General features: G+C 36.2%; 2 protein-coding genes across 2 annotated transcripts; both read left to right on the forward strand.

The window, feature by feature from the left end:
* The first annotated feature begins 26,927 nt into the window (after positions 1 to 26,927).
* Positions 26,928 to 35,425, forward strand: LOC137407400 (small ribosomal subunit protein eS1-like). The gene is made up of 5 exons (XM_068094048.1): positions 26,928 to 27,049; positions 27,177 to 27,418; positions 31,705 to 31,949; positions 33,478 to 33,601; positions 35,253 to 35,425. Exons 1-5 carry the CDS (start codon positions 26,985 to 26,987, stop codon positions 35,366 to 35,368), a joined length of 792 nt encoding a protein of 263 aa, XP_067950149.1. The 5' UTR covers positions 26,928 to 26,984; the 3' UTR covers positions 35,369 to 35,425.
* A 4,747-nt stretch (positions 35,426 to 40,172) lies between these two features.
* LOC137406208 (uncharacterized) lies at positions 40,173 to 51,659 on the forward strand. Its single transcript, XM_068092744.1, has 9 exons — positions 40,173 to 40,261; positions 40,575 to 40,701; positions 41,562 to 41,692; positions 41,878 to 41,944; positions 45,193 to 45,309; positions 47,449 to 47,619; positions 47,829 to 48,009; positions 48,317 to 48,506; positions 50,984 to 51,659. The coding sequence occupies exons 1-9, from the start codon at positions 40,204 to 40,206 to the stop codon at positions 51,100 to 51,102; spliced, it is 1,161 nt and encodes a 386-aa protein (XP_067948845.1). The 5' UTR covers positions 40,173 to 40,203; the 3' UTR covers positions 51,103 to 51,659.
* The last annotated feature ends 20,430 nt before the right edge of the window (positions 51,660 to 72,089 follow it).

A 72,089-nucleotide genomic window follows, 5' to 3' on the forward strand; every position in this document is an offset into this window, starting at 1 on the left:
GGAAACCACTTTGGGTTGTTTGGAGTCAGTCAAGAGCTGAGATGAACTCGCGGTGTCCCGTGGCGATTCCACATTGTTTGATGCCAGCATAATTCTGGTTCCCGGTTTCGAAGTTAGAGGCGTGGATAGGGTCCATGCAGGCTTCTTAAGGTCACTCATAATGAGAACCTTGGGAGGTGGACCTTGGGAGACGGAGCCACGCTTCGCCCCCTGCATGTATGATGGTTCACTGTCGGCCATTAGTTTAGCTAGTTCATCTCGTTTAGCCTTGGCTTCGGCATCTCTTTTTCGCTTTCTTTCTGTCCTTAGGGCCCTTCGATCAGGAAGTTGTGTAGCATCTGGGTTTATCTCAGGGTGACGCTTCTTCCGTGGAATGGGTGACTTCTGTGAAAAGAGAGATGAGTGGATGCTAAACTTCTAGAAAACTGGATAATCTCATAAATGCTAATCCGCTATAATCCCATAGATTAGGGCTCATCTCAGATATCACAAACGACGCGATATATCATTCATTTCCTTCAGCGGCTCAAGGAAAGGTGGTGTAGCTGAAGGCGGGAGACTTTTGACTGGCAGTAAAAGTCGCCCCTGCTACTACTTTCCAACAGTTGATTTCTGGAAAGGAATACATAACAAGAACAGTTGTGTCAAAAATTATAAGACCACCCAACAATTCACACTTTTGTTAATTTTGGCATCCTTGCTGGAGCTATGTTAATCCATTCGATTACCAAATAATTTACACCATTGGAAGCAGAAATTTTTCCTTGTTTTAGCAAAATAAAGCAAATGCCATTCAGTCCCATTTCATAGCAGAGGTGATAGAACTAGTGTCATTAATCGAGCCCCTTTACACACTCCCAATGGCCCTACCGCCAGTTATTAAAAGAGTTCTTCAAATTACATGTATGTTGCAATAGTATCATAAAATTAATTCGTTGAAAATACAATGAGCAAATAACTAGGCTATATTTTGGTTTTTATCCAGGTTCGTTATATACACAGTTTTATTGGCAAAAAGTAATTGCAATTACTGATCATAGGAAACTCCCTACACGTTATTACTATTATTTGTTAGAATATTCGGCAACTAATAGTATATGATGGTTTCTGATTAAATTAAGGCAGTAAATCGTTGCTAACAGCAAACAATGATATAAAACCCCCACAGGATTGGTTACGGCCATCATGTGGGCGGTGTTTAATGATCGAGCTCTGTTGGGATGAACCGGAATATGGCACCGGAACCAAAAAATATCCTGAATAAAACCCCTTGTAAATTTACAAATATTATCAACAACGGTGGTTATTTTACTGATCTGTTGGTTTCATTTTGTTGTCAAATAAACATAGTTGCCCAATATTGTCACCATTATGATCAGTCAGTTGACATTCACAAGCATTTGTGATATTAATAGTCACCACTGTGAAATGGCCCAAATTTGGTTTTATATTTAGATTTTGAGTATGAAAATTACACTGCACAGCTTTTCCTGCTGTCCCATCTTACTGGCCAGGTCAAACAATGTGACAACGATGAAAGACTGTCATTTTATGGTAGAGTAGCAAAATATTAATCAAAAACTAGAGTAAAAAGACCATTGTTCGGGTGATTTCAGGTAAATTATATTTAACTTTGAGCATATACTAAGATCCCTATGAATATCAAAATAGATAAAAATAGGTAATTTGAAATGTTTTATTTTCAATGATTCTATTTTTCTGGTTAGGTAATACCCATACACTGTAGAGATTCGAGGTTTGCTGATTCATGGTTTGTTATCCGCGATCGATGCATATCTGCAATAAAAACCTAGGCCCAAAGACCTAACAAGGCAACACGACCGCCCCGCGAGAATTGTGTTAGCCCCGATACCCAGGCTAGCACAATCCCAACAGAGCTCGATCATTAAACCGCACCCATATGATAGCCGTCGCCAATCCTTGTAGGGGGATGGGTTATATCATTGCAGCAAATGTTTATTAAAATTTGAGGTGGTCTTATAATTTCTGAAGGCACGATAGCTGTTGCTAGAAGCAACTTGTAGCTTGTGTACCTTCTTATAAGTTCGTATCCTTTTAGGATAGATATAAGGCCGAGCATCCTCCTCATAGAGAACGCCCATCTTGTCCTCTGGCACCATCGGCTTTGCCAACACAATTGTGTTTATAAGTGAGGCAGTCAGCTTCGCCATATCGTGGTTAGGGTCAAGGGCATTGGCTATTCTATACAGCTTCTTCACTAGAGCGATAAACCTTTCCTTTGGGCTACGCTTGGTGCCTTTTCTCGCCCTTGTTGTCATGCCTGTTGCTTTAGAATTAGGCATAACCTTCTGCACTGTGGCCATGGTGATGCTCGATATGGAAGGAACATCGGTATAGTCTTGGTTCTGATTGGTCGCCGAGTACTGCGAAAAGTCTGAGTTGGGGAAATACATCGACGACTGCTCGAATTCCTGTAAAGGTTTCATAGAAGTAAAGTCTGTGTGTAGAAAGATCTATGAATTAAGCTTAGTGTTGAAGAGAAACTAACAGATTAAAAAAACTAGTGTAGAGTTAGTGATATTCAAATGGCTTTCAAGCAACTACTTGTTTTTTCGTTTCACTTCCTTTTGGTAAATGGAGATATTTCATTTCCATCTAGTGAACATCTGCTGAGCTAATATTGTAATACATGTCAAACTTATTGCTATTTCATCTCTGTAGACAATAGTTGAGAACTATCTGGTACCAGTGGCAAATTTGAGGATGATAAATGGAACCTTGTACTAATCTTTGGCACCAAATACACGAAGTTCATAAACTCACCACAATGTGGTACTTGACGCTGTTCTACAGCATATTTAAATTATTACCATTTTAAAGCAAATGCAAAGATCGGTTGATGTTTTAAGATGAATACAAAATTTACACATAAGTGAGAGCTGGTGTATCAGTTGAGAAAGGGTGCAAACAAGCCGAACACAACAAACATAGACACAATAAAATATACCTAATTGCAGGAGCTCTAATTAACATGTAAACATAATTTATTGTGCATGTGAAAAATTTTGCAAGGTTCATGACGTCATTAAGTGATATAGATAGGAAGTCAATTGTCCACAGAGGTGTACTGTTTGTATGTAACATTCATTTTAGACTCCTAATCAATATCTGACTCGGTATGTTAGGCTGCAGAGCACAGCCTCATGAACATCAACGGGTAAAAAGAGATGGCATGCTAACCAGCCAAGCTTTATCCAACTCGTCTGCTAACACTATATAACAACACTACATAACACTAATACTATATAACACAGCAAAGGAGCTACTTGGATAGTCCTAACACAAGACACATTTGACACACTTCCTACAGACTAGAGAAGGCGAAATTCCAATACTAGCCTAAAAACAGCCAGTAGTTCATTTACTAGCTTTCTATCACTATGGGCCATTGTGCGGATGGTGTAGCTTTGGAATTGTGTGCACTTGTTGAGTTACCAGTGATAAGCTTTTCAATGGGCATGCACATGTTGTGGATTAATGCTGAGTCTTTGTTAAATTAAACAAGGCACTCTATGCCAGGGGTCTCGGCAGCGCATTCCTGTCTAGCTCAAATAGAAAGCGGACTGACTGAATTGTGTAAAATGTTTATAATGAAATATAAATGGAGCATGCGTGACATTTTTTTGCGCATCATTCGCAGGTGCCGTTCCCATCATTTGCAACCATAGAACGTTAAAAAAAATTTTGCGAGAAACAAAGTTTGCTTAACTTGTGTGGTTTTGCCGTCTCCGTCTTCTCTATGGCAAATTTGTGAATTAGCAGGATCATGGAAACAGTGCATGCTGGGTATATTGTAACATAGTGCATGCTGGATATATTGAAACATAGGGCATGCTGGGTATATTGTAACATAGGGCATGCTGGGTATATTGTAACATAGGGCATGCTGGGTATACTGTAACATAGGGCATGCTGGGTATATTGTAACATAGGGCATGCTGGGTATATTGTAACATAGGGCATGCTGGGTATATTGTAACATAGGGCATGCTGGGTATATTGTAACATAGGGCATGCTGGGTATATTGTAACATAGGGCATGCTGGGTATATTGTAACATAGGGCATGCTGGGTATATTGTAACATAGGGCATGCTGGGTATATTGTAACATAGGGCATGCTGGGTATATTGTAACATAGGGCATGCTGGGTATATTGTAACATAGGGCATGCTGGGTATATTGTAACATAGGACATGTTGGGTATATTGTAACATAGGGCATGCTGGGTATATTGTAACATAGGGCATGCTGGGTATATTGTAACATAGAGCATTCTGGGTATATTGTAACATAGGGCATGCTGAGTATATTGTAACATAGGGCATGCTGGGTACATTGTAACATAGTGCATGCTGGGTATTTTGTAACATAGGGCATGCTGGGTATATTGTAACATAGGGCATGCTGGGTATATTGTAACAACAAAGCTAGGCAGTGGCAACCCTCTACACACTTTCTTCAAGGTAGGACACCCCGACAGTTATTTCGCAAATCTATAGTAATAGATTTAAAATAGTTTTAGAGAACTGGAGTGCAGAGCTAACAGGCTAACACATAGCCTGTGATCTATTCAGAACACTAGAGTGCAGAGTTAACAGGCTAACACACAGCCTGTGATCTATTCAGAAAACTAGAGTGCAGAGCTAACAGACTAACACACAGCCTGTGATCTATTCAGAGAACTAGAGTGCGGAGCTTACAGAATAACACACAGCCTATGATCTATTCAGAAAACTAGAGTGCAGAGATCACAGGCTAACACATAGCCTGTGATCTATTCTTTATATGGTTTACGGAAGGACTTAATAAAAACAAATACTAGTCATCAGCAAGCTTAGATTAAATTAAAATGAGTGCAAGTCCTTTGATGATAAAAAAGTTAGAGTTGCAAATTTAACAGAAATACAGCCTACTGAAGTTCAAATATTTCAAAAGCTGTAATTAGTCGCTGCTTGGCCAATTGGTCTCAATGGTAATGCAAATATTATTGTTTTCTTAGCATATTGTTATGACTCAATGTCGGCACCCCTGTAGTAAATAATTGCATATACACTATTGCATTACATCACTGTAATAATTGCATATACACTATTGCATTACATCACTGTAAAGGACAAACACAATTTTTATGCTAAGTCTAAGTTTTCTATGAAATAATTTCAATCATATAAATTCAAATATTGTTAGGTGACAAAATGAGTCTGCGAACTAAATTAAACAGTTTCTCTGGACATTGAGACTAGATACTTGAGTACAAAGTCTTCAGTGATTGTTAATACTAAAACAAAAAACAATTTAAATATCGAGCTTGCCTGGTCTACCCTGTAACATGCCTTTAATTTCATGTCTAGTTACAACTAGGGATCTCAACTAATGTTGGAATAGGAGTGAGGTAAGAGGCCAATACTTAAAAGAGGATAGAATGCAGTCAGGCCAGTGACAATTGTATGCAGGTACCTGCGGCTCCTGCGGTGGTTCATACTGCTCTACCGACTCGTATCGTCCAACCTCTACCGGCTCTCCATTGTCATGGTAAATAACGCCTCCATCAGTAATAGAAGTCACTGCTAGATCCGACTCGCTGCAACAGGCGAATTCATATCAACATTGCATGGATTTACACTTTCCTTAAAATTTTGCTAAAGTGAAGATACAAGAAGCAAAACTCGGAAGCCTGCCCGATACTGTCCGACCATTTCATCATATTCTCACAGAGTGGGTGGCTCAAATTATCTCTTAACATATTTTATATCCAGCGCCCAGCCTCGTAATCCCCTCTGTAAGCTCCTGGGCGAGTAAGACTGAGCCTCTGCAGCGTATCTATTGACAAAGCTATAAAATACTTAATCCTAATGTTTCACTTCAAAAGGAAGGAATCACAGCAGGAATCACAAAGAAAACTCAAAAATGGCCAGGTAAAGAGTTTACATAGTCCTGCAAGTACTATATCATACAAACACAAGTACTTAGTTGATGATCCATATAGTTGCAAGTACTATATCATACAAACACAAGTACTTAGTTGATGATCCATATAGCTGCAAGTACTATATCATACAAACACAAGTAACCAATTAATAATCCATAGAGCTGCAAGTACTATATTATACAAACACAAGTACCCAGTTGATGATCCATATATCAGGCCCAACGAGTTCCAATAAATGACTTTAGCCCATGTTTCAGTCCAGTAGCTCTATTGCAGAATTAGCGGATTAAGGGAATTATAGTAATTGCAGCTGACAGGAAATGCAGAGGGATAAGGTGGAAGAAAACCAAATTTATGGTTGGTTAGACTGCTTCGACTAAGCTGGCCTCATAAAGTTATCAGAATTACTTGAGATCATATTATGCTTGTCCGGAAATGATGACAAACTTATAGTAGATCAGTGGTTTTCAATTATTTTCTGTCACCCTCGATCCCCCTAGGAAAAAAAACAACGTTTTCGGCGCTCCCCCTTGGCCGCGCCTATTAATATTATCATTTGTGTATAAAGTTGCTACAAGTATCCCTCTGCATAACCCTGTTTTCTTATTAGAGTTAAAGGTTGACTTGCAACAAAATTCACATTACAGGTATTTGGTATGAGAAGATTCACCATGTCTTACTCTGTTGTGTGGTAGGTGTGAAATATATGGAAATGTGATTACAAGCTCTTAAAAGCTAAAAAACGAAAAGCCGCCGTAGATTGAAATCAGTTTATTTCTCTAACGTTGTCATTACATTTGGTGATTGTTTGGACACATGATGTCCTCACGTGAATTGAAAGGCCAATAAAAGGCTCAATATAAAACTTCTCGTAGCACTAGTTTATGACAAACACTTCGGGTTTTACCAAAGACCCCGTATCAAATATAGATGTTCGCTACTTTACAGTTTTGTTTCAACTCGGTCTAATTGTCTTGTCGTAATCTGATCATGTGACCCACTGCTTCCCAAATAATTTTTGCCGCCCTTTTCGATTATCACAGGTGACCAACAGGCTTGTCATGATTATCAGACAATGATATGTACTCCTTCAAGCTAAGGTTAAAAAATTAAACGAACTTTTACGGTAAGTTATAAGATATCAGTGGTAAAAGTGACAGCATTACAATATAACAGACGCGTCAGAACAATAGACATGGTTTTATTGAATGCGTGAAGTATATTTGTGAAAATATTTCGATGAATGAGGTTGCATGAAGGTGTAAACAGAAACCATCTTGTACAACTACGTCCCATTTGAGCCACTTTGGAAAGAGATTCTAATCTACGGCGGTTTTGTGATGGCGGCAATTAACTGTTTGTTTTTTAGCTTTTAGCAGCTTATAATCACATTTCCACATATTTTGCGTATACAACACAACAGAGTAAGGCATGGTGAACCTTTTGATATCAAATAACTGTAATGTGAACTTTGTTGCAAGTCAACCTTTAAAGAGAACAAGGAAACAAATAGGGACTAACTTACAACAGAGAATTACGTCATTAATTGTAACAAAGAAACTTAATACTTCATGCTGCTGCTCTGTTTGTACTGCGCATGCTCAGTACAAAGTGCTACAAACAAAATTGTTACACCACGGAGCGGATGCTCCCTATGCACACTTTGATAACGAGAGTGACATTGCCCCTTAATGTAGTGGAAGTACAATTGCACTTTGTACGGTTAAAAAATCAAAATAAAAAACACATTTACTGGGAGAAAGGCTTCCTATTCGAGAAGCCTTGCAGTATATAAAGTTTAGTTGATTCGCAAATTTTCGGAACACTAAAAACGGTTCCAAATTTTTCAACTTCAATTTCAACCTTTGTTTGTGGATTGAGCTAACGAAATAGCTCAAGAACTCCGAAAGAGGGTCGTATATAAGCTGACCAACCCCGGACTGGCACTAAAAAAGCTTGACATAACCTCTAAGTCGATCCTTGAATATTTTGAAAGCAAAACAGTCAAAATGTGATATCTTTGTGACTAAAAGAGTGTCACTAGTTGCAAAAAGAAAACAACTCCTAAAGAGAGATGACTAGAACCTACAGTACATACCTTTTTAAGAGTGTAACTAAAATGATAAGCTTTTATTTTTACTGAAAATAACAAAGGATGGGTGTTATAACTCTTATAATACGCCTGCGGGTGTCCCTACATAATGATAGCCCGATAAACTGATAAAAATCTGGCCACCATAGAAAATAACACAGGCCAAAAATGGCTTAAGACGCAAAAAATAGTAACATATTAACTAGCTAAAAAAGAGCTTTGACTATTGCACATTATTCACCAGCTGGTTGATAAACTTACCACCTGATTGACTGACATGATATCTAGAGGAACGGATTATCTTCCTAATTACCGTCTACTGTGAAATACTTGCGCAAATTTTAAGTAGGACTTAACCCATAATAACCAGTATAGAACAACAATAAAAGTGCTAATTACTCTAAATATAGCCTTACAAATAACAGAATGTTCCGCTAAAGATATCATAATTTCTTACCAGGCTCAGTGCCAGGTGGTTAGGAGAGCGAGAATATTTATAATAATAACAATAATTTATCAATATAATAATAATAATTTATAACAGCTCTTTGGATAATCCTGTCATTTGAAGTACCTCAGTGGTATTTTTTTGTTCTTCTTTTTAGCGGTCCTGCCGAGGTAGGTATGATTCAATATGTCCCTAAGCGATGGGTAGAACCGTCTGTTTGTTCGAAGAGGCAGCTCCTTATCTTTGAATAGTTCTTCTTCGACATAGTGCCGCAAGTGATCCTGTATGACATCACTGGCGGTGATGCCTGGGCATAGCATACGCATTTGAATAAAGAAAAGAGGCAGTAATAGATACATGAATACATAAGATCCAAGGCTAAAATTAGCATCCTTAGCTAACAGTTACCAGATCGAATGTTTCATTAATGTTGTATAACAATTTTGGTTCCAGGAAAATACCAAGACGACACATGTTCGTGTTTATAAAAGAAATCTATTCAGAGATGAGAAGGCATGAAGTTCCTGAAGTGAGAAGAGAGATGACAGAGGCCAAAAGAAGCAATTAATAATTTACCACAAACAAATGATGCCTACTAAAGTGTGAAAGGAATCTATTGAAAGAGTAATGGATGAATGACTATCATGAAAGCGAAGGAAGAATGAAAGAAGACAACTTCTAAATAGGTAAATACGGTAGATGAAAGAATACAGCTTACAGAATGTGTACCTAGCAGACACAAAGATGAACCACTAGTAAAACCTGTTACAAAATGAAATATTAGTTTCATCCCATGGCTACACATCACCAAAACTTCTCTAGCTGTTTCCTCTGACGCACAGATCCAGTCTGTGACAGCATAAGCTACATGTACAGTGTGTGCGCGCGTGCGTGTAATTCCTTGAAGATGTAGTATGACGTTTGCATAGCTCACTGCAAGCAGAGGCTGTGAAAGTTTTTTAAGGGGTGTCACACCCCTAAGGAACATTGTTGAAAAACAATGGCTGTGCCATCTTGGCTCGAAATGTCTGGGTCCGGTGGCTGGGGAGCCTCAAGGACTGGAGACACACGCCCAGTTGCGGAGAGCAATTTAAGGTTCTATATCATTCCTGCACCATCACTTTCTGTGAATTAAGCCCCAACCTGTTTGCAGGTCAGGAGTTCTAGACCACTACACTACGGCTGTATTAGCTACAGTACATTCTGTGTATGCCTGAACATCCTTATTTTCCCGCAAACATTTGAACAATTGTTGGAACCTAGCTTCATCCAATAGGGAGGCGACAAAAACTATCACCACCCAATCATATCAATCATCTCCCTTAATTGATTGTATGAGGCCTGACATTGCCCAACTGCTACAAAATTTTAACAGATCCATAATTTTGGTCCAAACAATTTTCATCAAAAGGTTTTGCTCTAGTACCATAGGTGATTCATCCTTGTGTAAACTATGGAAGGATCTAGAAGGAAGGAAAAGTGCGTAGAATTCATGAAGATATGAGAAAACTTCTGAATGAATAAAGGGAAACATTTCTAGAAGAAAAAGACATATAGACAGGTAGTAAGAAATACATAAAAGAAAATGGATGCTAAAACACTAATGGAAGACAACTACTAAATGACGAAGAAAAGACAACTACTCCAGTAGTTATACTATAAAATTAAGAAAGCTGAGAATTAGTACAACACAAGGATTGACAACTCTATTACAACTTACCTGATGCGGCGAGCTTATGGATTCTTTCTGAAAGTTTAGTATCTATTCTCTGATGCTCTGCTGCACCCTGACAAAACAGAAGATATCGTCAGCAAAGCAAGATCTGCTTTATGAGGTCTAATGGGAAGAGATCTCGTACTAGTTCACTAAGGCTTTATTAGCCTGAGTGCCTGATGTAGAATGAGACTAAAATTGTACACAGAGTATAGAAAAGACACTAGCTGAGTGATGTCATAGTTTTAGCAGCAGAAAGAGAAGTTCCTGAATAGTAAATGTAATTTCTTGCGGTAGACGTAGCCTCACAGCGCACTTAGCAAAGCTGTTTGTAACAGAGATGGTTTTATCCGCTAACCTTTTTAAATTATAACAGGAACTATATGCTGAGCATAACTCACAGGTCTAGCCAAAACAAGGAGTCATTTTCTTCTACTAAAACTAGGACTGTTACAGGCATGTAGATGACTGCTTTAAAATCCTCATATCTGATTCTGACCGGGCATGAAAGACTGAAAATCTGGCAAATAGACTCTCCCTCACCTTGCCTGTTACATGCACGTGGGAAGACAATGGGCTAATATGCAAGTGAAACGCTCTCTCACCTTGCCTGTTACATGCACGTGGGAAGACAATGGGCTAATATGCAAGTGAAACTCTCGCTTAAATCGGAGGTCATGTTTGTGTCCGAGTTTGAACTTGGCAATATTCTCTTTGTATCTTATCGCTAGTTCCCGCTTGTGGTGTTTAGTCATCTCTCCATTTGGCCCTTTTCGTATCTGAAAGACAGGAAGCACTTCAAGAAAGTCAGCGAGTAAACTTGCTAGTCTGGCTTGACGAATCATAAGGCATGCTACATCAGACTAAAGCAACCGATTTCAGCTCTCAGCATTTGAGATGCTACAAAGCAGTTTACGGTGCACACCCATTACCGGAATATAGCCTCACAATTGATGGAATGTCCCAGCGGTGTACCTACTCAGCACATATATAGATGAGCTGAACACAGGCAATTGATGGAATGTCCCAGCGGTGTACCTACTCAGCACATATATAGATGAGCTGAACACAGGCAATTGATGGAATGTCCCAGCGGTGTACCTACTCAGCACATATATAGATGAGCCAAACACAGGCGATTGATGGAATGTCCCAGCGGTGTACCTACTCAGCACATATAGAGATGAGCCGAACACAGGCAATTGATGGAATGTCCCAGTGGTGTACCTACGCAGCACATATATAGATGAGCCGAACACAGGCAATTGATGGAATGTCCCAGTGGTGTACCTACTCAGCACATATATAGATGAGCCGAACACAGGCAATTGATGGAATGTCCCAGTGGTGTACCTACGCAGCACATATATAGATGAGCCGAACACAGGCAATTGATGGAATGTCCCAGTGGTGTACCTACTCAGCACATATATAGATGAGCTGAACACAGGCAATTGATGGAATGTCCCAGCGGTGTACCTACTCAGCACATATATAGATGAGCCAAACACAGGCGATTGATGGAATGTCCCAGCGGTGTACCTACTCAGCACATATAGAGATGAGCCGAACACAGGCAATTGATGGAATGTCCCAGTGGTGTACCTACTCAGCACATATATAGATGAGCCGAACACAGGCAATTGATGGAATGTCCCAGCGGTGTACCTACTCAGCACATATATAGATGAGCCAAACACAGGCGATTGATGGAATGTCCCAGCGGTGTACCTACTCAGCACATATAGAGATGAGCCGAACACAGGCAATTGATGGAATGTCCCAGTGGTGTACCTACGCAGCACATATATAGATGAGCCGAACACAGGCAATTGATGGAATGTCCCAGTGGTGTACCTACTCAGCACATATATAGATGAGCCGAACACAGGCAATTGATGGAATGTCCCAGTGGTGTACCTACGCAGCACATATATAGATGAGCCGAACACAGGCAATTGATGGAATGTCCCAGTGGTGTACCTACTCAGCACATATATAGATGAGCTGAACACAGGCAATTGATGGAATGTCCCAGCGGTGTACCTACTCAGCACATATATAGATGAGCCAAACACAGGCGATTGATGGAATGTCCCAGCGGTGTACCTACTCAGCACATATAGAGATGAGCCGAACACAGGCAATTGATGGAATGTCCCAGTGGTGTACCTACGCAGCACATATATAGATGAGCCGAACACAGGCAATTGATGGAATGTCCCAGTGGTGTACCTACTCAGCACATATATAGATGAGCTGAACACAGGCAATTGATGGAATGTCCCAGCGGTGTACCTACTCAGCACATATATGGATGAGCCGAACACAGGCAATTGATGGAATGTCCCAGCGGTGTACCTACTCAGCACATATATAGATGAGCCGAACACAGGCAATTGATGGAATGTCCCAGCGGTGTACCTACGCAGCACATATATAGATGAGCCGAACACAGGCAATTGATGGAATGTCCCAGCGGTGTACCTACTCAGCACATATAGAGATGAGCCGAACACAGGCAATTGATGGAATGTCCCAGTGGTGTACCTACGCAGCACATATATAGATGAGCCGAACACAGGCAATTGATGGAATGTCCCAGCGGTGTACCTACTCAGCACATATATGGATGAGCCGAACACAGGCGATTGATGGAATGTCCCAGCGGTGTACCTACTCAGCACATATATAGATGAGCTAAACACAGGCAATTGATGGAATGTCCCAGTGGTGTACCTACGCAGCACATATATAGATGAGCCGAACACAGGCAATTGATGGAATGTCCCAGTGGTGTACCTACGCAGCACATATATAGATGAGCCGAACACAGGCAATTGATGGAATGTCCCAGTGGTGTACCTACTCAGCACATATATGGATGAGCCGAACACAGGCGATTGATGGAATGTCCCAGCGGTGTACCTACTCAGCACATATATAGATGAGCCGAACACAGGCAATTGATGGAATGTCCCAGTGGTGTACCTACTCAGCACATATATGGATGAGCCGAACACAGGCGATTGATGGAATGTCCCAGTGGTGTACCTACTCAGCACATATATAGATGAGCTGAACACAGGCAATTGATGGAATGTCCCAGTGGTGTACCTACTCAGCACATATATAGATGAGCCGAACACAGGCAATTGATGGAATGTCCCAGTGGTGTACCTACTCAGCACATATATGGATGAGCCGAACACAGGCGATTGATGGAATGTCCCAGCGGTGTACCTACTCAGCACATATATAGATGAGCCGAACACAGGCAATTGATGGAATGTCCCAGTGGTGTACCTACTCAGCACATATATGGATGAGCCGAACACAGGCGATTGATGGAATGTCCCAGCGGTGTACCTACTCAGCACATATATAGATGAGCTGAACACAGGCAATTGATGGAATGTCCCAGCGGTGTACCTACTCAGCACATATATAGATGAGCCAAACACAGGCGATTGATGGAATGTCCCAGCGGTGTACCTACTCAGCACATATATAGATGAGCTAAACACAGGCAATTGATGGAATGTCCCAGTGGTGTACCTACGCAGCACATATATAGATGAGCCGAACACAGGCAATTGATGGAATGTCCCAGTGGTGTACCTACGCAGCACATATATAGATGAGCCAAACACAGGCAATTGATGGAATGTGCCAGTGGTGTACCTACTCAGCACATATATAGATGAGCCGAACACAGGCAATTGATGGAATGTCCCAGCGGTGTACCTACTCAGCACATATATAGATGAGCCGAACACAGGCAATTGATGGAATGTCCCAGTGGTGTACCTACGCAGCACATATATAGATGAGCCGAACACAGGCAATTGATGGAATGTCCCAGCGGTGTACCTACTCAGCACATATATAGATGAGCCGAACACAGGCAATTGATGGAATGTCCCAGTGGTGTACCTACGCAGCACATATATAGATGAGCCGAACACAGGCAATTGATGGAATGTCCCAGTGGTGTACCTACGCAGCACATATATAGATGAGCCGAACACAGGAGAGTCAAAGATGTACTTACACAAAATTTTAGTAGATTTTATCAGAAAGTTTCTGTATTTTTATCTTTTGTGATTATATGAGGTTCAAGGTGATCTGACTGCCAGGATGTTTCAAGATTAAAATTGACAAAACATGATCACGGTTAGAATGCTTATTAAAATATAAAATACGTGTAAAATAGTATCACTAGTTACCATCGTTGCTATAGTTAATATCGGCAATGGCATTCAAGTTGCGACGCTATGCGTCTTTATTCCGTCAGTCATTTTGTAACTGTATAATATATATCATTATCGCACCTTCACTTGATCGCCGCATTTTAAATGAGATCAAGGTTTGTTTAGTTTAATCTTGAGACATCCTGGCAATCAGATCGCCTCATACATAAAATTAAACCTCTGCATATGATCACCTCTACATACAATCAAACCTCTACTTATGATCACCTCTATATACAGTCAAACCTCTACTTATGATCACCTCTATATACAGTCAAACCTCTACTTATGATAAGCTCTATATACAATCAAACCTCTACATACAGTCAAACCTTTACTTATGATCACCTCTATATACAGTCAAACCTCTGCAATGATCACATCTACATACAGTCAAACCCATATAAACCAGTATAAAATCACATCACTGAGCCTACACTTATGTCTGTGTATCTCTAACACAACTTCTGTCTCTAGACCTACACATCCCTGAGTCTACACTTACGTGTGTGTATCTATATGACAACTTCTGTCTCAAGACCTACATATCCCTGAGTCTACACTTACGTGTGTGAATTTATATGACAACCCCTGTCTCAAGACCTACATATCCTTGAGTCTACAGTTTTAAGAAATGAAGCAAGTATCAAAATAAATAACTTTGTGAGTAGAGGTTTGACGGTACCTTATTATATTTTCCTTGCTTCCTTTTTAGTGAAGCAAGTAGGTTGAATCAAAATGAACCTCACCAATGATTAGAACTGATTATTGAAGATGACGTGAATTTGTATAGAATATAAAAATACACCTTTAGATTTCATCGATGTATAGAAGAAACAAAAGAAAAAAATAAAAAACTGCCGCATATTTCAACCTTGCTTTGCTATTAATCTTAAAGGTTGACTTGCAACAAAATTCACATTACAGTTATTTGGTATCAAAAGATTCACCATGTCTTACTCTGTTGTGTTGTAGGTGCAAAATATGTGGAAATGTGATTACAAGCTCTTAAAAGCTAAAAAACGAACTACGACTTACGAGATTACGACTTGACGATTAGACCAAGCCGAAACAAAACTTTAAAGTAGCGAGCATCTATATTTGATACGGGGTCTTCAGAACCCGAAGTGTTGGTCATAAACTAGTGCTACGATAAGTTTTATATTGAGCCTTTTCTTGGCCTTTCGATTCACGTGAGAACATCACGTGATAAGACAATAACTGAATCTAATGACTACGTCAGAGAAATAAACAGATTCCAATCTACGGCGGCTTTTCACTTTTGAGCTTTTAAGAGCTTGTAATCCCATTTCCACATATTTGGCACCTATAGCACAACAGAGTATAGCCTGTCTTGACAAACTGTTGTTTTTGCGGAGTTGTCCCGCCGTCGAGCAGGCGAACAACACAACAGCTTGTCACAAGACGTACTGCACCTGATGCATCAGCTGCACTTATAGGGAGTTGTTCTCTTCTGTCTCTGCGGTTTGGTTGTGATGTTATGTTGATCGCTCCATGGGTAATCATAACGAATTGCGCCCAAAAATTTATGTAGAAAAAAATAGGATTACAACGTTTAACCAGCAACCAGACTCTGCGGTAAACTTTAGTAGAACTTGAGAACTTAGGCAACAACAGCGACTAAACATGTCGTTATTTGTGCGCTCAGTCAGTTTGATTTCTGTTTTTCTATCAGTTAGTTTTATTTGTTCCTATGAGTTTTATTTTCAATTTATTTTATTCTCAAGTTCTACTAAAGTTTACAACAGAGGCTGGTCTCTGGTTAAACGTTGTAATCTTATTTTTTTCTACATAAATTTTTGCGCGAAATCCGTTATGATTATCAATGGAGCGACCGCCATAACACCGCAGCCAAGCCGCATAGACGGAAGAGAACAACTCCCTTTCAGTGCAGCTGATGCATCAGGTGCAGTACGTCTTGTGACAAGCTGTTGTGTTGCTCGCCTGTTCGACAACTCCGCAAAAACAACAGTTTGTCAAGACAGGCTAAACAGAGTAAGGCATAGTGAATCTTTTGATACCAATTAACTGTAATGTGAACTTTGTCGCAAGTCAACCTTTAGAGCACATCAATTACATAAGTACTGTTTCAGCTTATTCAGGTTCTTCAATATCTTGGCTTTCAAATGAGCCATTGTTTGACATGGTGAGACAGACTTTGGTTAGTGTTTAAAGGATTTCCCCAGAGCTCTACCGCATAAATCTTCAATGGTATAGGATCGAAAATTGTGACGTCACAATTCAATTTTATATTCGGTGTTGTGTGCTCTTACTGCTTATTTTATTGCTTACTGCTTATATTTATCAACCACGATAATGACACTAGTGGCAGGCGAAGGTAGGACAACTCCAGAGAACAAATGAAGATGACAAAGGGATCAGTGTCATTAGCTCTCCGTGTACAGATTATTTCTATGATAAATAACTCAAGATTCCAAGCGCCATACTATGTTTTCTCGATGATATTACACACTAGCCGTCTCTTTTTATCGTGATGTTGAGGGTGACGACTGAGACTAATTAATTTCAAGCATTGCGTGATCTCGCAAAAGTGCAATTAACATATAGTCCTATGGCCAAGCCACTGCAGGTCACAATTTAATCGATGTGATTTCATTACCTTTATCAACGACAGTATATTTATTGAAGCATAATTAATTAACCCAGAACATGTGGTTGTATTGGTCAGGCATAAGCGATCCCCGGGCATTGTTGATTATCTAGAATACTAGTTTATTATTAGTGCTCTCTGGGTTTAATAGCACCGATTGTCACAGAAAAGCACAGCCTCAATAGCAGCGAAAGGGATCGACGACTTAAGGCTAAATAATAATTATGACATCACATTTTGGGAACCGCAACCAAGTGTTTTTTTATTGAAAGGACGTACTTTTGACACCCCGTTTTTCATAGTTCTATTATTCTTTGTGTACTGAATATAGGCTCATTCGAAAGCCAAGACTCTGATGTATTGAAATATATGATAAAAAAATATGTAATTTATGTGCTTTAAATTATAAGAACATGCGTAAGTTGAGCCTGGACCAGATGAAAACAAACATGATTATGTTAGATAGAGTACCGTCACTTTGCTGTGCCGTTGTTTGCCGTACTGGCACTGATAAGCTTTGCGACCAACTGCTATATATGGAATTTCGCTACCTGGTACAAGGTCAGAACCCCAAAGAAGTTTAGGGGCTGTGTGAGTTCCTTGAAAGTCTCTCCACGGCTCTAGAAAAGGCAGCAAAGCTAATAATAGCACACTAAAGTCATTGATAGCTAACTACACTAAAAAACATAACTACATTACATATAACATCACTAACTACATTACATATAACATAACTAACTGCATTACATATAACATAACTAACTACATTACATATAACATAACTAACTACATTACATATAACATAACTAACTACATTACATATAACTAACTACATTACATATAACATAACTAACTACATTACATATAACATAACTAACTACATTACATATAACATAACTAACTACATTACATATAACATAACTAACTACATTACATATAACTAACTACATTACATATAACATAACTAACTACATTACATATAACATAACTAACTACATTACATATAACATAACTAACTACATTACATATAACATAACTAACTACATTACATATAACTAACTACATTACATATAACATAACTAACTACATTACATATAACATAACTAACTACATTACATACAACATAACTAACTACATTACATACAACATAACTAACTACATTACATATAACATAACTAACTACATTACATAATGTGGCCTTCATGATACAGGAAATAGATACTGTGTGCATTAAACTATGCAAATTCTATAAATTAACATAGCATATATGTATTTTTCTGTTCTCACTTTTACTGCTTGTAACTTTATTTTCAATTTTCATGTTAAGCCTTTTATTTTCACTAGTTTTACGCCTTTTTCTGCGCATTACTTCCACATTCTTATTCTTGATGACACTAGATATAGATGGCTGCAAGTGTTCTTAAAGAATTTCTCTAGAACTGTAGGTTCACGTTTTTCCATTAGTCATTTTAGTCCTAAAAAAGCTTTGCTCTCTTTGTTACCCGACTACTAACTTTAACTCACACTAGTCTTCTTGAGACCAATGAACTAAAACGGAGAATGAGAAACGCTGTTTGATAATATGTGAGCAATGTACGTATAACCAAACTATTTAAAGGAGAAGTGCATATACGTCTGACAAAACTCAGTGTTTCAAAACACATTACACATTGTATGTTATGAATGACTTCATATGGCAACGGGTATGTGCTCAATTTTCACATTGTATTTCAGAAAAATGTTATGTAGAGGTGATTGCAACTAGATATTTTACTGTATAACGTAGTAAACAGACCCACACAATATAGGTTATGCATATATAATAATACTATTATATATATATTACATGTTACAAGAAGAGAACAGAGCAGAAGTAGCAACTAAAAAATATGAGCTCACCAGCCCCAGCATTGAAATTTTTATCAGCTTTGGTGCATGCAAATCGTACTATATTCTTTATCTCATAATCTCTAAGTCTCTCTTCAACTTCCTCGTAAGTAGAGGCAGATGTGGCATAGCTTTCATTATCACAACTACTGCTCGTCTCCATACCAGCTAGTCAGCTGCCTACAGAACATAAGCACTTACAACCTTCTGTTGGTTTAGCTGACCAAAGGTTCTTCTTCTCTGATGAGAATGCCGGTCTGTGGAGTGGGTGAAACCACTGTCAGTTTATGAAACTAAACTACACACAAATCATCTGAAATATAAGTCCAATAGGAAACATGGGTTTACGCATTGACAGGGACAACTCTGAAAGTACCTTGAAATACTTCCTAAACAACTGACAGCAACCTATGACGATTAAAACAGAACTGGTTACACGCCAAAATAAAAATTTGCTACAATTTAGTTGAACTCTTTAGTTTTTAGCGCTGGATTTGACATGTTTGGAGTGGTTTACAATTTAAAAAATATTTGACATAATGTAATATTTGGAAAGAATTACATGCATCTGGATGTCAAAGCAGGCTTTGACCTGCAATATGGCAATAAAAACAACAGAGAGCAGTAGAATTAGCCAGTTTATCCTTGGGCTTACCAAATTTTAGCGAATCAAGGGTATGTAATGCTTTTTGCAAGAAGTGCTCATTTGACCAATTGATAGATTTTTGGTAACATTGAAGAGTTTATATATGCAAAACCACTGAGATGTTTCACAGTGGTCAAATAAGTAAGACATTTTCAGGTTTTACATAGACACATCAGCTATGGAGCCTGTTGAGATATTAAAGTCATAAAACCAAAAAGGAGTGCTTATAGTAATCAACGAGTAATAAAAAATTGATTGCATTGACTTGTATAAATCTATGGAGATAAATCCCATTTTGTCATCGCATGTGCTTCTGTTAGTCTGTGTAAACGTTATGAGTTACCAAACTGTTTGGTTAATTTCATCCAAACATCAACAAACATCAACGCATATACTACGTGCCTTCTGCCAGGTTGCCAAAAATATTTGGTTTTAAATCTCTGTCTGGTCCCTGAGCATCAGCCTCTTAAACACCTATCTGATTAGAAACTCACGAAAGAGCCTTGGCATGTATTAGGGACAGTCGCCCTTGGCATGTATTAGGGACAGTCGCCCTTGGCATGTATTAGGGACAGTCGCCCTTGGCATGTATTAGAGACAGTCGCCCTTGGCATGTATTAGGGACAGTTGCCCTTGGCATGTATTAGGGACAGTCGCCCTTGGCATGTATTAGGGACAGTCGCCCTTGGCATGTATTAGGGACAGTCGCCCTTGGCATGTATTAGGGACAGTCGCTTTTAGCATGTATTAGGGACAGTCGCCCTTGGCATGTATTAGGGACAGTCGCCCTTGGCATGTATTAGGGACAGTCACCCTTGGCATGTATTAGGGACAGTCGCCCTCAATGAACAGCCTCTGAATTGTTGTCCGAAAGCAGAAGGGCAATTAGCTTTGGAAATCTACATTCGTGGTGCAGGCTAACTGATTAGAAATAAAAGAAATCCTGGGCAACACCGGACTTAACAATAGACAGATTATAAAATGATCAATCTGGTTCAATTTAAAAATTTTTCATCATTGAAGTCGTATTGGAAGAGACATACTGATGCTTTTTTCCAAAATTTGTACACAAATATGGACTGAATGAGATGAACTTGTGAGACAATGTTTCGTCACACTTAAACTGACCTTAAACTATAAAGTCAGCAATTATAATAACCAAACATCACAGTATACAAAGCAGAAGTGTAGCAAACGACGAATCTAATTATGCAAATAAAGCATAACACTACAATTGGTTGCACTTTTATGAACACTTCTATTTTTTACCATAAATTTACCAAGTAATTTTCAAAATCAGGAATTGACACAAAAAACATAACATACCCTTGATTCGTTAATGTCTGACAAGCCTATGTATCAAGTGACTTATTCTACAGCACTTTGCCATTTTTATTGCACACTTTGACTTCTAGATATATGAAAATATTTCCAAAATGTAAAGATTTTTAGAGTTATCTCCCCATGCATTTGAATTTTTACATGATATTGCCACTGGGTAGATTGGTCGATGTATTATGACGCATTATTATTGGCTGCTGTTTGAAATGTAATTTATCACAGCGTCACTATCTGTGTATTGTATTTCATTGTACATAGTTCACACTGTTTTTTTATTACTATTTTTGTTTCACTAGGACAGACAGTGATTTCAGCTTGAATTTACCTTTGCATGACCAATTGTATTATTGGTTGATATAACTATTATCGGAGCTCTCTGTTCAAAGTTATTTGTAGTGACATCAGCTGGCGTTAACCTTCCATGAACTCAATTGTATTATTGACCGAAATAATATCATCAGAAATCTGACTGGTGGACCATATGGTATGACTTATTGAACTTTTGAAATAATGAATGATTAACATATTGAATTTAAAAAGAGATATGATATTTCAAAAATGTCTTATAGGGTTTTTTGGAAGACCTTCTTATACAGTGGACCCCCGCCATGCGAGGTTAATTCATTCTGGTGTTGGCAGCGTAAGACACAAATGTCGTATAGAGGGGTTTAGGAGCCCATAGTAATTATCTAATTACGCCTCCTGGTAACAAAACATCAAAATATTATATACATTCTGCCCATATTTAAAATTAGTAACAATGTAGTGCATTAACCTTAGTAACTATAATTGCCTATTTAGTGGTTATAATTAGAGTTGCCCCGATTTTGGTATCGGAATCGGTATCGGTGCCGATATGAGTGTCAAGTATCTGAATCGGTATCGGCCGATCTTTTCTTAAAAAATCTGAACCTTCCGATACACAGCGAAGGAAACTTTTTAGCCAGAACGTAAACAAAAAGTGTGGTATTTACCAATTACAGCGATAGGTTTTATTGCAAGCAATCACGAACAAGATAACAAAAGTGGGAAACAAGAACGCAGTGTAATATTTCTATTTACTAGCATTACGAAAGTAATTTAAACAGTCGACGCATAGAGTTATCCATCCCTCTCTTGATCCTGACGATACAATGGATCGTTTGTAATGTACAAAAAACGGTAACCCTAGTGGCGTATCGGTATGTAGCCTGTCCTCCAACATCTGTTGCAAGGGAATCCCCTTCAGTACGCTCGGCTACATTGATAATGATGGAAGAAAAGAGACGTCTTACTGAGATAATTGAATCACTAACGGTTTTTAAAAGAAACATTGATTTGCTCTAAACTTGTACAGGCACAGCAGTTCATCCAACAATAGAAGAGGGACTTCGTTATCACAGATAGAACTGTACCACTAACAGTAATTACCTTTATTTACAAATTACAAGAAACATGGACTGTTTTGTTACTACATGCACGGTATGTCAGTATGTGAATATGTATATATTTTTTCCATAAATGCAAACAAATAGATACAATAATATTCATGTTTTCTTTGAATTATGTTTGTATTTGCATAATAAAATGAGCTACTATCTATGCAACACAAAAGATCTGAATCGGTATCTGAATCGGATTATTTTTCAATTAGGATCGGTATATCGGATCGGTATCTGAATCGGCTGGTGAATTTAGAATCGGGGCATCTCTAGTTATAATCTGCAATAAAAAGTAACATTACTATATACAGTACGTACTGTATGGAGTTTTTACCTTCGAGACAGACATATAACATATACCTGAATTTAGCTTAAATGAATTTAGCTTACTATAGTTAAACCTAATGAAATAAATAAATATAGTAAATATTACATTAGACACTAAAATGTACAATAAATTTTCACTTACTTTCAGTCATTTTCAGTTCACTCACACAATATCAAGCATTTATAAAACACGAAGAATGCTGAAATGAAACAGCGAGCACCATATCTCTTTCAGGCATTGTGAGAGGGATTTCAGCAAATAGCATATGAACATCTTTGTGATTCCGAGGTGTGCAGCACACTGACCGCAAAATTTGAATTTCGAGAGATATTTTGTTGATGCCGTATGGCGAGGAAAACTTTGATGGGGATGAAAAAAACTTCCACTGGTTCACTGTATATGTAGTTAAACTGCCTGGTATATAAAGCGCTTGAATAACTATATTTTATATTTGACATTTTACTGGTAACAAAAAACCTACATCAAAATAAGGGAGATAGCCCGTAATGAGATGAGTTGTCGTATTCATAATTTCATTCCTCACATTTACATGTATGTAAATAAAAGTACAATAGACACTCCTAAAACATATACCTCCTATAATGTAAATTCCAAATAACATAAAAAATTTATGTGAAGTTTTTGCTTTCTACTACGTAAAAATTCCATATAACGTAAAGTGTCAAGTCAAACGAGTTTTTAAATTCTATTTGAATGTTACTCTATCTTGCCGCACTTGCAAGAGAACAACGACGTGCTTATAGCGTCATACCTATTTTATATACAACTTTCGTGATCTTTTAATTCGTCGTAATAGATCATCAGATGTGTCGACAAAACAGACAAAGGCGAGATACAAAGGCGATCGATTGGTGCAGGTGTTCCAGCATCGGTCTATCAATCTGAATGTGACGAGTTGGAGTATCATTGAAAGTTCTCATTTATCTTAGCCTTGACCCCTGGGTACACAAAGACGACGAACTTATTATAGCAAAAATATTTTATTGTGTTGCTTTATTGTGGACATAAAATATTTGTGTTTAGTTTTACTTTGCAGACTAAACTTAACTGCTTGTAAAAATAAGCAAATTGCTGTGAATGACCATCAAAGATGTGCACTCCCCATCAACTTATTGTAGAATTACCGCAATCATGGTCTATAAAACCAGTGAAATTGATCAGAAAAAGGAGAAAATCTGTCCACGCAAACTAATAATACTGCAGTTACGGTACAGCCCACAAATTAGAAAAGAGTCAAGTTTTTCCTTTTTGCATGGCTAAAGAGGGGAGTTTGGAAAGATCTTGGAACAGATCAGGCAATTTACATGTATTTTATTGTTCTTATAACGTAAATTCTCTATAACATAAACATTCCTGGAATGGATTATTTCAATTGTAGGAACACCTACTGTATGTTCCAACATAATTAAGCTGATGTTAAAAATATTTCATCTCCAATATTTATTAACATTAAATAGTAATCTCTGAATCGCTATTTTGTTCAATTGAAAAATGATAAACCTCAGTTTGAACGTTTTAATAAGGTATAAAACATCTAAAGAAAATAAGATGTATTTACAATCAAACCTCAACATACAGAGTTAATCCGTCTGATACTCATTCCGCGTGTCAAGACTGTCACATGTTGAAATAAATGGTCTTGGGCAAAAGCATTTTAATCTCTTTGAACCATTCCGGAGCACAAAAACAATGACAAATATTTCAAATTATAAATGCATTACAGAAATCTACAATAATCAAGTGTAAGAGCCTACTTTGTATGCAATAATTAAATTATTAAGTAATGTAGTGTATTATATTGTCACTTTACTTTGAAACATGCAAATGGTAGTGAGAGAAATAAACTGTGGAACTTACATGAGAAACAGTTTTAATCGACTTAGTTTGTGCAAAAAAGCACAAATATTAACTACTATCAAACCTATAGTTTGATGGTAGTTATTATCCTCACAAATTATCGACAAAAACTTTAATTTCCAACACAAGTTGCATTAAAGACACCAGCAAAAACAAAACATTCACATGTAGGTATAGATAAAACTAAGGCTTTGCTGTGTGATCAGGATTGTTGGAGCTCAAACTATATTGACATCAGTGGTTACACATGGCGATTATAAAATTTAATTAAGGAGTGTTTATTTTAATCAAATGTCTCCAGCAGTAGAATGATAGATAAAGAGTCTTAGAAAGAAAATTGATAGAACTAAAAATGAGAAAGAGGATGCATAGAGGAGGTTGAAGCAGGACATCGCAAAGCTGAAAGCCAGGCAAGATGTTGCAGTCAATGTATTGGAGTGTCTGAGGCAGTTGAAGGTGCAAAGACATTGGCAGTGTGAATACTCATAATTTCACAGCAACTGGCCAGAATGAGCAAGTCAGGGTCAGTAATAACACTCAGGTTGTGGCAAAACCCTGTATGCAGTCAAATATGACCCAGTGTTTCACAACAGAATACCATTACGCCTCTACTTCTTAGTGAGAACGAGATGACAAAAAGCATCAGGTCTATTTGAGGAATAACTATTGACCTAACTTTTAAGGCACAAACACATAGGTTCTAATCTGCGTTGAATTCCGCTGAGCAAGTTGATGCTGAGTGATAACGCTAGACTTGCTCAATCAGAACTTTATCGCACATGAGGCGCATTTCGATTGGTTGTATTTCCCCAGAATACAATGCTTTGGCTGTTAATTTTTTCGTGATAACATTTACCAACCTACTGCAACAACATTTCGCCCTTTTGTTACGATTGAGACATCATCAAAATGAACACTGAATTGTTCATATATTTAATAAGAACATACCCAGTCCTGTATGAAGCAACACACAAGAATTACAAAAACACCCAGTTAACAACCAAAATTTGGGAGTCAATCATTGCGCATGTTGACCATCTTGATAAAGGTAAATAATTATTGATTGTATTAAAAACTACTATAAAAAATTATATATAAAAATCGTTGAATATTATCAATAAAAATATAAGAACAGTATTTTTTCTGTCTTCTTGTAGTGTGTAATTTGTGAAACCGAGATGGGCTGTTACAAAAGCCGAAGTTGCTTACGTCATTGTTTAGGCGTCATATTTTCTTAAATTTATTAACACTGAAGAAACTGGTGATACAGAATTTTATTGGCTGTTGATGAGTGTGCCCATGCCGGTGAATCGCCCAAGTGTGTTTGGACAAACGTTGGCAATATCTCCGCGCTCCTCATGACGCCTGCGATAAAATCGCCTAGTGTGTTCAAGCCTTTAGTCTTTGGAGCAAAACAGTGTGGTGGTGTTAGATGTGATGAGTCATTATGGTAGTGCCAGTGACAGCAGTCACGGTGAGAAGATTGAGTAGCTAATCAGTAATTTGCAGCTGAGCATAGACTGGAATAGTGAGCATAGATCCAATAAAAATTTGTAAAGGCTGCCCGTGGAAACAATTCAGCAGTAGTGAATAGCGGACAGACCAAGCAGTTGATCCCCATAAGTGAAATGTATAAAAATATGTTTTGACAGCTAATTGCGAAGTAACCATTTGTACAAGCGAATGCCCACTAAGGACCAGTAGATTCTACAAAAACGAAGGCGATACATTTAGTTAATAATATAATATTATAATGACGAATCAGAACGTTTATTATTATTACCGAAATACTTCGAGTCCTCAAAAGTCTTCTTACCAAGACCACTAATAATAATTCAGAACTTATATGACTTCTGAGCGTTATAACGTCCAATGCCGACAATGACTATAAGATCAGCGGCTCGAGGCGAACCAACCCCAATTTTTGCAAAGGACCATACGCAAAATGACGGACTTCTCGACTGACAGCTACACATGATCAGCAGTATTGCTGAATCCTGAGCCAAATATCTTATAGCGAGTAGTTAAACATACGAGGCATTCTCACTACACCGACGGTAGCAAAGAGTGTTTTACTTTATCACAGGTAAAACTAATGTTGTAGAAAGTTTGTACTTTCCACTTAGCCGATGGTTATCGTATAAAAGTAAGAGGGTACTTCATTTTATGTTACATGTACAAAAAAATTACCTACTGCTTTGAGTGAAACCTACCGAAATACGAATTATTTAGCTAATATCTACATACAGCTTTATGCATATGGTTTGGGGGTCGCCCCGCTTTACTGCTTAGTTTCGATAAGCGCCAGCGAAAGAACACATGCCCACAAAGGTGAAGGGTATCGTATCCTTTTCCGGTGCAGATCTTCGTCATGGCTGTTGGTAAATCTAGTAAGCGTTTGACGAAAAGTGGTAAGAAAGGAGGAAAGAAAAAAGTGTAAGCAACAATAACACTCTAATTGGTATTTTATAACATATTTGTGGTCTCTTTGACTTTATTCGTTGATATCGATGTAGGATGCATTAGATCGATGGTGATTTAATATGGTCCGTACTTGTTTTAGCGTCGATCCTTTCACCAAGAAGGATTGGTATGATGTCAAGGCTCCATCTCTGTTCTTGGTACGTCAGGTTGGAAAAACCCTGGTATCTAGAACTGTAGGCACCAAGATAGCTGCTGATGGTTTGAAAGGCCGAGTATATGAAGTAGCCCTTTCAGAACTTCAAAGTGATGAAATTGCTTATCGCAAGTTCAAGCTTATTTGTGACGACGTGCAAGGAAAGAACTGTCTAACTAACTTCTATGGTAAGTTCATCATAGTTTTTCATTCATGAAACTGAACTCTTTGTGTATTTTCTATTTGTACTATTTTGCAAGCCGTAGGTAATGCAAGCTAAAGTTCGTTACACTGCCTATTTTTATATCTGCCTAGTCTAGACTTTCGTGCACAAGTCTAAAATTAATAGTAAAAAGTTATTTTACTAATTATTTCTTCTATATTTGCTCAAAATTTAGACTGTATTTTCGTGCTAACATATTGTATATGTAACTGTCTTAAATATTTTTTGTTGTATGGCGTAGTAGCAGTGTACTCCTATTAGAATAATTGCTCTAATATCAGATGGTTTATGCACTGCAATTTATGACTTGGTATGACGAGGTTGAACTATATTTCGGCAATGGGAAGTGTCAATAGTTCCAGTAGCTTGATCATATCTAGCACCTAAAACTGTCGTTATTCCCATATATAGACATTACCCTAGGACACTTATGTATTCGCCTCATCCAACTTTCGTGTTTTCATGGAGTCATCCTCTCGTAAAAATTTCATGTGCTAAACTATCATAACGAATGAGCCAAAGCGCAAAATTAAATGGCTTTGTTCATTGATAGTCCAAGAAACAAATGGCAGCAAGCGATCAAATTGCATTATCGACCACACCATTCTACCTGCGGTTCACAATTACAAAATAATCCTAAATTGAATTTTTTTATTGGTGAACTGAACCCAAGGAATCTAATTATGTTTGTTCCACTGCATTTATTTTCACATCGCTATATTTTAGCACTCATCAGAGCTGTGAAATTAAGTTGCAGCGAAATTTTACTCTGTATGCTACTCACGAAACTAAATACTAGCGAAATATAAGTGTCCTAGGGTAAGTTGTGTCAAACGAGTAAGACTTCTCAGCATTTTAAAACCCAATAATCTTAGTCATCACACAACATATTTTATAGAAGGTGAAAATACATTGCGGTATTACCAGTTCAAAAATTACACATGGAATCAATGCAAATTCCTACTAACGTCATAATAAACGTACTCATATTTCAGTCAACCCTAAGGAATGTAAAACTAAAAATTGAAGGAGACTTCCTGCCTCAATATTTGCAGATTTATAAAATTGCGATCATTATACAACCCTCTGATGTCTTATTTTGGAAATTTCTATGTAAAGGTGAATATTTGCTAAAAAAATTGTGTCGAAGATTTTATGTAAAGGTGTTCGTAAGTTGATGTTTGACTGTAGTGGTAGTAAAAGGAATGGAGTAAATGAATTAACTTAGATTTATAGATACCTTCATAATTTGAACTTGTTGCTCATGTGTTATAAACTTCACAAATTCGTACAATTTATAACCTTACAATTCAATAGACATTCAGAACCAATTTATTATCAGTCGTTGAGAAAACAAAAATTGTAGCCATTACAAAGTAGTTTTTAAATTTCGTTTTAATTTGGAAACATGCACAGTATGAAAGATTACTCTTCAGTCCAGTCAACCAACTATTTTTGTCTTCTAATTCTTGTGTGCGACTCTATATGTTCCTATGAGGCTAAAAAACTCCTGATCTAATGTGTTCTTTTGTCTTGATAATCGCGCTAATATCTGGAAGTAACAAAGCAAAATTGTCATAAAAGTTCACGTATCGCAATATGTTAATTACATTCTTAAATCCGGACTATGATGGTTGGCATTTTAGGTTTCATCCACACACGTTACATTTTCAATTGTCCAGGAAACATGTTAACATAATCCTTACCTAATTTTAGCCACAAAAGGCATTGTCGTATGTTTCCTGCTCATTGGTTCCGGTAGAGACCTTTGGCTACATAGGTCGATGAAATGCATAGGCGGTGTACACTATATTTTTGCTGTGGGCTACACACTCGCATCACTGCTGTGTTAATAGATTGATCAATGAGCGTTGGCCTCAATCATGGGATGGTCATGACATCTTCGCTGGATTGTTCATTAATGTCACTGATGTGTCATCATAACGTAAAGTACGTAAATTCCAATTGTTGTAAAGACTAATTTCTTGTTTTGTGTTACGTAAGAAATTCATTACGCAAAACGTCATGTCAGTGCAAGTTCTCAAGTTTAATTTGAGTGTTGATTTTCTCATAGTTAGCTCTGAAGATATCGTTTTTCCTTGCCACACTTGGGAGAGAAAACGTCATACGTGTAAGGTTTTTTATTATGAAACTCGGGTTGATGAGTGTAAAATATAGGCTGCATTAGCATCGCTTTGTCTGTGAAAGGGGTCAATTTATCTTACAAAAGTTCTGACGAGCTGGTCGAAAAGTACAGCGTCACCCTTTATTTGAACGTCGTCTCTAATTAAATGTGATTATAGGGAAATGTTGAAAAATGTAGGGCCATGACGCTCAAATGGAGGTTTTATAGTATATGGTATTTCTATTATATATATATACTACTACCCTGGCAGTCTAGTTTACCATGAAAGATTGTCAGGCATGGCAAAAAAAGCTAAAAAAAATTGTTTTAGTCAAGTTTAGGCATACAATTTTTAAAATTGAAAAAAATTGGTTTCATGTTTGCATTGAATGTGTGCAATTCCCTTGACTAATGTAAAATTACCGTAATCGTGAAAGAAATTTACCAAGAAAAGATTAGGATAAAATTAAGATAAGGAATTAAAATAAGATGAGGAAATTTTGTTGATACAAACCAATAATATCCCAATTAACATTAAATTAGAAAGTTTGGTTTTTGTTTTTTTCAAGGGCCAAAGGATTGAGTTGGAAACAATTCTGGAACAGATTAGATAATGTACATATATTTTGTGTTTTGTAAATACCTTAAAAGTTGACTTGCAACAAAATTCACGTTACAGTTATTTGGTATCAAAAGATTCACCGTGTCTTACTCTGCTGTGTAAAATATGTGGAAATGGGATTACAAGCTCTTAATAGCTCAAAACGAACAGTTGGTCGCAGCCATCACGAAACCGTCGTAGAATGGAATCAGTCTATTTATCTGAAGTAGTCATTACATTTGGTTATTGTTTTGTCACGTGATGTTCTCACGTAAATTGAAAGGCCAATAAAAGGCTCGATATGCAACTTCTCGTAGCACTAGTTTATGGCAAACACTTCGGGTTTTACTGAAGACCCCGTATCAAATATAGATGCTCGCCACTTTGCAGTTTTGTTTCGGCTTGGTCTACTCGTCTAGTCGTAATATTATCACGTGACCCATACTTCGCGAACACTTTTTGCAGCATTTTTCGATTGTCACAGGTGACCAACAGGCTCGTCATGTTTGTCAGACAATGATATATACTCCTTCGAGCTAAGGTTAAAAAATTAGACTAATTTTTACGGTAGGTTGTACGATATCAGTGCTGAAAATGACAGCCTTACAATGAAATAGAAGCGTAAGAACAATAGACATGGTTTTATTGAATGTGTGAAGTATATTTGTGAATATATTTCGATGGATGAGGTTGCGCGAAAGTGTAAACAGAAGCCATCTTGTACAACTACGTTCCATTTGAGCCGTTTTGGAAAGAGATTCTAATTTACGGGGTTTTGTGCTGGCTACGATTAACTGTTCGTTTTTGAGCTTTTAAGAGTTTGTGATCACATTTCCACATATTTGGCACCTACAACACAGCAGAGTAAGACATGGTAAATCTTTTGATACCAAATAACTGTAATGTGAATTCTGTTGCAGGTCAACATTTAACGTAAACATTCTCGAAATAAATTATGTTGTACTGTATTTATCATTTAACTTGGATCATCAACAATCTGTGAGAGTGGCAATGTTTTCTGTAGCTATTTGCGCAGTTATAATTTTGCTCAGGCAAGTCCCTACACAATTTGAGAACAATGAAGTACCAAAATCTGTTTATGACACAAATCAAACTGTACATAAAAATACTTTGTGTAACAGATTAAATTATCTAAAGAGTTTCAATGTACACTTGCGGTGTCATTATACTCTTTGCAAATGGCAATTTCTTTGTGCGTATTTAAATAGTTTTCGGGTTGAGTTTTGGTTTTTCTCGACAGTAAATATTAAATTGAACCAGTTTGCTTTGGAAATGAATATATAAAATTGAGAATATTTTCATTGGAATCTGCCATTCCATTGATGCATGTGTTTTATCTCTTCTGTCAGACTAACGTGTTCATTTTATTATGACAATATATTACTGACGCATCGACAACACATCACTAATGCATGGGCTAAGTAAGCATGTTGTGTCAGAAGTGCCAAAAACAAACCAGTGACATAGCTGGAAATTAACATTTAACGATCACGTGGTTTATCAGGCATGACCATGACCACGGACAAACTCCGCTCAATGGTCAAGAAGTGGCAGACATTGATCGAAGCCAACTGTGATGTTAAAACAACCGATGGCTACCTATTACGTCTATTTTGCATTGGATTCACAAAAAGAAGGCCAAACCAGGTTAAGAAGACCTCTTATGCACAGACCCAACAAATTAAGAGAATAAGAAGGAGAATGATTGCCCACATTACAAAGGAAGTCACCAGCAGCGACATGAAAGGGGTTTGTTTTGAATTTCGCTATTTAATGTGTATCTCCAATTAGTTTGAATCGTTCCAAGCCAATTTACAAGGCTGATTATCTCAAAATCCAGTGTAGTCAGAACTCGTAGGTATTAGGTAATACGTTTTCTACACATATGTTCCGCTAATTTTATATAAAAATAAGTTTTACATTTGAGGTTTTCACTGTTTCTATTGTGTGGATTTGGAATTGTGTGCACTTGTTGAATTACTGTGTGACAAGTATTTCAATGGACATTCACATGTTGCGGATTAACGCTGGCATTTTGTGAAAAACGATGAGGACTTATACACTAGAGGTCATTGCGGCGTGCTGTTGTCTTGTCAAAGCGAAATGAACTACTGAAGTGTGAAAAATGTTTGAAAAACGGAATAGCTTGTGCGAAATGTTTTTCGCATATTATTTACAAGTGTCGTTTCCATCTTTTGCAAGCATAAAATATTAGCGAGTAATAAAGCTCGCTTAACTTGCTGGCTTATGTTGTTTCCATCCTGCGATTAACTGCATCGCGGAAACAGGGATTATCATGCTGCATTTCATATGTTGATCGCAGTCGAATTGATGTTTAGTGGCAAAGCATAAATTCTTTTGATTTTATTCAAATCTAAAAAGAATCTGCAAATACTGGTTATTGGTCCGTTCCAACTACAGCAAGAGTTTGTCATTTGTCAGCTTAGTCCTTAGAAAATGTAGCCATATCCTCGTTATTTATTCAGTGGCGATTATAGAAGCACAGGAGCAAGTTAATTGTTAATGAATATTTGCATCGGATAATCAGTAGATGGACAAACATATTTTCTAATAAAGTGAAATGTAGTGACAACAATTATCAATCATGGTAATACTTTCACAGACATTAACTTTTTTGCATCTTGGGACGTAATCTGAATAGTCTTGTGAAGATTCAATAATGTAATGCCAAATTTTATGGCTTCGTTAACCCATAATCACTATCTCACCGTTTTAAACAATCGATGGTTGTAGGTAGCCAAATTGCTTGCTTTGTTGAAAATGATTGTTGACTGACAAACTACTAATAAGTCGTCAAAACCCTTGACACGATTATTAACCTATTTTGGCTGTTTATTGCTATCACTTTACCAAGTCAAAAACTCTTCCTTTTATTTGTATTCAAAAACTAAATTAAAATTATGCCAAATCTAGTTCTTTTTACCAGTATGAGGATCTTAGGAGAAATACCAACACCCTGGCTTTTATCACTCTTGGCAATTAAATTATTCAATGATTACTGCTGTCATGTTTCTCAATTGGTGTTTTTGTCTTTGATGTCATTTGAATCCAAGTCACGTCTCTGTACAGACATACTTTTGTAAAACCAATCATAAGGTATTCCATCAGAGTATTAGATAAAATGTTCAATATGTTTAATGTTTGGTGGTTGTTTGAGTCTCTATTATCTTTTAACTTCTGCTCAAGATTTCTTTCACAAGTCTTGGGTGCTCTCTGGTACGACATTATGTACGTTCTAAGGCTTTTGACTTGGCAGGTAGTTGGCAAACTGATCCCTGATAGCATTGCCAAGGATATTGAAAAGCAATGTCAAGGGATTTATCCCCTCCAGGAAGTTCACATTCGCAAGGTGAAGGTTCTGAGACGCCCCAAAGTTGATCGTAAGTTGTATCAGTATTCTTAAAAGGCTAATAATTCTTTGCCACCAGAGTTAAATTTTTGACCATGGTTAGTGCTGACTGAATACTTTTATTATAACAACCTTGTTTATTTTAACCTAGTTGTTGGTTTTTTTGATAAACAAAATGGTTTAAAAACATGCTTGACTGGCAAGACAATTTTGAAAATTGCTTCTATGCAAAGGCTGTTAATATCTATTCAAAGAACAATTATATTTTTAAATGAGTGATAAACCTTGTTAAAGTGGCTTAAACAGCTGTATCATCATTTGGGTTTTCACCCAGTTACAAGTACAGAAAAAAAGTACTATTAGACTTGGATAATAAGTATGTGTAAGCGTGAAATACATTTATAGATCCATAGTTGTTGCTTAGGAATCTGCTATGTTGGACATTGCGAGAAAAAAAATTGAAATCCAATCCAACACGATGTGCAAACTTGGGTTCCATTTGTTTCACGCAGACTGACAAATGTCTGATCAAGCCCCAAGTGGAAGTCATTCAAATGATGAAATCCAAAATCATTCAGTGAAGATATGCACAATGTTCTGAGACTTGTTTGCTCGTTCTTTAGTTTGGTTTTCGTGAATACATTGATATCTTGAATTAAGATAATCACTGACTCGGAAGGTCTCGGGCAAATGCATATTGACAAGACCCAGAGTTTGAAGCTCTGTATCCAATATACTTGTACTAGCTGAGTAGCTGTACTATTCGGCATTGCCAAGGTAGTAAAAAGTCTTTGGACAGAAAATTGATTTGTATTTAGCGTATAACAACATTTGCCATTCTAACTTTCAAACTACATATCATGCGATAAGTGTTTGGTGTAGTTGAAATAAATTGAAAGAGAAAATAAAAACAACTGTAAAGGTTTTCAAACTTTGTCAAACAACTGTGACTTTCAAACTTCATACCATGAGAAAAAGGTTTTGTGCAGGATATCTAAATTAAAAATAAATAAAACAACTATTAAGGTTTTCAAACAACTTTTAAGGTTTTCAAAAAACTGTAAATTTAAAAATTCATAACTTGAAAGAAATGTTTCGTTGAAATAAATTAGAAATAAAAATGTAAAGGCGTAAAAATGCGAAACGTTTTTATTTTAACATATGCCGGATATACCATAAATCGAATACGGATAACTCGCCTTGGCAAGTTCAACGACGTATATCTTTTATTAACGTATATAATCAGTACACAAGTTGCCAAGTTTTAAGTTCGGGATAATTTATTGTCAATATCGTGGGGATAAAATGGCCCTAACAAACAAGACGAATAAGCATCACGTTGCCTATAGTTAGCTCCCAAAATATTTATGAACAGAGCGTCGTGACTCGTGGATGCAAGGCTAAAATAATTTGTACGCGCATGGGGTATGCGGTATATGATAAGATTGCTGATCCCTGTTGTTCTGGCTCAGTAGTAGAGCGTCTGTCCGGTAAGAACCTTGTCGATGGGTTAGTCATGAGTTCAAATCCATCAGAAGGCAGAATTTTGATATCAAGATTTTAAGATCTATTGCTTTAGGGATCCACATACATAATATATGGGTGTATATATATATTTATAGATATATGTTTGCGAAATATAGATATGAGAAATATATAGATGTATGTTTGCCTGTTGACAGTTGGTAAGCTTATGGAGCTCCATGGTGACTTTGGTACAAAGACTGTCACTACCGATTCTGGTGAAAAAGTTGAGCGACCTGACAACTACGAGCCACCTGTCTTGGATAGTGTGTAATTTTCATGTCTGTACTTTTGCCATTATCATAATACATATGGGGACATGATCGCTCAACTTTCTTCTCTCTCTTGCATACTCCATTGCAACTTTGTGCAATAGTTAAACGGGTATTAGGCTAAGATCGATAAGGGCAAATTGCATAAGCTCTATAATATCATCATAGTCACAACAGCATCCTTAATGGTGCAGCATAATTACATAATATATCGCACATTTACAAGTGTTTCATGGGTGATAGTCTCCTACACATTTATTCGTATTGGCATACATAATTTTGAAGTTAGTCCATGGCTTTCAGCAGAAACTAATAGTTAACTGTATCAAGAAATGTCAAAATCAAGTTGATTCATTAAAAATAGAGTTATCTTCTCAATGAAATGCATCTACAGTCAATACTGCTGAGGTAACAGCTAGTCTTTTAGTTAGTACTAATGGTTACATACCGTATGTTACAAAAATTATGGTGTTGTATTACTTACTCTTGACAAAAGTAGGTAATAGTTTTGCAGTCCGTTACAAATAGGTCTGGATTTTTATTTTGCAATGGCTTTAGAGGAAGAGGCCACATTTGGTCTTATAATCATATGCATAATAAAGCTGGCGAAAGAGAACCAAGGCTGTTTAATGCCTAGTTCACACAGGTTTTACTTTTTATAAAAAGTAGTGTGTTACTTGGGTCTGACATTGGGTTACTCTTAGTTTGGTGGAATAACTGTTGAAGTTTAGTGTTAGACACTACTAAGGGCTTAACATTTGTCACAGTATTTTATCAGCTGTATCATTGTGCTACAGCTGTACACATCAGACAAAAGTTGCTGAATACCTATACAGCAGGTAGCTGAAACTCATCTATTTGGTATTTTGATGTGACCTGTCTAAACCAAGACTACAAGGCGGTGTTAAGCCAAGTACATCAACTGTTTTCACCCTGAAGTATAACTGGAGAATAGTTTCCTGGTCATGGCCAAGATTTTTGAAGATGTGTAGAACGCATTTAATGCGCAGGTTTAAAAGCGCATTCAGCTCTCAGGATAGGCCTATCAATTTCTCATATCCATGTACTTGTATTTGTAAATAATACAGACTTACTTCTGTATTATCAGTAAATTTAAGGTCGGTAGGTTCAAGTCTGACCTAGCCAGAATGACAGCAAAGACGTGGATGACATGTAGGCTACTTTCCCTTTCATTGAGTTCAATGAATGAGGTTGTGAAGTCAATAAATCAAATTGACAGCCATGCTATGTCAAGGCAAGTAGCACTTAGTAGCTCATTAGCATATTCTCTTGTGGAAATAGAGCAGTCACACCATAATTTATACAGTAACTTGGCTATTTAGGAAATATCCATATTCTATAAGCATCATGAGCAAACAACGCCGACTTCGAAGAAAAAATTGGTGTAGACTTTTGTATATCATAATACGCTTGTAGACACCGATGTGTATGCGTGTGTGTATTACTGCTTTGCTGTACTCGTGCTATAGAGATATGTTCTTATACAAGTCATTTGCCACTCTATATATAAATGAGGTCGAGTAGGAGCACAGGAAACAAACTACCTCTTATCGTTGTCATTCACATGCAAATACTTAGTACGGTATCTTGAACTGTGTGAATTTAAATGCTCAAACAATTTTGCTACATATTTGAATATTTTCATTGACAATATAGCAAAGTTCAATTCTTCAAAGGAATTTAATTATGACCCAGCAAACTGAAAGTCCTCGGTGAAACTGCTATCAACCAGTATCGACACGTTATGAGGAGGATATGATCAGTAGCAAATTGAAAGTTTTTCTATTGTCTAGTAGCGAGAGTGTATTCTATGAATTAGATTTGTTTAAAGATGACACCAAAAGCTACAAAGAAATAACTACCACCCCTAAGAGATTTTATACCATGCAAATACATTTTCTAAAAAAGGTCTAACTTTATCAGACACAATCTAGCCTGTCTTGACAAACTGTTGTTTTTGTGGAGTTGTCCCCATCGAGCGGGCGAGCGTAACAACAGCTGTTCACAATACGCACTGCACCTGATGCATCAGCTGCACTAAAAGAGAGTTGTTCTCTTCCGTCTATGCGACTTGGCTGCGATGTTATGTTGGTCACTCCATTGGTAATCATGACGGATTTAGCCCAAAAATTTATGTAGAAAAAGATAAGATACAAACGTTTAACCAGAGACCAGTCTCTGCGGTAAACTTTAGTAGAACTTGGGCAACAACTAAACATGTCGTTATTTGTACATGATTACGAATGGAGCGACCGACATTACATCGCAGCCAAGCCGTCTAGACAAAAGAGAACAACTCCATTTCAGTGCAGCTGATGCATCAGGTGCTGTGCATATTGTGACAAGCTGTTGTTTTGCTCGCCCGCTTGACGGGGTGACAACTCCGCAACAACAACAGTTTGTCAATACAGGCTAGATGCAATCGGGAAAGACAGTTGAGCAATATGTTCTATGATTGTGTTCTATGAGCGATATGTTCTATGAGCAATATGCTCAATGACATTGCAGATACATGTAGATGTCTAACAGTTCAAAGCTGATGAGAGAGTAGTAGTTGGCATCCTCGACACCAACTGCAGCCGTGTAGTGCGGAAGATGAATGTAGATCAATTAACTAAAGGAGTTGTTATTAACATTAGCGGACAATCTGAGGAAGTAGATAAGTTCATCAAAGACTTATCTAAAAGCTGTGGGTCTGTTGCTAACCGACCAAATGCTTTTGATACCATCTCTTAAGCTTCAAGTACCAGTAGGCCCAAGCATAGGGGCAACAATGGCAATACCTATAAACAAACTAATAGTTTATGCAGGAGATGTGGCTATTTGGTCCTGCTACAGTTGCCCAGTGTAAGTGCTGTAGAAAGCTTGGTCACTCTGCGAAAATGTGTAGGTATGAACCCGAGCACAATGTCAGTAATATACAGTAGTTCTGTTACTGTCGGCTGATTTCCCTAGAAAGAGTAATAGTGTGAAACAATCAAGTTTTGGGCCGAGCGATTAGGCCGCGCAAACTCTAAGACATGTAGAAAACTTAATATTATTTTTATGTAGTAACTTCATGTACTTAGCAGTCCAGTAAGCATTTCTATTTTGAATAATGGTTTTGCACAGTTTATGTTTTACGTAGTTTTAATAATAGTTTTATTCACATTGCTCTTTTCTTTCATAGTTGGTTTTGGTATAGCCTTCCCTAGAAAGGGAGATGGCTTATACCAACCATTCTAGGTTTATAGATAATAATGTGTGCGTGTTTACTGTTTCCCTGTACTCGTGCTATCGCTTTAAAGATATTTTCTAATACGAGTCAGTTTTTGTTCTAAATAAATGAGGGTGAGTATAAACACATTTGAACAAACCAATTACCTTTTATCACTGATACCCCCATGCAAATACCTAATACTTTGCACTAGGACAGAAGGTGTCTGCTCTTACGGTGTTAGTGCAAATGCTGCGGGTTTATCTCCACCATGCTATTTGGTTCATTTACTTGGACTAAATCCTCTTCACTTCAAGACAGCGTTTGTAATTGAAAATGATGATGAGTTCACTTTTGGTATTTGGCTCTAACAAAGATATGGTGGAAACTGTAACAATGTACCTCATATATTATGATGAAACACTATTGAACAAGTGATTTAGATCATCAAGAACGTCCAAGATGATCTTACAAATCAGTGTGATACGCAGCAGTTTTTAGAAGTATTAAGGTGATGAAAATCCAAAGTCGAGTAATCACTCTGCATTGTTATTGCGTCACAGATTTAGCTTCGCGACCATCTCTCTGGAATTCCAATTAGAAAAATAGCAGCTGTCTCAAGAGCTGGTAGAACAGTGATTCCCATATTGCAAAATTCATCGTTAGCTGGTTGTTTAGCCACATTAAATTGGTTTTTTTTGTTATTGCATCACTTGCATAATTGACTTTTTTGTCTGGTTTTCCACATTTCTTTTGTTTTATAATGAAACTGACTGCATTGTAAAAAATTTCGTTTATATGACAAACGGACCTGTGGTTCTTGTGAAGTAAGCGTTAAAACAGAGCGTAAATCTTCATCTAATTAGTGAACATCACTGAAAAAGTGTTGTGTTGCTCCAGAGTATTAAGAAAGGGGTGTAAATCATAACAAAAGTGTTGTGTTGCTATAGAGTATTAAGAAGGGGTGTAAATCATTACAACAGTGTTGTGATGCTGTAGAGTATTAAGAAGGGGTGTAAATCATTACAACAGTGTTGTGTTGCTGTAGAGTATTAAGAAGGGGTGTGAATCATTACAACAGTGTTGTGATATTGTTGAGTATTAAGAAGGGATGTGAATCATTACAACAGTGTTGTGATGCTGTAGAGTATTAAGATGGGGTGTAAATCATTACAACAGTGTTGTGATGCTGTAGAGTATTAAGAAGGGTTGTGAATCATTACAACAGTGTTGTGTTGCTGTAGAGTATTAAGAAGGGTTGTGAAACATTACAACAGTGTTGTGATGCTGTTGAGTATTAAGAAGGGGTGTGAAGCTTTACAACAGTGTTGTGATGCTGTTGAGTATCGAGAAGGGTTGTGAATCATTACAACAGTGTTGTGTTGCTGTTGAGTATTAAGAAGGGGTGTAAATCATTACAACAGTGTTGTGTTGCTGTAGAGTATTAAGAAGGGGTGTAAATCATTACAACAGTGTTTTGATGTTGTAGAGTATTAAGAAGGGGTGTGAATCATTACAACAGTGTTGTAATGCTCATGAGAAGGTTAATGAAGCGTGTCCTAAGGAGGCAATTGATTCAGTCTTGGGCCGCACAACTGATTTGGAACCAAGATTTACAACATGGCTGGGTTTCTGCTGCGCTCTCTTGCTCTCTGCTTGTTGATGATACTGGCACATTGTGAGTAGTTTAGTCAAATACATTAATACTAAAAACAGAAGTGATTTAGGATGCTTGACAATGTCATAAATGGTTGACAGCTTTTATGCAGCTATGACAAAGAAGCAATAAGTTGTGTACACTCAATATTGAAATTTGTAAGTTTTATTGGTTTTCAATTAACCGAAAACTCAGAATTATAGTGCTTCTTACCCAATTCACAGTTAATTAACATGCCTGATCTTATAGGTTGTCTTACCATTGTTTGCCTTCAAGCAAACAATGGTAAGCCTTGATTGTTATCAACAGTCAAAATACATCAATTGTTTATTAGGCCAACCCGACATAAGTGGTTGTGATGTCTGCGATGAACAGTATTCGGAATGGCTGCGAAACAGAACAAGCAGCGACTATTGGGAGATGTATCCATCTCCTTCCGCTGCCGGAGATCGCATTTGCGAGTAAGTACAAATAAGCCCTTAATATGTCAGGAATTGGAAAACTCTGCTTTTTATAAATTTATGCTTTTAATAGTCTTTACTATAATAATACAAGAGGTGGGGTTGCCAGCCTACTAGCACTAGTAGGCTTAAAAGCGCATTTAGCTTTGAGGATATCAACTTCTCATACCCATGTACTTGTATTTGTAAATCATACAGACTTACTTCTGTATTATCAGTAAATTTAAGATTAGAAAGCTGATAAGTTTACGTGTTGTTGATAATCCTAACAGATGCCTCATTCAAGACATACCCTCCTCTTTTAAATCTGCCATTGACAAACTGCCATTGACAGAGGTGCCGCTCTGGATATGAAATTCTCAAAAAGATATGGTTAGAGATGCAGTGTGTAAAATTGGCATCTTTTAGAGATGCTATCTGATCCTAACATTTAGTTGAAGGAAGTAAAAATATATCACTAAACCTGTCAATATACTATAAACTATATAAGTTGCTGTTAAGTAGGAAACAAATACCTGACTTTATGAGCTTCTACAATTACTAATGGTTAACCATAAACTAAGCTGGAATTAGTCTCGCCTTGGCGCCACGCCTCGATTCGCATCTCAGGAACTGTAAAGATTCCTTTCCATCTGCTCCTTTAAACAACTACATGTATGTCAAGGCACAACCTTCTCTTAGTTTCTCATAGCTTGTTTGATGTCTCAGAAAACGCATGAAATTAAATTTATAGACAGTTAGCACGAGGATGGAGCTTAGTTGATTCGAAGCATCAATCATGTGCCATGCTTCATATGTCAGACATGTCATGTCTTCCAACCGAATGGCAGTAACACAGCTTCAAAATACCTCTCTTTTAGGTGGGCTGAAGAGATCTACACAGACTGTTACAGCACATGCGCTATTGACCCATATGGCAACATAGCACCTCATTATTCAAGAAGTGCCATGATGTTGTTGAAGTTCAACCAGGAACAGTGTTTGGCTGGAGGTATTGTATAACCTCATCCCTTGCTAAGGTTTTTGCACTATTAAAAATTTAATTTCACTATAACACGCTTTAAATTTAGACTGTTAGAAGTTGTGTTGCGAAATTTTATCACCATATATTGTCTGTCACTTGTCTCTTGATATCGATATGGACTTCTCTCTAATTGTTTCTGGTTTGTTTTTCAGAGTGCCGACTGGCTGATACTCAATCATGTGCTTATCTACCTCAGCGTAGAAGCCGGTGTGATCCAAGGTAAAACCGGATTATCATTCTGCTTCATTAACCTGGGTGAATAAATCAAGTACTGAGTAGGGTGTGTTGTAGAACTAAGACTTACTGAATAGGGGCGCTGTAGAATTAAGACTTACTGAGTAGGGCGTGTTGTAGAACTGAGACTTACTGAATAGGGTGTGCCGTAGAACTGAGACTTACTGAATAGGGTGTGCTGTAAAATTAAGACTTACTGAAAAGGGTGTGCTGTAGAATTAAGACTTACTGAATAGGGTGTGTTGTAGAACTGAGACTTACTGAGTAGGGTGTGCTGTAGAACTGAGACTTACTGAATAGGGTGTGTTGTAGAACTGAGACTTACTGAATAGGGTGTGCTGTAAAATTAAGACTTACTGAAAAGGGTGTGCTGTAGAATTAAGACTTACTGAATAGGGTGTGCTGTAGAATTAAGACTTACTGAAAAGGGTGTGCTGTAGAATTAAGACTTACTGAATAGGGGCGCTGTAGAATTAAGACTTACTGAGTAGGGCGTGTTGTAGAACTGAGACTTACTGAATAGGGTGTGCCGTAGAACTGAGACTTACTGAATAGGGTGTGCTGTAAAATTAAGACTTACTGAAAAGGGTGTGCTGTAGAATTAAGACTTACTGAATAGGGTGTGTTGTAGAACTGAGACTTACTGAGTAGGGTGTGCTGTAGAACTGAGACTTACTGAATAGGGTGTGTTGTAGAACTGAGACTTACTGAATAGGGTGTGCTGTAAAATTAAGACTTACTGAAAAGGGTGTGCTGTAGAATTAAGACTTACTGAATAGGGTGTGCTGTAGAATTAAGACTTACTGAAAAGGGTGTGCTGTAGAATTAAGACTTACTGAATAGGGTGTGCTGTAGAACTGAGACTTACTGAGTAGAGTGTGCTGTAGAGCTTAGACTTACTGAATAGGGCGTGCTGTAGAACTGAGACTTACTGAATAGGGTGTGCTGTAGAACTGAGACTTACTGAGCAGGGTGTGCTGTAGAGCTTAGACTTACTGAGTAGGGTGTGCTGTAGAACTGAGACTTACTGAGTAGAGTGTGCTGTAGAGCTTAGACTTACTGAATAGGGCATGCTGTAGAACTGAGACTTACTGAATAGGGTGTGCTGTAGAACTGAGACTTACTGAGCAGGGTGTGCTGTAGAGCTTAGACTTACTGAGTAGGGTGTGCTGTAGAACTGAGACTTACTGAATAAGGCGTGTTGTAGAACTGAGACTTACTGAATAGGGTGTGCTGTAGAACTGAGACTTACTGAGTAGGGTGTGCTGTAGAACTGAGACTTACTGAATAGGGCGTGTTGTAGAACTGAGACTTACTGAGCAGGGTGTGCTGTAGAACTGAGACTTACTGAATAGGGTGTGCTGTAGAACTGAGACTTACTGAGTAGGGTGTGCTGTAGAACTGAGACTTACTGAATAGGGCGTGTTGTAGAACTGAGACTTACTGAGTAGGGTGTGCTGTAGAACTGAGACTTACTGAATAGGGTGTACTGTAGAACTGAGACTTACTGAGTAGGGTGTGCTGTAGAACTGAGACTTACTGAATAGGGCGTGTTGTAGAACTGAGACTTACTGAATAGGGTGTGCTGTAGAACTGAGACTTACTGAGTAGGGTGTGCTGTAGAACTGAGACTTACTGAATAGGGTGTGCTGTAGAACTGAGACTTACTGAATAGGGTGCGTTGTAGAACTGAGACATTAAGTTTAAAAATTAACTCCCTTTGACTATCAACATCTAAATCACTTAATCCGGTAGTGATGTCACCAAGTAGTGATGTCACCAAGTAGTGATGTCACCAAGTAGTGATGTCACCAAGTAGTGATGTTCTAACAAGATGTTTCTGTCTGTGCAAACTACTGCACCATCACTCCAACCTGATCTCATTTGAGTATTATTGTATAGCTGAGTGGTAGTAAGTTGATTTTCAAGTATTTACTTAAGTCTTGGTCTTCACTTCCTCAGTAAATCCTGCTTCGAGTTGCTAAAGCAGTTATTAATGTAATTGAAGCTATTATTGAGGTGCTTATTTGAGTTATTTGATAAAATATTATCTGAGTTGATTATTTAAGCTATTATTCTAGCAAATATTTGAGTTGATTATTTGAGCTATTATTCTAACAAATAATTGAGTTGATTATTTGAGCTTATTGTTTTAGTAATTATTTGAGTTATCATTTGAGTTATTATTTTGGTTGACTATTTGAGTTGATTATTTCGAATGATTATTTGAGGGTATTATTCGAGTTATTAGCATATTTTTATAAATAAACAGAATTAAAAGCATGTGATGGTGAAGTTATTAACAAAGAGGCAGTGCTATTGTAATTTTGTAAAAGAGGCTATGAATCAGCTAACTTGTTTTAAAGAATAGAGATACTCATAAATAGTAGAGGTACTAATTTAAAAATGGAAATATTTTACTAAGAAGGCACAGGTGCTTATGTAAGAGTAGAGATATTTGTATAAGAATAGAGATACCTGTATAAGAGTAGAAATACCTGTTTATGAGTAGAGATACTTGTATGGTAACAGAGATACGCAGAAGAGTTTGACCGTTTAGTTACTACTGACGTTTAAGCCTCAGCCTTACCTCTTTGTAAAGACATCATTATTTGTGAACTACACGTGAGAGCACAAGCTATTTTTAAAAACCATTAGGATTATTTTCATTGCTGTCCAATGTTCCATTACCAACTATTTCCTTATCTCTAAAGTTAAAATTTTTCATACATTATCTGAACCAGCATTTAGTACCAAGCAGTTGTTCTGCAAGGCCAGGTAGGGCTCTGCTCCTAGGCTCATCCTTCTTACCCTAGTTTGAGCTAAACTACTCGTCAAATGGCAATGAAACCTTTTCATGTCAATCTTTTATTGCTGCAAATAGAATTAATTGGGGTGGGGTATTTTTTGTTAATAAATTTGATTAATGTTTTAAGAATTGCTCAAATTGAAGGCAAATATTGTTGTCATAGATACTGCTTCCTTTAAACATACTTTCCTATCAATAACTCTGAGCTGTCTGTCTAATGATTTGTGGCTAAAGCACAGCCAGGCAATGTGTCAGAACTCTGACACAAGTATGCACTTAAATTATAAAAGTGCCAGATTACCATTTTTATTCTGATGTCTTGCCAAATGCAAGATTGCAGATTTTCCTTCATGTATTAACGAGAAAAGAAACAGTCTCTTCTGAAACATTCTTGATTTATTGACCTGTTGTAACTTGTTGGTAGGAAGCTCGACTGTGTGACAGCAATGCGAGATGCATGTGGCTCTGATCAGCTCTCTACACCTGCGGAGAGAAGGGCCTATGGACAGTCCATAGTAGATGAATTAAACTGCTATCTCAGGTAGGAAAAGGAACAACAGATTGTCAAATATATCTGTTTGCTATGATAATGTCATTTAGAATACTTGTAATAATAACAACAAAACAACTAGAGGTAGTAAACTGTGTTGCACTGTGCTACACTGTGTTGCACTACCCTGCACTGTGCTACACTGTGTTGCACTACCCTGCACTGTGCTACACTGTGCTACACTGCGCTACTCTTTGCTACACTGTGCTGCACTGTGCTACACTGTGTTGCACTGTGCTACACTGTGCTACACTGCGCTACTCTTTGCTACACTGTGCTGCACTGTGCTACACTGTGTTGCACTGTGCTACACTGTGCTACACTTTGCTACACTGCGCTGCACTATCCTGCACTGTGCTACACTGCGCTACACTGTGCTACACTGCGCTACTCTTTGCTACACTGTGCTGCACTGTGCTGCACTACCCTGCACTGTGCTACACTGCGCTACACTGTGCTACACTGCGCTACTCTTTGCTACACTGTGCTGCACTGTGCTACACTGTGCTACTCTTTGCTACACTGTGCTGCACTGTGCTGCATGTCTAGCAAATGCACTGCTGTCTAGTTTGTGAAGGAGATATTCAAAGTCTGTCTTGGTTACATTTGAAAGAGAAAATTAAAATGTTGCTGTACAGCAAAGTTTTATCTAATAATTATAACCTTATCCTTGGCAACAAACTAATAATTATTACCTTGTCCTTAGCAACCAGGTTGGTTGGTAAAAAACGGCGTTTTTTTCATCTTATATAATATTTATTGGTATTCTCTGGTTAGTGCATATCTGGAGTTCTATGCAATAACCATATTTTGTCTTGGCTGAGAGAAAGTGAGAGAGGGAAGGGAGAGGTAGAGAAGGAGAAAGAGAGGGAGAGAGGGAAAAAGGTAGAGAGAGAGAAAGAGAGAGAGAGAGAGGTGGAGAGAGGGAGAGAGAGAAAGATTTGGAGTCCTAAGCGGCAAACCTATTTTGTTTTACAATTTTCGTAACATAAATCAAAATCTAGTGTTAATTACATATTGAAAAGTTTTCAAAATAAGTCAACTAACGAGATTGATGAAAAAAATTAAAAATCTCATAGAATTTTATACCTGAGTACAACCTCTACTTGTTTACAACACTTAGAGGTTGTGTGATTAGGGTCTCCACTCTACTCTGGCATATTAGGAACTGGTACCTTGTTGCTAAGTTTAATGACCAAGAAGTCTTCCTGACCTGAAAGAACGGTGAGAAACGGAAAGTAGGCTTTGGCTCCTGATTAATTTCATCAGGGTCGAGCCGCTGACCCCTTTATGACAGCTAGATCGTTGACTTCAAATGCTACTCATGCAAAACTAAGTGTTTTATTATATTACCTAACAAAAGTCAAGATGCCTGTTAAATAGAAATGTGTTAACTATTCTAAATTAGTGTTTTTGTACATACATTCATATGAGTGTAAATTTATGTTTTGGTACATACATCTATATGAGTGTAAATTCAGGTTTTGGTGCGTACATCTATATGACTGTAAATTGTTGCTTTGGTACATACCTCAATACGGGTGTGAATTGGTGCTTCCATATGCACATACATATAAAGGTAAATTGGTGTTTTGGTACATACATCCATATCAGTAAAATATATAGCAGTCTAGTATGCCGTGAGAGACCAGACTGTGATATATTTTATTAGTGTTTTGGTGTTTAACTTGGTCTTCTGGCATGTACATCCACATGTGTGTAAATGGGTGTGTTCGTACATTCCTCCACACGCGTGCAACCACCTCTTCTATGTACTATATATTAACCTCATTTTGTTTTTTCATTATTAAAATTGATATAGACTCAGGTATTGTAAGTATATGAATAATCTTACAATAAGCCATCTTTTAGCCATATAAGGTCGTTACAATATAACGTATGCTTAATAATTGAGTAAACAGTATTCTACAGGTACTTCACTAGTACTGCAGTACATCAAGTATTAATAAGTACCTTAAGTATTACAAGTACTTTAGTTCTAGCATTATGAAAACACTGCTAAAAGTTGATCCAAGTTACATGGGCTTTAGCAAACTGTCTCTTTAGGAAGTTTTGTTTTTATACCCATCAGATATGCTTGTGTGAATCATAGAGGCAGTTTTATTACAGTTACCCTGACAACAAGATTGCTAACATAACTGTCACACCGGAGGAGGAGCGAGGGCTACAGCATTGCAAAGATATCATTATAGTTGAGTGCCTCAAGTCTTGGTCGGATGAAGAGTATGATCTGATCCATTTAACCTCTTTCTCTAACCTCACTGAAGAGACCTTTTGTGGGTAAGATGCCCAAAAAATTAAAAGAAATGCCCACCTTTTGTGGGCATTTCTTTTATTTTGCTGGATTTTGGAAAAAGTTGTATTCTGCTAAAGACACCAGCTATCATGGACCATTATGTGCAAAGATTGCAGTCTTCATTATGAAGAGTTTAATTTGACTTTGTTTCTTGGAGTTATGGTCTCATGCTGATTCCTCGTTGCGCTCTTAGGGAGAAGGAAGAAGCCTTGCAGTGTCTTTATGCAACTTCTCAATCAAACGTCACATATGCTCGCTACTCGTATGAGACTCCATGCCAGCTAGATCTTCTGCAACACCCTGAAGTCATAAGCAATACCTATGCAAAAGTTGAGCATATCTACGCATCTCTCTGTGAAAATTCTTCAGAACAGGCAAGTGTGTGTGGTTTTTTACAGCTTTAGCAGTATAAATCTTTGGCACTTGAAAACAGAGTTTTAAAATAGAAGAATATTCCCATGTCTGCTTTCAATGTGACACATTCTCATAGATAACTGCTGCCTGGTACAGCTTTACATATCTACGTGAAAGTGTGAGGTTTATCTGTGGAAAAGTGCAAACGGTTTTTTATACTTCACTCAATATAAGCTTAAAAAATGTTCTTTATTTGAGTGTGGCCACTCACAACACTGAGTTACTGCGAAGGTCTCAAAACCTCTAAGTTAGCGTTTTGTATTATAGCTACAATTTACTGAAGCTATAGATGAGACAACTCCAAGCCACAACCATGATGATGATACGACAACTTCAAGCCACAGCCATGATGATGATGAGACAACTTCAAGCCACAGCCATGATGATGATGAAGAGACAACTTCAAACCACCACCATGATGATGATGTGGTCCCTCACACCCACGACCACCAAGAAGGTACTCTAACTGGTGTCTGTAAATATACATGTAGCTGTCGAAATAACATCATTAATCATATTGTAGAGGCAGCTGGTCTCAATTGAATACCTCTGCCTGCTCCAACAAGCAATCGCATTACTGCAGGCATCCGATGACCCTAAAACATTGTGATTTGTCTTCTCACGACTCTAGAAACAACAGAGAGTCTTATTGAGATTGTACAAGTAGAAGCTAATATTGTATTAAAAATAAACTTACACATATTTTTTGTAGATTTTATTAGAAATTATTAGTATTTTTTATCATTTACAATTGTTTTTGAAGTTTGAGGTGATCTGACTGCCAAGATGATTCGAGATTTAAATCGATAAAATTTGAGCGCGATTAACACACTCAGACAAAAATACATGTGAAATGACATCACTAGTTGTTATCGTTGCAATATTTGATATCGGCTATTGCTTTCAGATTATAGCGTTACGCGTCTCTTTTCTGTTGATCTATTGTTAATTTTAGACGTAATCGCTTTAGATTTTAATCTTGAAACATTCTGGCAATCAGATCACCTCCAACATGAAAAATGATCACAAATAATTAAAAAATACTGATTCTTTCTGATAAAATCTACAAAAGTTTTGTGTAATTTCATCTTTAATATATACTATCTACATGCAGCACATCTTTAATATATACTATCTACATGCAGCACATCTTTAATATATACTATCTACATGCAGCACATCGATAAAATATATTGCTTTTTCATAACATAAGCATATAATATGTGCAAGTTATAGTAAACTAGTAAGCTGGCAGTCTCGTGCCCTGTGAGAGATAATCGTTTGTAATAACTATGTATATAATTATTCCACAATGTAATAAGATGGTTGTTATTATTAATACTAGTACCCTGGTAGTCTCGTGTGCTGTGAGAGATCATCATGTGTAATAGCTATGTGCACAATTATTCCACTATGTAATAAGATGGTTGTTATTATTAATACTAGTACCTGGTAGTCTAGTGTGCTGTGAGAGATCATCATGTGTAATAACTATGTACACAATTATTCTTAGGTGCGTAACGGTGGTTGAGGGCCGCAGTTAGCAGAGGGTTATTTGAGTTTAAACCATAACTGTCACGTACAGCTTTTATCATAGTTCCTAGGTAAATCAGCCACGCTGATTCCGATTTTGTGCTCAAAATAAAGATTGGTCCACTAACCTTCAAAGTCATTTAAGCTTTTTTAAAGCGTTTCAATATCTGTTTCGAAAACAACACAATCGGCATTACAAGCTCTGCCCATAAATATGTGACGAAACCTAGTTTTTTCAGGAATGGAAGTTAGGAATGTTTAGTCCGATTTAGAAGAATAGAGATGGATGTCTTAAAACCCATTATTATCTAAATCCAGCCTGTAAAATAATTGCAGTCTTTTATGAAAGGTATATAAACTATTTGAAATTGCTCGTAGCTTGTTACATGATGTTTAAATAGGCTGGACGCCGAAAAAAAATGAGCTCAAAAAGCGCGGTTTAATCACAAACCGGCGTTGTTATCGCACTTTTTTAAATATGCAATGTTAAATAGCTAATCTACCTTTCAGAAAAGACTGAGATTATTTTTCAGGCAGAATTTAAATATTAATGAATTTTAAAACATCCATCTCTATTATTCTAAATCGGTCTAAACATCCCTACGTAACTTCTGTTCCTAAAAAGCTAGGTTGCGTCACATATTTATGGGCGGAACTTGTTGTGCCGATCGTGTTGTTTTCTAGACCAATATTAAAACGCTGTAAAAATGCCTTCATTACTCTGAAAGTTAGTGAACTAATCTTTATTTTGAGTACAAAATCGGAATCAGCGTGTCTGACTTACCTAGTTAATATGATAAAAGTTGTACGTGACAGTTATGGTTTAATTCCCATGCAAGGCAATCTTTTTCCCTAAGGCTCTTAGTGTGACTTTGGACAGACGGATATACAGATGAACGAACAGACGCTGCTCCTATTACAGCGAAGATATAGTAAAGATTTGATATTGTTAGTTTGAAACTTACTCAAAATATTCAGCAGTCCTGGCTATTTTAAACATAACATGTGTTAGAGGGTTAATCATCATAAAATACACAGTGTAAAGAAAATACCTCCAATCAATTAGCAAGTAGTGCACTACTTCTGTCAAACTCTTCTTATAAACCTGTGGATAACTCTTCAACCTGTTGTATAGTCTCTGTATTACTCTATGTTCAACACGCCTGAAATTTAACATACGGCTGATCCTTAAATACAATTATTATGATTAAACTTTAATCATAATAATCTTTAATCATTAAAGACCTGCATGAAGAGAAGCCCACCACTATGATTATGCAACGAGTCAATGCCTTTGTGTTATATACTATCAGATACTATTTTGTGAGTTGTTACGACTGGAAATTTATTATATTTAATTATTGTAAATATACATTATCACTCACTGATTGATGCTTTTAGAAGATGATCAACTCACAGACAAGGATGATATAGAAAAAGAAAATTCTGGAGCAGCAGTTTACATCCGCTGGTCTATGTTACTTGTAGGAGTCATGGTTCCAGTCTTAGCTCACGGATAGTTTCCATTATTTTATATAAGGTTATGATTCATGGTATTTATACAGAAGTCCGAGGCTTCTTTCTATTTATTCAAGAAGAATTCTAAGCTATTCAGATAATTTTTAGAAAAAATTTAAAGCATTTATTTGCTTGAATGGCCTTGAAGATGGTTGATAGCGAATCCATTTTTGGTACTTCTTGTTGTTGCTTGGTTGATCAGTGAAGTTATTCTTTCTATGCTCGTTATATAAACAAGTTGCTGTTATAATCGCCTTTGTATTGAGGGCTTGGCAACTTGCCAGAACTAAAAGCTCAGCATAAACTTAAAACTGCAGCTTACCACTGCAACTTACAATTGTGCAATCATATCAGTATCCCATACCTTCTCTTAGTCAGTTTCTGAAACTTTGCCCGTTAAATCACTACGAAATCTTAATAAATGCATCTTGTTGTAGCAAAAGTTTTTTATTACTAGATTCTGTCTCAGTTTTTAATAGAACTTCATCCTTATGAGAACTAGACATAACACTAAACCATTTTATCATTGAGATACACATAAATTAGAATTCAAATCTTATTTTGCTGCATTCATCTCAATTCATTACATCTAGTTCCAATTCCATTAAAAGGCCTGATTTAAAACACAGCCATTTGGGTCGACGAACATCCACTTATCTGTAAGTCATAATCATCTGGAATCAATATAATTGGTCAATCAATTTTAAATATTTTAAAGGTAGGCTATCCTATAAAAAAAGGCCTTTTATAGAGATGAGTTATGCTAAAAAACATATCTAAGAGGCCTAGATTTTGGAGTTGTCTAGTCAATGCTTAATAATGATAAGCATTTATATTCTTACTAGCTGCATTACCCGTCTACAGGAACAGATTCACGTACAGCAAGCTACTATCAGGTTCACGTACAGGTTGATTGAGAGTTGTTTTCCATACTGTAAAAAAATTCCAAATATGCTGTCTACTGAAAATGTTGCCCTGATCAGAGTATGCATACACATATGCAGTCATACATGTCAATAATGTTGGTGAGAACAATATAGAAATCTGGAATATTTTTTACAGCTAGACGCGTGTAAAATCTAGTAAATATTCCAGATTCATGCGTCTAGATTCATGCACCCGTTTATACCCATCTATATTTGCAGTTGACGATTGCGCGCTTTTGCCGCTGACTCACCGATCCAGCTGACCAGTCTTTACCCACCAAGCAGTTGATAATCTCGCGGTTGCACTCGCCTCGCAATTAATCGCCTTGCACTCGCCTCGCACTCTATCGCTTTGCAATCAATTGCCTGGCACTCGCCTCGCAATCAATCGCCTCGCAATAAATCGCCTCGCACTCGCCTCGCAATCAATTGCCTGGCACTCTATCGCTTTGCAATCAATCGCCTCGCACTCGCCGACTCATTCATCTGGAGCGCCGTACCTGGAGACTCCCGCCGCACTCAGGGCAAAAAAGATCTCACGTGCATCTCCGAGTGATGCCACAGTTCCAAACCCGAACCGCTAGCTGCATTACCCATCCACGGGAACAGATTCACGTACAACAAGAGGTTTATTTTAGAGATGTCTTTCATACTGTAAAACAACTCCAAATATGCAGTCTACTGAAAATGTTGCCCTGATCAGAGTATGCATACACATATGCAGTCATACATACCAATAATGTTGGGAAGAACAATGGAAATCTGCAGTGTGCTTTACAGCTAGTCTACAATGCATCAGTCTCAAACCACTCAAACAGGAGTTGTCACATTTTTGTACAGAGAACTGATAATGAAATTGACATTGCTAGGCAAACTGAAGCTCTTCAAACTGGCAGTATTGAAAAATTTTGCATCTTTTAAAAAATTCTACAAATATTTTTCTAGCACCAGTATTTATTGAATGGAAATTTCTACATGCTTCGAACACTAATCATGGCTCATCAATTCTTCATCTATAGCCTGTTTTTTGACATGGTATATGCAAACTGTGCAGCAGTAATGCGGTTGTGTTGATAAAATTTATATGTACAACAGCACAGGCAGTATGATGTCAAGGCAGGTACAGCATTAGCACCTTACAATAATAAAACATTACGGCAACATGATAGCCTTTTTATGAGATACAATGGGGAAAACGAATGCATGAAAGTATATATATGCTGAAAAATATGTTAGAAAATGCGGCACGTGAATAATATGTAGGTATAGCAGAACATGAAGAACATAGCATGACATAACAATAATATAGTGTTAATTCAATGCAAGCATGATATAACAATAACTCAATGTTAACTCAACACAACACTTGCGGATAGACAACATCTTTTGTTTTTCTGTCGGGTGTATGAACAAACACCCGACTTTTCGGCTTGTGCCTACTTTTGAGCAGGCAACATACATCTGGCCATGGCTAAAGCAGGGTGACAGTAAGACAATATCAGCTGCTCTCTTTCTTCTCACCATTGCCTATCGCAACGCTCGGAGTACCTGTTCTGAGTACCTGCAAGTTCTGTAATAGCTGTAGGACTCGTAGCTGAAAAAAAGTAACTCAACCGCGGGAGAATATGAACATGTTTACGATCACTAACAGTGGCAAACGCAACGTTTTCAAGTAGTGGAGATGTGGAAAGTCATAGACAATAAATACAACATTGAATGAGAAGTACTTACCTTTTTGAAGTAGAAATTTGTTAGGTAATTTTCGAGATGAAAACAATTGTCTAGGTGGCCAGAAAAGACGAACATTCACGTGACCTTCAATTGGCATTAATTATTAATGTACTACTCATTTACTAATTAAATTTATTACTCATTAATTTATTTAATGAGTAATAAATTTTATTGATTTATTTACTACTCATATTAATTCACCTTTGTATAGGCCGCAGAACTCAGGACGGTGTTTTTTAACACGGCAGCAAATAATAATCCGAAATATACGATACTGATATAATTCAGTTCGCTTCGTACGATCAAATCGAAAAAAGGAAAGACTGATCTATAAGGTGGACTAACACATACATACATACACACACAAATATACAAACCGATTTTTTGCTGTTTATATAGAAGATATTAACCCATTGTGTTCCCTTGATGCTCAACGACTAAGCAAAAGGCAAACCTAAAAAGTTCAGTCCTGCAGCTTGTACAATGCAGCAAAGATCTTTGTGCTGTTGCTCTATGTAAGTCTGTTTCTTGCGAGTGTATGTGTTAAAATTTGAATAATTTGCTATCACTTAACCGCTTGAGAGAACCACACTGAGCAATAACAATAATAACAATAATAACAATAATAAAGAAGGAAGATGAGAAGATTGGTAAATACAAAGAGCTTGGGTTCGAGATAAACAGACTGTGGAAGGTGAAGACCGAAGTGATACCAATAGTAATTGGCGCACTCAGAACAATATCAATGAGGCATATAGCATACTTGGCCGAGGTGGGAGTGAACATGTCTTTTGAGACTATACAGAAGACAGCCATCTTAGGAACAGCTCACATTTTGAGGAAGGTCCTGTCTTAGTGGAATTGAGGAAGATGTTGGATCCTTTGGCCTTTTGTTAAGACCCGGACTCAACACAGACTAAAACCAGTCATCTACCACCACACGACTGTGAAGAAAAACTTTTACAATAATAATAATAATAACAGTAAGTGGTCGTTGTGATGAAAAATCTAGTTACCTACAGTATTTATATTGATTAACTTCCTTTGTTGAGAGTTGTGTTCCACTTTCAATTTTATTTTTAGTGGAGTACTAGTTATAACAAGCTTATTTATGTGCACTGAAAACTCAGGAATTTGTATGAACTAAAAAAGCATCTGCTAGATCCCAAAGTCTATCGTTTTTGATGATCCTTAGTGCTGTAGAGGTCTGAATCACCATTGACCTTGAAATTCTCTTACCAGGTCATGTCTTAGCTTCTAAAAATTAGTAAGCAACTGACTCAAACGACTAAACAGTCGACTTGAATATCTAAGCCATTGACTTAGAGGTCTAAACCATTGACTTGAAGCTTACAAAATGCATACGCACACGCATCTGTGTGTAAGTGCGTACACATGTAGGTGTGTGCGTGTTTGCGTGTGCGTGAATTGAGGGAGGATGTGGCTGAGAGTAGAAGTGTGTCGGTGTGGGTCTATGAGTAGCCAAAAAAATTTGGTTCAAAAAGAATTATTATGTAGCACATAGTGTGGTGGTTGTATCCAAGAAAGAGCCATGCATGGGTTCAATCATGTGGTATAAGATATGATGATATTTGGTAGCACTCTAGCTCTGACAGCATTTTGATCCCCCTCACTGCGCTGCTAATTATAGTTCTTTACTTATTGTACTTTATTATATTTTTCTTGTTGATGTTTACTACTAAAAGATGTGAAAAGATGACTGCTTTGTTCTTTAATTTAGTCTAAAATGGTTGATTTTACTTATTTTCTTTGTATAGTATTTAAACGAGTTTACTAGAAACCGAAGTGAAAATGTAGTTGTAACGGAATCAGCCGATTTCTTACGTATCAAAGTCTTTACTATAATTGGAGACGTATCCAGCCACTCGCTTAAAGCTACAGTGAGAGGCTAGAAAAAAATTGCACAGTGCAGGATTTGATCCGATTTGTGCCAAGATGAACAGTGGTCTGAATTATTGGTTAGTCTCATAATATCTGAACCAGAGGAATACTGAGTGAAAAGACATGGACAGTGTGTGGCAGGCAGTAGTGGGTGTGGCGAGCAGTAGTGGGTGTGGCTAGTAGTAGTGGGTGTGGCTAACAGTGGTGGTAGGCAAATCAATATCAAAACAAACTAAAAAAAAATAATTTGATTAATAGCCAAATTACACAGATAAAAAAGAAACATATTCTAAGTTATAGAGCTTTGTTATAAGGAACAGCTGATGCTAGTGAACTCAGGCTATATAACGTATTTATATATCCTTAGTCTAAGTCAAAACACTGTAATGTAGAAACATGGAGTCTCTCAGGTCAAGAATTTTGTGTTAAATATATACTGTATAGCAAGGGTGACAAATCCCGCTTTAGAAAGCTTTGTAAACTCTAACATTCACAGTAATGAAAGCTGATATCCATGAATCAAATCTTGCACAACAAAACTGTAATTACACCATCTTGTGGTAACCTTATATATTTGAATTTCAATCTTCTCTGCTGCCTAAAAAGATTGATAACACAATAGAGCAGAGATGAGTCAGTCTTTCTCTGTCAGGTCACGCAGCGTGTTGAAATATTGATAAATTTAGCAAAACTGATGATTTAGCAACAATTCTGCACATTACATCATCTCTATTAATCTTACACAAGATAAACCCATGCAATGATTGTGTATGTTAGCTACTGACCTTTCTCTAAATAGTCTATAATTGTCCAGGTCGTTATCTACACTGTAGCATGTATATTAGTTGTCTTGTCACCGTATCTACCTCTTGAGCAACTTGGATACCCACTACCACTAATTCTCACAATCAATATTCTATATTAGTCATTATACTTCTCTGTCGCTGTGTTACCCAAGAATAACCAATAATCACTGTTTATGTAACAGCTAATGTATTGCAAAACTGTCACTACAGAAGGTACTTAGCAGGTTGTGTCTAAATACTAAAAATATAAAAGTGAAGCCTTTGGAGTAACAACTTTAAAAAGTCAGAGACTCTATATAATATTTGAGTTGTTTTAAAGAGAGCTGTAGCTATAAGCAATGGCTAAGATAATCTTTATGTTTTTAATCTCAATAGTTTTAGTATTTATCCTGTTGTTAAACAATATAGTGCAAACTATCAGAGAAGGAAGTTATGGATGCATCAGATAATGTAGGAGGGTAGCATTAAGTTTGGGGAGTTTTTTCTGGTGAGTCTTTCCTAGCAAACTTTTCCTGGTCATTTCCATGTGACTAATGGAATTTTAATACTGCTACAAACATCACCATCTTCATCATGAACTTGAGAGGGATAAATCAGCTCCTGGGCCAACTGACAGCTCAATGTTTAGTGACTCATATTCTTGGTGTTAAATAATGTTCTGTTCACACTGAATGTCACACACTCAATGTAGTCTTAGAGTAGGCTACACAGTGCAGTGTTTTTTTGTAGAGGTGTGTATTATGACGAGAACTACATCCACCATCTGAACAATGTAGATATGACCTTAGGGTGTAAATATAATAATCCAGTTGCGATGGTAAGAAATTTGTGTTAAAGATGTTTTTATAGATTAATAAATTTTTAATATGATAATTGATATTCTATTGAACTTCCATGATGGTAAATCAGGATTCTATGGATTTATGAATCTGTTTGGAAACTGCAGGATAAAGCTTCAGCGGTCGACATGGTAACTTGTTTCCTGTTCAAGAAGATCAAACACTTCTTTGTAAAAAACAAAAGTTTCAACGGCTGACCCGCTGCCAAAAAAGGGTTAAACATATCTTGAATCAGTCAGTATCCCCCTTTAATAATGATATACATAAAGATATAACTATAATCTGCTGCTGATCATCTCCAGATATTATAACAGAGTATATACTGTAGTAAACAATAAAATATAATATACTAGAATTAGAACAATAATAAGAATATACATGTTCAGTAACGTCCAAAATTACTGTAATAAAAATAAATATAATATAAATAAATATAATAAATAAATCATATAATAAATATAATAAATATACTGTAGTAAACAATATATTAGAATTAGAACAATAATCACAATACATAAAGTACATAAAGTAGATAAAGCAGCATGACAATGTGTTTGTGTTTCTTAAATCACAAAATCTTTCTCACTTTAGATCAGTTCCACCAGACAATATGCAAGATAAGTTCAGTAATATTATTAACAACAGGAAGCAACTCCAAAACATTTTTTAGTTGAAGCCATTTTAGGAAATTAGTATAAATAATTATGTTGCCGTATAAAGAACTTGCAAGCACTTGAATACCTCAACAAACTTTATTCCACACAAGATCCTTACACAATGTCAATATGTTTTTATTTAAGAAATTGCCTCTGGTCAAAATTTTATTATTACCTCCTAAATTAAAGGTGCCAAGATGAACGAAGGTGTGAATTATTGGGTAGTCTCATAATATCTGAACCAGAGGAAGACTGAGAGAAAAGAAACGGATGGTGGGTGTGGCTAACAATAGTGGTAAGCAAATAAACCTCAAAACAAAATCAAAAAAAGTAATTTGATCAATAGCGAAATTACACGGATAAAAAGAAACATAGTTAAAGCTATAGGATTTTGTTCTAAGAAACAGCTGAAACTAGTAAACTCAGGCTATATAGCGTATTTATAGATTCTCAGTCTAAGTCAACACACCGTTATGTAGAAACATGATGGAGTCTCTCAAGGTGATGAGGAACTAGCTGTGTGGTTAATATATACTGTTTAGCAAGTGAGTCAACTCCTTCTTTAGAAGGCTTTGTAAACTCTAACATTCACAGTAACTAAAGCTGATATCCATGAATCAAATCTTGCTTAACAAAGCTGTAACTACACCATCTTGTGGTAACCTGATATATATTCGAATTTCAATCTTCTCTGCTGCCTATAAAAATATTGGTAACACAATAGAGCAGAGATGAGTCAGCCTTTCTTTGTCAGATCATGCAGCGTGTTGCAATATTGATAAATTCAGCCAAATTGATGATTTAGCAACAATTCTGCACATTACACCATCTCTATTAATCTTGCACAGGATAAACCCATGCAATGATTGTGTATGTTAGCTACTGACCCTTCTCTAAATAGTCTATAGCTGTCAACGTTATTATCTACACTGTAGCATGTGTATTAGTTGTCTTGTCACCATATCTATCTCTTGAGCAACTTGGATACCTGCTACTACCAGTTCTCCTAATAAATATTCTATACTCTGTCGCTATGTTAGCCAAGAATAACTATTAATCACTGTTTATGTAATAGCTAATGTATTGCAAAACTGTCATTACAGAAGGTATTTGGCAGACCACAGTTTCATTTCAGGAAATCGACCTATAAGAAAGCAGAAACAATGCAGAAATCTTTAAAATTTCAGCCTATCATAGATATTGACATAAAATCAGAAACACAAAGCTATTAAGTTTTAAAAATTTTATTCAATTTTAAAAATACATTTTTAAAATTGAATAAAATTCGATTTTAAAAATACAATTTTTTGACTGGTGACGCCTAGTCGATAACCAACTGCCCCTTCTATAGTACTATTGTTGATGCAATTCCTTTTATTATTGACTAGATTTTACACACAAAAAATTGCTCTCGAAATTAAATTATATTCTTTAAAAGGTTTGCTTGTAATAAAATTCACATTACAGGTATTTGGTATCAAAAGATTCACCATGTCTTACTCTGCTGTGTTGTAGGTGCCAAATATGTGGAAATGTGATTACAAGCTAAAAAATGAACAGTTAATAGCAGCCATCACAAAAACGACTTAGTTTGGAATCTCTTTATTTGGCTGACTTACTCCAACAGTTTGGTTATTGTTTTGACAAGTAGTGTTATCACGTGAAATAAAAGGCCAAAAAAGGCTCGATATGTGAAACGTTTCGTAGCACTAGCTTATGACAAATACTTCGGGTTCTACCGGAAAGCCCGTATCAAATATAAATGCTCGCTACTCCACAGTATCGTTTCAGCCTGGTCTAATCATCTAGTCGTAATCTGATCATGTGACCCATACTTCCTGCCGAATTGCGCGAACAGTTTCTGTAGCATTTTTCAACTATCGTGAGTGACCAACAGGCTCCTCATGTTCATCAGAGAATAAGATGCACTCCTTCGAGCTAAGGTTAACAAATTAAACAATTTTTTATGCTAGGTTTTGAGATATCCGTCCTCAAAATGAGAGCATTACAATGACGATAAAATAGACGCGTAAGGACAATAGACATGGTTTTATTGAATGCGTGAAGTATATTTGTGAAAATATTTCAATGAATGAGGTTGCATGAAAGTGTAAACAGAAGCCATTTTGTTCAATTACGTCCCATTTGAGCCGTTTTGGAAATGGATTCCTATCTACGACATTTTCGGGATGGCTGCGATTAACTGTTCGTTTTTGAGCTTTTAAGAGCTTGTAATCACATTTCCACACATTTTGCACTTACAAAACAGCAGAATAAGACATGGTGAATCTGTTGATATCAAATAACTGTAAAGTGAATTCTGTTGCAAGTCAACCTTTAAACATTTGCTCAGTTCAATATACTCTTGATCAACTGCAAGCATACCATTTGTCAAAGTTAATTTTCTGTTTGGTTTGGAAGGTGGTTAGTATTTAGCGCTGATACATGTATAATAAAGTCTATAATGAATAAAGGTCAGAAGCAAGATTGCTTGAGTCAGTGTGAGGGTGGAGAATAAATATATTTGTTATAATGACGAAGTAATAAATGAAGACAAACAAAAATGAAATAGTGCCAGAGCCCAGTTTGTAAGAGTAGGTCTGTCTATTGTCTTTATGCCAGTCATTGTTTCATGGTCCATCATTTTAGTCGTAGTTTGTGTGTATTTGTCACTAGTCATTCTAATAAAGCCTGTCTGTGTCGCTTCGTTCCACAAGTCCAGTCATCAAGGATGAACGTTTGTACAATTGGTGAGTAGAGTCACATTTTGTCTTGGTACATGTAGGATGTAAGGTCAAAAACTGTTCGCGTTAGTGTAATAATAATATATTGTCAATCGACTGGGCCCTGTCGCCGGTGGTAGAATGTACGATGAAAAAAAGTGGATGATGCGGAAAATAATTGAAAGTTTCTGAAGCAGTTGGTGTAAGTTTTTCAAGGGAATCTATCAAGAAAGTAGTGTAAAATTGGTAGTGTAAAATTGTGCTGTACATGATTTTAGGTAAATAATATTTAGTGTAACACGTTATGGAAGCTCTCTGCTTCTTTCTATTTATTTATGATTAGCTATTTTGCTGTAAATCATGAATTAGAATTATAAAACAGTGCATCAAGATTGATAGATGCTGATAACAGGTAATATGCAGACAGAGCTATAAAAATAAGTCCTAGATTAAACTGAAGTATTTTAAATGAAATAATAAAATGTTAAATTAATTAGCTATCGAAGTTTCATTTCTGAAGAATGGAAAAGACGAAACAGAATACTAAGATTACTGCGTTAGAAGGAAGCTGGTCAGGATCCAACATTGTCAGGCTCTGATCTACCTTATAAGGTCACTATTAGACAAATATTCTATCATATATAAAGTTAGTCAAAACTAAAATCACCAAAAACTTTATAAATATCATCAGTACCTCTCAGTCGTTAACAGATTTTTGTTTTCTAAAGCAGTAGGAATTGAGGCTAGTATCCTGGTTTTAGCTAAAAAAAAATTTCTCATCAAAAATGAATAAGTATTGTTTTATTACTGTTAACAAGCTGCCAAGCATGAGTTATATAACCCAGTTAGTCACAAGATAAAAGTAACATTAAAAAAGTAAATAACACTCACGTTTGATACCATCAAAGTTTCTTCTAAATTTAAAATTACAGATTTCACGAAATCTATCTTTCTAACCTTTGCATTCATGTGGCAGTCCAGACATTGTTTTTTGCAATATAAATATGACATAATTAGATTGTTAATCAGGATAAAAAAACCAATTGAGTTTCTTTTTTTATCAGCGTCATTAACCAATTTAGGAGTTTGTTCCTCATGACATTTCAAACAGTTTCTTAGAGCAACTTAGTAATACTAACAGTTAGCTTTGGCAGCGAGAATAGGACAACAAATAAGAAGTAAATATGTAGGAAATAGGACTGTTAAATTAGAGTATTAACTCAAATATTTTTATAGGCAACCGCAACCGCTTACAAACAGATAGTGTAAAGCCAAAATATTCTGTGACATCACTAGTTTATGTAGAGTTCCTAGCATATAACCTGTGCATTCATGTTACCTCGATACATATCATCTTTACATTCTACAAAGCTTCAATAAAATATTTGTTTTTACCATTTATAAAAACATTTCATTCATTTTAACACAAAACTTTTTGGCTGACAATATTTTTATTGCTGTGAAATTGCATAAATCGTTTCTAACCAATATCATGTCTGCTTGGCTGAAGTATCTAAAGAAAATTAGCAAAAATCAAGGTTCTGATTTAACAAAACAAATTATTAGATAAAGAAATTTTTATCAATTTCAAGCAATGCATTGTGTACAGAACATGAGGACTCTCCAAATGTAAATACTGCTCTTACTATTTTACTCTAGTCATTGTGTCACCTCAAAAGCTAGTCTATGTTGGTTGTTCACTTGTCACCCTGATGCCTGCATTGATGTTATATATTATTATATACTTATATTGGACCATCCTTAATCATTTTTATAGAAAAATACTTTACATATGGTGCCACAAAAAGAAGTTAAAGTATATCGCCATGCGGTACCCTAAATGCAGAAAACAATAATTTGTACAAAAACACTTGAAACTACAAAGCTTAGGTATACATTTCATCTCCTCTGGCTAAAGGTTTCAAAGTGACAAGAAACAGGATGATAATATTATATCATGAGTAAAATTTGTGATTATGAACAAAAACAGCTAGAAACATTGCAGTTGATAAAAGACAATTTAAGAAAACAATATTTCTTACTGGAGACGAGATAATAAATTTTCCCTTTGATTAAAAGCTGTGATTAATGAACATTGGACAGTGACAAATGTGTGTAGTTATTTTTATGTATCTGATACTGTTAGGCCATACTGTCAAGATATGAAACTGTAAAACTCTTTACTGTAATATTTAATCTTGTGAAAGTAAAATGTTAACCAAAAACTGTTGGTACAGTTGTCACTCTCAGAGCTGTCAATATTCTATAAATATAGCTAATAGCATACAGATAGATCTATTAATAGAAAGCTCTATGCTTGAATGATCCCATTGAAGCTTTTATTATTCATGTGTCTAGAATATTCTGCTAACAAAAAACCTACAAAGTTGAAGTCATTACAGAGAAAATCTTGCCAATAGATTATTCAATTAGCAGGATGTTTTGTAAACGGAAAGCCAAACCTCCCATCAATTGAATATTTACAGATTTTAAGGATGAACCAATTCCTACCATTAGAATCAGGAAATATTGAGAAAGGATGTATCACTGAATCAAGTTTATGGTGAATCTAGAATGTTCTAAACTGTCTGCAGTTCTTAATTTTATAATTGTGACAAAACTAACCATTCCTGTTAGACAGGTAGTTTTTAGAAATGTCTTAAGACACTAATATTTAAATGAGAGTGGTATGAGTTTTACAAAAATATGATAATTGTGCCAATAGGAAAAGGCTGATATTTTGAGCTCATGTTTTCAGAGACAAAATAGTGACCAAAGTTATATTTAGTAGCAGTGTACTTAACCATCCATTGTGATATTAAATATAAGAGACATGATGGACTTACAGACTTTATCCTTCAAAAACTCCAACTAGCTGCTTGTGAAATCTAAACAAAAGCTTTGTATGAAAAGATAGTTTTGGGTAGAGTTCAAAACTGAATAGGGTTTATAAGTTAATTTTAAATAAACTCAATTTAATAACGATATATGTAAAACTTGTATTAAATTAAATTACATTATCTATTGAAATCTAGATTAAATTGCTTATTTAAACACGAGCTGAAAACTTACTAAACTTGCCAATTTATTCAATCAACTATACTCAAGAAAAATTTAGAGAGTTTACCTTAATTCAGCAAGTTACTTAAAAAAAATTAGATTAAAAAATTTATGAGCCATATATGCTTTGAAGTTGACCTCACAAAGCTAATAGCAAAAAATTTTGTCAGGTTAAAAATGCTTAAAGATATATTAAAATCAAAAATAATTTTAGACCAAGGTTGAAAACCTTAATGTTCCACGTTTATAAAGCTGCTATTAATCAACCATTGTTGAGACTTCACTATCTTTTGACTATAAGGACCATGAGAAGATAACTCAATTGGTAATATTAATAAATATTTTCCTTTGCAAAAAACTCTTTCAATATTGATTAACTGAGGAAAAAGTATTTATATAATAAATTTATCTGTAAAAACTGACCTCTAAAAACAAATGTGCTTAGAAAGTGATCTCCAAAATCCATCAGTAAAAATTTTTGTCAGGTTAAAAGTACTTAAACACACATTAAAATTAATAGTAATTATAGAATAAGGTTAAATACCTAAATGTTTCATTTCTATAAAATTACAATTAATCAACCAATGTTAAGACTTCAGTTTCTTTTGACTTTAAGAACCATGACAAGACAATTCAAACAGTAATATTTATAAGAAATTTACTTTGCACACATCTCCTTTAACATTGATGGCATGAAAAACAAGTATTTATATAAAACATCAACGCAGATCTGTAAAATCTGACCTCTAAGGGACAGAGAGCTGGCCAGTAGCCAATGTTTACTCCGGACTTTAACCAAACTCTGGTGAGATGTTGAGAGGCATGACTAAATACTGTGACACTCTGCCAACTTTAAACCTGTCTCTGGATGTCAGCTTAGAATAAATTAGTAAAATTACATTGAGGTAATAAGTAGACAGAAGACCGGAACAGGTGCTTCCTCTCATATAAAAAAGGTTAGAAGTGTATTTCATTGAACAGATAATGCTAAACAGAGTGTAAGACAGGATGAGATCATCAATGGTAACAAAAAGGATAACTATCTAATGAAACACCCTGATGTATACAAGTGAGTTTTGTTATCGGACGTCTGTCAACCGAATTTGTTTCTTCAAGCTTCATTTTTCGCTACATGGTAGATCACATACTGTTATAATACACCATATAATCAGCACCATCATAAATGAATGGATGATAATATGAATTCTATGGTATGATTATCCGTACAAAAAAACTGAACTTTGAGCTCATACTGATCCAGTCTGTTTGTAAAGGAGATGTTGCTAACATGTTGTAGAATGGCTGCTTCTAATTGGTTGATTTTTAGGGTTGATATATATATATATCTATTTATTTGTTTAAAATTTATATACACAAACTTATGTAGATATAAATATATAAATATTTACTTAAATACTCATAGAGATACTAACATTTTTGTTCAGCTAGAAAGTTATTTTTACGTCATTCAATCCACAATCTGTGAATTTCTGCACTTTTTTTCTTCAATGTCATGGCGGTACATGCACAAAGATTTCTTCCCTCTTTTACCAGAAAGCAATGGTTTATGCAGGGCAGGTTGGCTGAATTCTTTAAACTTGTCATGAGCGCTTGCTACAAAATGAAAATGTTGCAAGATATGCAAGAATCTTGCTTCTGATAAAATTTTGGTAAAATAGCATGCATAAAAATTGAACCATCACAAATTATTCAGATGCAAAAGGCAGAAACCATAAAGCAGAATAGTAGAACAACTTTTTAACAGCCAGATATAATATAACAAACCTAAGCAGAGCCCATGATGACTTTAGCTAAGGTGTGTTGAAAGAATTCATGTTGAGAAGATCATCAGCGTTACTTATTTCTTTTACAGGCACTTCATGTCAAAATATCATGTCATTTGATATTGCGGCTTTTAAACTGTTTTGTAACCTAAAAATACTTGTGTAAGGATAGTCAGTGGGTCTTTTTTGCCATGCAAGAGTTAAGCTTGCCAGCAACAGGAAATGGTTCATGTGTCATCTTTGATATCATAATACTGTATAATAAGAACAAACAACACCTGTAAGCTTTTTATGACAACAATGCTTCCTAAAATCAATAATATAACAAAACAACTTTTGGTTATTTGAAAAGTTCACGCCATTCAAATTTATTGCTCAGATTCAGATTCAGGTTTATTGCTAAAAATTGCTAAAGGCAGCTTTTCTCTCCTCCTTTTTATGAAGCTAACTCCTAACGCGTATACACCTGGGTTAGAACCCTGTACTTACTCTATTTTATAGTATTAGTATATCTTTCAATAATAATTATAATATACACCTCTATATGAGTAACATTGCAGTACTCAAACATACAAGCCATAGACAACTAGGAACCGTTGTCTATGGCTGGCACCAAACTGGCTGGAGCAGACTGGCACCACTTGACCACCTTGCCATGTCAAGAAATAATTCTGCAGATAGCTATTACACATGATGATCCCTCATGGTGCATGGAACTGCCAGATTACTAGTCATTTCAACATGTAACCATGTAAGCATATAAACTACCATAATTTGTTTTCAGCTTCAAGATACCAATCTGCTGCACATGCAGCGCGAGGTCAAAACAGGTTTCATATATACTTTAAAAAGCCTGTACCGTATCTATGTGTCGTGCATTAGTTTACAAATGGTGGTCATAAAATGAACTGAACTAGCACTAGAATCCTCTCTTACACTAATTTGGTTAACTTCACAAGTCATTCGTTCAAAACCCCTCAATGCTCTAGTTTTATCAACAATTATTATGGGCAGACAAATTATAGATAGCCTAGCTAGAAACCAAGCAATTTTAATCTATTTATGTAGTGTTGCAGCTGTGTCCAAACAATATTTTGGCAACCTAAATATGTTTATAAAATCTAGAGTTTTGTTGAAACCCATATAATAATGTTACATGCTGCTGATAACCCAGTAATTCTGTGAGCTGTCAGTTAAACATTAAGTTATATGAATTGATTTGTACTGAGTTACTTGATTCTTTATTTTAACATATCAACAGAAATATTAAAAATCAGTAGTCATCTATGGTGAGTTTCCACTGAAGTTAAGTGCACAGTATCGCTAATAACAGCAAACATGTTTCTATTGTATTTTAATAAACTAGCTATCTAGAAAGAAAAGGCCTTCAGCTGCATGTTAGTCTCATAAAGCTACCTTCTAAACTAAAGAGCATAATAATGCCTCTTTATTTGCTAGCGCAACGATTTACAAAAAGGAATTTCTTTCTCACCTTGAAGTCTTTCATGGAGCACTCAGCTTTGGGTCCTCCCCAAGCAGTGCAGTTATTAAGTGTAAGTGTAATAAGAAGCAAAGTGTTGTGTTTCTTTGATAGTACACCGGCAACTTCATCATTTGAACAGAGGCAACAGGTAATAAAGTTGGTTGTAACACCTTAACCTCCATCTCAAGTTACCTTCAGTTCAGTAGATCAACATAATAGCTACGGAGAACAGACAGTTGAATATAATTCTAGTAGTTTGGCTATCCATGTAAAGTCACTGACTCAAGTATTGTATATATTTTATCTACATTATACTAAAATTCTCATGAACAATTTGGAACAACTGTAACTCCAGCACTCTGTTGCTTAGGCTCTATATAACTATGTATACCTACTTCAGCAGGTCATAAGGAAATACATAACTTGTCAGTTTCAGCTATTACTGTCTAGTTTATCTAACTCTTTGTATGTTTTAAGCAGTTCCACAGACCTCTTCAATAGACTAAATACATGGTATGGTGCTGACTCTGACAGAAGATGTTCTTTGTCACAAAAGGCAGGATTGAAGATAAAATGTGGAAAAGATTTATTTTGTCAATAAGAATAATGACAAGTACAGCAATATCATATTAACTATTCATTAAAAATCATGAACAACGCATTATAAAATTAATATTATAAAATTAAAAAAACTGTACTATATTATTTATTGTTTACTTCAGCGATTAAATAATTAAAATGAAAAATTAAGGTTATCTTTTTTGTTATCTAACAATCTAGTAAAAACTTAAAACAGAAAATATTGACATAAAATAGAGATTACGAAGGTTTCAAGTGCAGCATAAATAGCAGTCTCTATGTTTGTTTGAATATGAATAGCAAAATAAATAGTCAGTGTTCTGTTACAAACAGATAATGAATAAGAGAACAACTTATGTTGCTGATTATAATGTAATATAGAAAATCTTATGAGCTAGAATAGATTAGGATTATTTACAGAAAACATGAGCATCATTGTCAAAAAGTTAAAAAACAACAAAAAAACAAAATTGTCAAAAGGTTGCTAAACAATAGTAATAGCATTCATTACACTGATTGCGACAATAGATATTCCAAGTTGATGATGAAGAAAACAAATTGTTGAGATGTTTAGCTCAGCTAATAGACGATATGGCAGTGTTTCAATACAGCAAAGGAAATGGCAAGGAGTTGTCTGCTCATCCTAAAATGAAAACCAGTCTTGTAACTTACATGCTGCTGTATTAAGATTCTAGAGCCTATTTCTCTAGTAAACTGCTAACACTGACTTCCCACAATACACATGTTTGTTTGTAAGAATGTTAAAGAGACAGCAGGGTAAATCAACTCCTGACTTAATATAGAGACTAAAAATGCTGCCTCGTTTGTGTAATTGCAGCAAAATAGAGAGTTGCTGACTCATCTAGTCAGTTCAGTTACTGATTCAGAAACAAACAATTTTATCCAAGGAAGACTGTGTATGATATGGACTCCTCTTTATTATTAACAGTTATAATATATGAATAGTTTATGGTTACTCGTAGAGAGCTGACATCTGCAAACAGGAATGATGACATAATCAAGCATTTGTTATGAGTAATAACAGGTTTTCCTGCTTTAAAGAATAAAAGTATTTAGTAGGTGAGCACTTATGTACAGCTAATCTGTCTCACTAGTTCATGTGAAAGAGCTTCTATGTATATACATGATAATATCACTTCTTTCAAACTATAGCATCAAGGTTGTAGCCTCAGAGGCTAAAACCAAATAGCCTAAGAAATATCCACTCATTACCAAACTATACATGGAAACTTATAAACAAACGAAGAGGGTAAATGATGAGTGAGCAACTCAACTAATTTAGGGGATTACAAAGTTACAACTGAGTTATTGCTATGGTTAGTGAACCAGCGTGGTATCTGCTGCGACTGCAGAAGGAACCCCCTCTTCCTCTTCGTCCCCCCTCTTCTCCTTCTTTCCCCCTCAATTATTCAGATTGATACACAGACCAAAGGTAGCTTACTGCTAACTATTAGAGCTTGCAAAAACCTAAAAAGCAAAAAGTATTTCTTGTTATCCCAAAGTCGTTTTAAAATTGGCATTAAATTAAATAACTTCAGATTAGGACTAGATACTTGAATGTTATCACACTCTATGCGTATTATGAGCTATAATAAATCTCCAGCTCAGTGTCATTGAAGTTATGGCCTGTATTAATATGAATGTTTATGTATAAAAACATCTATTTGAAGACACATAAACTTATCCAAAGCTCGCAGCCTCAGAGGCTTACAACAGATAGCCTTTGAAATCTACCTTCATTAACAAACTATACATATACATCTATACATATAAACTTACACTGTCACTCATTTAGTAAAAGTTGGGAAATACATTGGCCACAGACTTACCTGTAAGTGAATGTTACAAAGAGGAGACACTAGGAGATTCCATCAGAACTCGCATTTCAACCACGCTGTCTCTACAACCAGTAGCTTCTTTGTAAGAGGGAGGTAGATATTGTGGAGCAGTTGGCACCACTGCTACAGTTTTGACTTCTTCAATAACTTTACCTCCTCCTCTTACAGACCAGCAAGCTCCGTATTTATAATGCTGCAGGAGGAATATAATTCCAACAATTGATATTCCAATGGCCGCGCCACCACCGAATATAAAGAGCACCTTCACAAGAATGTGATACATGATGTCAAATACTGTGTGGATGAATGTTGTCAAATGCTGTGGCTCAGTTGATACCAGCTCTTTTATACTTAACAGCAATGTTGACAAGTGCTTGGGAAAAACCCATTTCCTTGCAAAAATCAGTTATTTATGACTAATAAAAATTTGTGAAGCAATGAAATTTAGTTGCACAATGTTACCAGGCATTGATTTCATTACTAAACAAAACAGAAACCTTCCAAGCACCTGCAAGCACTGGGCACTATCCTTACCTTGAAAATCACCATGTTTAATTTATACATTATAAAAACACTGAAACTCAAACACAATAATACAAACATTGAGATGTTATTAATACTTATTCTAATAGTGCTGGCATTCATCTTGTCATTTTAGGTGCTTATAATAAAATTTTGACCAAAGACAATTTTTTAAATAAAAACAGATTGCCATTGTGTAAGGCTCTTGTGTAGAATAAAGTTTGTTGTGATAGTCGAGTGTCTGCAAGTTCCTTATATGGCAACATAATTATTTATGCTAATTTCCTAAAATGGCTTCAACTAAAAATTGTTTTGGAGTTGTCTCCTGTTGTTAATAATATCAGTGAACTAGTCTTGCATACTGTCTGGTGGAACTAATCTAAAGAGGGAAAGATTTTGTGATTTTAAGAAACACATTTGCATTGTCATGCTGCTTTATCCTTAGCAATAGTCTCCATGTAAAGTGACTCAGTGTAAAACTAGAATATAATTATTTCCTTTTAATAAACAGTACATTTTTGCTTAGATGGATGAGTAAGGCAATATGAGTAGAGATATTGCATCATTACTAGGTAGAATGGTGCAACAAACACTGACAGTTAATAACTTGTATATAGCAATCAGTCTGCTTTCTCATCTCTAAAAATGTAAAAGTGAAGCCTTTGCAGTGACAACTTTAAAAAAACACAGACTCTATATAATATTTGAGTTGTTGATTTAAGGAGAGTGGTAGCCATGAGCAATGGCTAAGACAAGATTCATGCCTTTTAATTTATTTTGGTCTCAATAATTTTACATATTTATGGTAGTGTTAAACAATATAGTGCACACTAATATATAATAATAAGAAAGAATAAAGTAGCCCTATGTCTGAAGAAGTTTCTCTGGTAAACTTTCCTTAAATAATTTTTCCTGGTTTTTTCCATGTGACTAGCAGTATTTTAATATCACTACATTTTCACACTCACCATTTCTATGATGAACTTGTAAGGATCAGGATGCTATAGATTTATTAATCTGTTTGGAAACTGCAGGATAAAACTTCAGTAGTTAAACATGGTAACTTGTTTCCTGCTTAAGAAGGTCAAACACTTCTTCATAAAAACAAAAGTTTCAACGGCTGACTCGCTGCCAAAAAAGGGTTAAACATAGCTTGAATCAGTCAGTATCCCTCTTTAATAATGATATACATAAAGATATAACTATAATCTGCTGCTGATCATCTCCAGATATTATAACAGAGTATATAGTGTAGTAAACAATAACTTTCAATATATTAGAATTAGAACAATAATCACAGTACATGTACATAAAGTAGATAAAGCAGCATGACAATGCGTTTGTGTTTTTTAAAATCACAAAATGTTTCTCTCTTTAGATTAGTTCCACCAGACAATATGCAAGATTAGTTCAGTGATATTATTAACAACAGGAAACAACTCCAAAACATTTTTTAGTTGAAGCCATTTTAGGAAATTAGTATAAATAATTATGTTACCATACAAAGAATTTGCAGACACTTGAATATCTCAACAAACCTTATTTCACACAAGATCCTTACACAATGTTAACCTGTTTTTATTACAGAAATTGTCTCTAGTGTAAATTTTATTAAAGCTCCTAAATTAGCAAGATGAATGCCAGCACTATTAGAATAAATATTAATAACATCTCATTCTTTGTATTAGGTGTGTCTGAGTTCTGGTGTTTTTGTTATGTGAAATTAGATATGGTGATTTTGTAGACAAGGATAATTTCAAGTGCTTGCAGGTGCTTGGAAGGTTTCTGTTTTGTTTAGTAATGAAATCAATGCCTGGTACCATTTTGCAACTAAATTTCATTGCTTCACAAATTTTTATTAGTCATAAATAACTGGTTTTTGCAAGGAAATGGGTTTTCCCCCAGCACTTGTCAACATTTCTGTTAAGTATAAAAGAGCTGGTATCAACTGAGCCACAGCATTTGACAACATTCATCCACACGACATTTGACAACATGTATCACATTCTTGTGAAGGTGCTCTTTATATTCGGTGGTGGTGCGGCCATTGGAATATCAACTGTTGGAATTATATTCCTCCTGCAGCATTATAAATACGGAGTTTGCTGGTCTGTAAGAG

This window comes from Watersipora subatra, chromosome 10, assembly GCF_963576615.1.
Source record: "Watersipora subatra chromosome 10, tzWatSuba1.1, whole genome shotgun sequence".
Taxonomy (NCBI): Eukaryota; Metazoa; Bryozoa; class Gymnolaemata; order Cheilostomatida; family Watersiporidae; genus Watersipora; species Watersipora subatra.

What these genes read in the sequence shown, in the direction of transcription:
- LOC137407400 (XM_068094048.1), top strand. Translation starts at nt 26,985, where the DNA reads ATGGCTGTTGGTAAATCTAGTAAGCGTTTGACGAAAAGTGGTAAGAAA. An exon ending in AAAGGAGGAAAGAAAAAAGT is followed by an intron (nt 27,050 to 27,176) that starts GTAAGCAACAAT and finishes TACTTGTTTTAG; the next exon opens with CGTCGATCCTTTCACCAAGA. An exon ending in CCAGCAGCGACATGAAAGGG is followed by an intron (nt 31,950 to 33,477) that starts GTTTGTTTTGAA and finishes TTGACTTGGCAG; the next exon opens with GTAGTTGGCAAACTGATCCC.
- LOC137406208 (XM_068092744.1), top strand. Translation starts at nt 40,204, where the DNA reads ATGGCTGGGTTTCTGCTGCGCTCTCTTGCTCTCTGCTTGTTGATGATA. An exon ending in GTTGATGATACTGGCACATT is followed by an intron (nt 40,262 to 40,574) that starts GTGAGTAGTTTA and finishes ATTGTTTATTAG; the next exon opens with GCCAACCCGACATAAGTGGT. An exon ending in GCCGGAGATCGCATTTGCGA is followed by an intron (nt 40,702 to 41,561) that starts GTAAGTACAAAT and finishes CCTCTCTTTTAG; the next exon opens with GTGGGCTGAAGAGATCTACA.